This window comes from Bos grunniens, chromosome 23, assembly GCF_055505025.1.
Source record: "Bos grunniens cultivar Pamir isolate PY7600 chromosome 23, Bosgru_T2T1.0, whole genome shotgun sequence".
NCBI classification, from domain to species: Eukaryota; Metazoa; Chordata; class Mammalia; order Artiodactyla; family Bovidae; genus Bos; species Bos grunniens.
Genome location: NC_141187.1, coordinates 16,555,593 through 16,626,392, shown reverse-complemented (window position 1 = coordinate 16,626,392; position 70,800 = coordinate 16,555,593). Strand labels below are relative to the sequence as shown.

The window sequence follows — 70,800 nt, the reverse complement described above, 5'->3', positions numbered from 1 at the left end:
AAAAGGGAGGTCAGGGCTTCTCCTCTGTTAGAGGACAGGGAGAGGTCAGTAAAAGAGCATGGCAACAATTTCATACTCACATCTGAGAGAAAAGAGAGCATCTGTCACTCTCAACACCCTCTGTCTATAAAATCCTAGGGGAGGACTTCTATTGGCCTAGCTTGGGTCATGTGCCCACTTCTGGGAAAATGGTGTACAGTGATTGGCTAGACCTGGCACATGCCCTCCCTAAATCAGGAGGGGGGGAATTATGATTCGTAGTCCCATGGAATGGGGAAGCAGGCCTTTTGTGAAGCAAAGAGGTGCAGTCAGCAACGTGGTTGAGGCTACCAGGCAGACACAAACACAGATGCCCCCAGTACAAGGGACAGAGGAAGGAACAGCATAGACTTAGCATGTGTTCTTGGAGCTTCAAGATTTGGGGGGAAAAGCTTTTACTGACATTTTAAGCATGATTTTTATTTATAACACACATAGCTATGATCTGGAATAAAATTTAAAGTTCATATAGACTCCTAAGATAAAACAGAAAATATCAAAAAACGGGGGGCTCGTAGCAGGCTGTTTTCCTTACCTAACCCCCTCCTACTCATTTTTTCAAGCTTCTCTGATGTTAAGGATGGAGATAGGATGGAAATGGGGTAGGAAAGTTGAGTTTCACATGGATCTTGGAGACAGAGAGATGTGATTTAAAATCTTGCTCTGTCATTTTCTTAGTGAGTCTGTTTGCTTCCCTGTAAAATGGGTACATGCCTGCCTGCTTGGGGGAAGGGTTACGATTAGAAGTAAATGACCTAATAAGGAAACACCTAGCCCGGTGTCTGGCTTGAAGGGAAGACACTTTGTGAATGTCAGCTCTTACTTCTGTCCTTCCTGTGTCTGCAGGCTCCTGAAGCCACCTCTGGCTTCAGAGCAGAGAACGGAGTCCCACTCAAGGCCCCGAGCTAAACTCTGTGCTGCTCCTGGCAGAAGCCTTATGGCTGTCTCCTCTAGGGAGCTATAACCATAGACATGAGCACAGTGATAACTGGCTTTGCCACCTGGTAGATACTGAATAGGCAATTAATCCTTTACTAGTGTAGACAAAACATCACCCTCCAAGGGGGAATTCACTGACCCACGTTCCCAAAGCTCCTTGTACTGACTTCTCTTGTGGTTCATATAGCTGAGCACTGCAATGATGCGTTTACCTGTTCATATGACTTGCTGCCACCAGCTTGTGAATTCTAAGAGAGAGGAATTGTTTTCTCCATCCCTGTACCTCCCTTCAGCACTCAACACAGAAGTTGGCGTGGAGTAAGGGCCCAGTGACTGTTTGATGGCTTAATGAAGGAATAAATGGATGGACCTGCTGCCTTGGGTTGCTTTTTGTCCAAGGACTGAGTTACTATCACTGCTTACTGAGCCACTAAAATGTATTGGGCATATATTAGAGCTATTCCATTGTTCTGTCACATAATCCCCAAGACAACCCTGGGTCACAGAGATTGTAACTTGCCCCCATTAAATTAAATTAATTAATAATTTTTTTCCACGTCATGAGGCATGGGGGATCTTAGTTCCTCGACCAGGGATCAAACCTGTGCCCCTTGCTTTGGGAGCACAGAGTCTTCACCACTGGAATGCCAGGGAAGTCCCCCTGCCCCCATTTAAGAGATGAGAAACTGAGGCTCAGAAGGTTAAATGACTTAACCAGGGTCACCCAGTCTATTCGTGGTGGCATTGAAATGCAAACCCAGTTCAGTCAGATGTCAAAGTCAGGGAGCAGACCTCTACATGCTTCTGTCTTCATCTCAGGTTGTACTGAGGTGTCCAGAAAAGAGGGCTAAGGTAGAGAGAGCCCCCTAGAAATGAAGCTGAAATGGGAGCTCTTTTAGAAAGAGCAAGGGTTGGGGATCAGAGAGGCCACTGGCTTTGGTTGGGGGGAGGGGATGGGAGAGGGGGGCTCTTGGGGGCTGGAGGTCATGGTGAAGTTCAAGGGGACTTGGTTCTGGGGAGAGGGAGGAGGTGGCCAAGTCCTGGCAGGCCGTGTCAGAGCAGGGTCTCCCTCTCGGAAGTGGCTGGGGCTGAGAGTCAGCCCTTTCAGGTCGTTTTCTAGCTGGATTGGGGGGTGTTTAATATTAATAGTAATGACTGTGGCGGGAAGATAATAGGCCTCAGTCAGATTAGAAGGGGGTAAGCGCTTATCTCTGGCTGCTGAAGACACATGTCTTTCACCTGCTCCTTTAATATCCCCCCTCTTTCATTCCACCGCCCACCCCCTCCCACCAGCCTAGAACAAAAGGGGTATTATGGGCCGGGTGTTTTCAGGCTGCAGCCAAGGAGACCTCCCCTTCCCCCTCCGCTCCCCCTGCATACCCGCCCCCCCAGTCTGAATGAAGCTTTTTCCTCCCGTAAGAGATTAGCTCCATTTGACAAGGCAGTGAACTCTGGGAGGGGTGAGTGGGGGGTCTCCTCCGGGAGCCTCCAAAGTGCAGCCCTAACGGATGCTGCTGGAGAGAGACCCCGAGAGACAGCCCTGAAGACAGACAGACAGACACAGAGCAGGAAAAGCATTGAGGTAGAGTTAGATACCGAGACACAAGAACACAGCACACGCTTACACACTCACAGACACACACATGTTCCAGGTGTTGGAGAAAAAGAGCAGAGATATGGGTCAGGGGAGAGACATAGAGAGAAAGACAGACACACAGACATCCACAAAAAATGAGGAGACAGAGAAACACGCATGTACACACTTGTCACCAGACAGCCCGACCCAGAGAGAGACAAAGGTAGAAAGATGGGGGACTGAAGACATGAAGCCAGGGACACCAAAGACGCAAACGAGGATGAGGAGAAGACCACAAATGGAGGCAGGTGAGGTGAAGTTGGCAAGAAGCCGGGGGAGAATGGAGACCTAGAAGGCATTACACAGGGGCCTGCTGGGCCTTTGACCTTCCCTGGCGCTGGCTCTGTTGACCCTGGTCTTGGATCAGGGCCAGTGTGGAGCGGGTATTTTTATAGCTTGGGAGGAATGGGGTGGAGATGGAGCATGGGCTGGATAAAGGTAGTGAATTGGAAAAGCCGTGGACAGACAAGGCCCGAGGGAAATGTGAATTTCCTTGATAAGGTAGCTGCCAGTCCCTGATGGGTGCCATCAGGTGTGGGGGTGATGGGCTGGGGGACACAGCTCTGAGCAGGCTTCTTTGGGGGTCATGTAGGAAGAGGATCCATCCCTCCTGCTGGTGGCAAGATAGAGACAGAAGGAAAACCAGGGGCCACTTCCACCACAATTAAGACTCCTGGCCCCCCTGCATTCCACGTCGGAGAGTTCTGATGGCTGAGCAATGAGAAAGCTGGGCTGTTGGACCACAAGAGTCCTGGGTCCTCATCTGTGCTCTGCCCCTACCTGACTTTAGGCAAGGGACAAAAACATCTTAGCTTCCCTTTCCGCATTTACAGAGGACTTCCCAGGTGGTGTTAGTGGTAAAGAGCCCGCCTGCCAATGCAGGAGACTTAAGAGATGCGGATTGGATCCCTGGGTGGGGAAGATCCCCTGGCGGAGGAAATGGCAACCCACTCCAGTATTCTTGCCTGGAGAATCCCATGGACAGAGAAGCCTGGCGGGTTATAGTCCACGGGGTCACAGAGTCAGATACAAATGAAGTGGTTTAGCACGCCCCATCTATAGAATGGTAATAACAACAGTCTCCCTCAACAGTCGTTGTAAGGTTCAAATTAGGACAAGGTCTTGGCATCATTGAGACCCAGAGTAAAGACTGCTGTCTATTTGCAACTTGGTATTTGCAGCCTCTGTTCTAAACAATCTTTCCAGTATTATCTCATTTAAATCTGAGAAGAGCCCCTCCAAGATCTGACTGGAGAGCACTGTGAAATCACAATCAATCCGTTCCATGGTGGAGCCGTGATTTGGTCCTAGTCAGCTGAGAACTGTCTACTACTGCTTCCTACATCCCCATCCTTATTAAGAAGAGACACATGGTCCCCATCCCCACTGTCCAGAAGGAGCTCCACTGCCTTTTCCACAGGAGAAGCTGATTTTTATACAACCAAAGGACTTGCGGTTCTTGCTGGTGGAAGGGCAGGCGAGGCAGAGGTTCTCCAGGAGGGAAAAAAGAGTGCTTGCCAATTTCCATGGTGTAAATACTCCCACCATGGCCGGCTCCCCACTACCAGGGTGGCCTTGACTGGACAGGAGTCGGGAAGAGATGCCTGCAATCTGCTCCGAAGCCTGGGTAGGCTGGGTAAGTGGGGCCCAGGTTGCCCGTGCAGACAGAAGGTGACTTTCGTGTACCTGCTCTCACCCCGGGGAGCTTCCTGCCTCATTCAGGAGAGTAGAGGCACCTGGCACCCACACTCAGTGCCCATGCCAGGGGCTGAACCGAAGATTCTTTTTTTTTTTTTAATTTGAACCGAAGATTCTAAACCAAGGGCATATGCTATCGAATTTGTAGATGTTTAGAAGTGGGAAGGGAGCATGGCGCGGGGGGCGGTGGTGCTGTCTTGTGTAGCCCTCTGTCCTCCGTGGCTGGAACTCCTAAAGGGCAGGACCACCTCTTCCCCTCCCCTCCGACCCTTGGTCACTTCGGCATCCCTTTCCCTCCCGAGTGCCCGGAACACCCCTCTAGGTGCCACTGTGAACTGGTGTGGGGTAACAACAGTGCCAGGGGTGGGGTGGCACCAGAGACCTGTGGTCCCCCTCCTCTGGGCCCCCCAGTGCCTTCTGTGAAACCAAACACTCCCCAGTGGCCCACCAGGACACCTGACTCCCTCCTGGGGCCCACTCAGGGTGCAAGCCATTTCCTGTCTGGGTCTTGGTAACCCCCTGAAATCCCAGCCTCCCTCCCCCGATCCCTTCCAAATGCTTATTAAGCCGTTTGCAAATCCAGGGCTGAACTGAGCGGCGTGAGTTTAATAAAGCAGAAGACAGATGCCATCCATCACAGGGGCCCGGGTGGGGTGCGGTGAGCTGATGGACGCACACCCTTCTGGCTGCTTCTAGGTCAGCCAGCTACACTTCCGAACAGACCCTCTCCTTGCCTACCCTGGCTGTGGTCCCCATCAGGACCACCTCCTGGCTGCATGTGGCTACTCTTAGGGTCACATGCCTGCCATGGATCCTGTTGGGAGGACCATGGCTCACTCTGGACAGAGAGAGGGTGGGAATCAAGTGAGGCGGCAGCCCAACCCTGCATTCCATGTGAATATCTGTAACAGGCAGGGTCCAGACTAGGATACAAATTTAAGCGGGGGGCCCTACACCTCAGTAATCAAGATAAATAATATTTTGATGTAATTTTTAAAAAATCAAAAGCAATGCTAAAACATCCATAATGAATAAAATAGCATAATTTTTAATAAAGTTGGTCCATTTTACTGATTGCCCTGTTGCTTTGGCCTCCAGTATGAATCACTGTGGTCTGATAGCAGACACTTCAAACGCAGAGGGTTCAGAAGCAAATTCCTGAACTGCCCCTAGATCTACTCCTTTGAGCATCCTCCCGTCCCAGAAAAGGCAACTCTGTCCGGCCAATTGCTCAGGCCAAAAAAAATTGGAGTTATCCTTGACTGCTTTCTTTCTCTCATTTCTCGCACCCAACTTTTAGGCTGTGATTTCAAAGTACATCCAGAATCTGATGACTTCTCGGCACCTCCACTGCTGCGTTTCTGGGCCCATGTCACCCCTCTGCTCAGCATCCCCCATGGCTCCCATTGCACTGGGAGTAAAAGCCCTTACAGTAACCATGGGGCCCTACATGATCTGGCCCCTTCCCTTCTCTGACATGCCTCCTATTAATTATTCTCTCCCTCGCTCCCTGCACTCTGGACACATTAAGCACACTCCTGCCTCAGGTCCTTTGCATGTGCTATTCCTCTGCCTGAAAGACTCGTACCCGGATATCCACATGGCTCCTTCCCTCATCTGAGGTCTGTTCAAACATCACCTTACCAAGAATCTACTGCTGCATACTGCTGCCCACCATGGTCCTCCCTATCCCACGTGCCTTGCTTTTTTTTTTTTTTTCCTCTCTCTCTCTTTTTTGAGGGCAGAGTTTGTCTCTAAGTCCGCATTGTGACCACAGTGCCCGGCAGTCGGACACAGTTAATGCTGTCTGCCAGCCCCACCTTTGAACAGAAGGCTGTGCGCTGAAAGTGCTTCCTTCTGCCTATCTGCCAGTCTTTGATCCTTGTCTTGTTCCAAGTCCTACAAAAGGCACCTCCTCCAGGAAGCCTGGCTCTTGGCCAAGGGTGTGCAGACCCGAGTCAGAACTAAGGGCTCTGAACAGGGACAGAAGCATTGAGATTCAGCCCTGCTCAGGGTCCAGCTCCCTGTGCCTCCTTGAGCAAGTCACCTCTCCCCTTTGGACCTCCATTCCTCCTTTAAAAAGGGTTTAGACCAGGTTCCTTCTATCTCTGACCTTTGAAGATTTTAAAGTCTTTCCAGAGAGCCTAATGTGGTTTCTGGAGTCAGACTGTCTGGGCTCAAATCCTGGTACCACCACTTCCTGAAAAATGAAAATGTTAGTTGCTTAGTCGTGTCCGACTCTTTGTGACCCTATGGACTGTAGTCCTCCAGGCTCCCCTGTCCGTGGGGTTCTCAGGCAAAAATACTGGAGCGGGTAGCCATTCCCTTCTCCAGGGGATCTTCATAATCCTGGGATTGGATCTGGGTCTCCCACATTGCAGGGGGATTCTTTATCACTTCCTAGCTGGGCCTATTAGATGTTCCAGGCATCTTTGGTTGCATCTGTAAAATGGGGACAATCATGGGCCCCACCTCACAGGATTGCTGTGGAAATGAAATGAGAGGGTGAGAGCGTTCACGGTCAATGACTGAGAAAGCACCTAAAATACTCCAGAAAATGTTTACTAGTTTCAATACCAAGGGTAGTAGAAGCATCCTGAAGAATTCTAGAGTTTCCTAATTGGTTCTTTACCAAATTACATATATTTATAAAAAGCAGGAACAACAAACTTTTCATCCCCAGGAAACAGAAAGGCTGACAAGGGGCCGAGGGAAGTTGCTCTCACGTCTTGCCTCTGGACGGTCCTGGCTTTGCTCATGCCAACCAAGGTGTAGTCAGTGGCCTATATCTTCCTCCACCCCCTACCCTCTGCTCCCAGCCTCCTCCCTGTGGCAGCCCACACTCCCAGCCTGTCCCACCGGGCGTCCCCTGAGCTGGCTCCATAGCCCCCCGAGAACTCAGGCTGGGCTGCGGCTCGCCTTTCACACCCAGATGCAGGAGGCGGCGCGGGAGCCCTGCCTGGGGCTGGGCCAGGGGCCAGCTCGACATCTGGCATCAATTACCAACGGTGGCTGCGGAGTGGACTCCTCTGCCTGCCACTCACCTATCTGCCGGGGTGACAGAGGAGATGGGAAAAAGGTTTTCACAGCTGGAATAAATTGAGGGGAAGTGGAGGGGGAGGGCTGCAAAGAGACAAAAAACAACATTGAACTCAAGATGGAAGAAAGACAGTGTTAGGGGAGGTAATGAAGAAAATATGTGTGAGCATGGCCTGCGTGTGTGTGTGTGTGTGTGTGTGTGTGTGTGTGTGTGTGTGTGGTGTTGGCACGTCAGCCAGGGTATTCTATTTAGTGTTATTTAGTATTTTGTTTGTTTGGGGGAGGGGCCGCCTACTTCTGTTGAAGACTGGGTAGAATTTCTATTTGAGGTCTCCCAGTAATAAGAGGTGAGGTGGGTGAGAAGCGGGAACAGGAAAGAAAAGCAGGGAAGGGGGCCCGGTGAGGACAGACCAGGAGGGGCTTACTGAGGGGGCAAGAAAGGGAACAGCAGAAAAATCAGGCCCTTGGAAGAGGAGGAGAGGGTAAAGCCAAGTGGCCCAGAAGACGCCAGAGCGTGGCCTCTAGCTCAGCGCCTGGTCCCCTGGGTTGGGCCCGGGAACCTGTCGCCTCTGTGTGTGGGTGGAAGCTGGGGGGCGTTCCTCCCCTCCCCCACCTGCTGACCCCACACAGCTCACTCATCCCTCCCTCCCAGCCACCCACACCTCTGAGTTCAGGCCACAGGAATTCCCCTCTTTCTCCATCTGCTCCCCACTGACACGAAGGCACTTTCAATTGCCTGCTCATTAGTCATCAAGATCCTTCCCCTGGACACACCGGTCCGGGTTTCCGAGAGCCAGGGCCACAGGGGTCCCCACCCCGCACTAGGCCCCTATCGCAGAGAACTGTGCTCTAATAACCTCATCAGAAGGCGGTGCAGGGGGCCCCTCCAGAGGCCCTCCAAGTGTTATGTGAGGGGCTGGAGGGGGTGGCCCACTGTGAGCAGCCCACTTGAGGCGGCTAACGCCCCTTCATATTATTATCCCTGTTGAGTCCATAAAAGCCCCCTCTAGCGTTACAGCATTTGAGAGACTATTAAGTTTTAAGGCCTTGGACCTCCGGGGAGGAGGCAGGTTGACAGGGGCGTTTTGTGGGCTCTGGGTTTCCGTGGCAGCCGGGAGGCTGACAGGGGCTGAGGATGCAGGCACAGGCCTTAGGAAGCGGTGGGCAGGGGGCAGGCCCAGGGGCAGGGCAGAGGGTGAGGGGCACACAGGGCTTGCAGTGGCACTCTCCCCCTCGCCCCGGGCCTGGTCATGGCTCCCACATTCTGGAGGGGGGTGAGCGGGGAGAAGACAGGGCTTTCCCTCATGAGAAGAGGAGGGCTGAGGGGCTCGGGGCCTTGGCGAGAGACACTTGGTCTCCCACCCTCCACTGGGCCAGCTCTTAGCCCCTCGTCCTCGCCCCCCTCTGGCCTCCTTCCCAGGTATGTGGCAGCCGTGCTTCGGAATCTCCCACCTCCCTCCTCTGGAGGCTGGGGCAGGGGCCCCAACACCCCAGTGCCCCCTCCACCCACACTTGTGCGGGGCCCTCTGTGCCCTCAGGCCAGCCCTGAGGCAGTCCTGGCAGGTGGAGAGGCCCACTTGGGAGCAGCAAATCTGTGTTTGAATCCAGGCCCTGCCACTTGGGAGCCCTGGGACCTTGGTGCTGTTCTTGGGACCTCACTTTCCTTGCCTGTCGCCAGAGGGGTTGAACTGGGTCATTCCTGCACTTAGAGCACCAGCTCTCTAACGTCATGGCTTTGTGAGGAGTGAATATTAGGTTCAAGTGAAAACTCGAGCACGTTTAGAATAATAGCTGATGTACTTGAGCGCTCACAATGCCCTAGGTGCTTTGCATGTGGCCTCTCATGACAACGACCCTCTGAGTGGCAACTCTGCAGTCCCTCTTTGCCAGTGAGAACACCAAGGTCTTGGGGGATGAAGCACCCGGCTCTGGGTTGACCGGATCGAGGGCCCATGGCTCCATACTAGCCAGCCGGCCGCAGGGCCTTGACCACCTGTAAACCCATTGGGTGCTAGTGTTGTGTAGGAGGACTGGTCTCTGGATGTGGAGAAAGGACGGCCCCAGGCCTCTATCTGTTCTCAATACCCAGCCATGAACACATTCTCTGGGCCAACCCATCTGAGCCTCACTTTCCCCCTCTGCACCTTGAGGATGCTAGTGAGATGAACAGTGCCCACCTCATGGACTGCTGGGAAAGAGGAACAGGCCCTGAGCTCCGGGCCAGATCACACGGAGGGTTCCATCCTTGTTAGTTACCCTCGTCATTGTTGCCGCCATCCTCACGGGTTGCAAGAACCCCCCTCCAGCCAGCTCTGGAGGCCAACCAGCCACAGAGAGTCCACGTGGTGGTGGTGGGGCAGTCAGCCTAGTGTGGTCTGGAGGCCAACGAACCAACTCCCCACCTGCCTCTCTTCTCCTAAAGCCTGCAATTTGGAGATAATAGTAATAATAACACCGCACGTTTGGAGAGCCCTCTCTTTAGCATTTCAATTCAATTCTGCAAATATTTACTGTGTGCTGGCCATGTGAGGAGCCTTCACATCGATTACCTTCTTCTAATTGGCCAACCCCTCCCCTCGGCTCTGGCATCCACACACAACCCATGTATGTGTGTGCATGCACATGCACACACGCACAAGCACGCAGATGTGTGCACAGGCACACAGGCAAACATGCTGACACGCGAGCACAGACACCCGCGGCTCTTGTTGGCCCTCTCTCACCTCTCAGACTTCATATATGTTTTAGCCTTAATTTAGGACATTCACCTTAAACTCTAAGACGCTCAGAAGGCTGGGACCCTGACCTCCTAAATCACCCTGCAGAGGGTGTTTGGGCAGGGTCATAGGAAGGCTCGGAGCTAGCTGGGTGATTCGCACCTGGACCTGGGAGTCAGCCAGCCCCAGTTCAGATTCCTGTTCTGCTGTTTAGCAGTTTCGTGTCTCTGGACAAGTTGCTACATCTTTCTGTGCTTCAGCTTCCTTATCCGTAAGATAAGGATGACAGTAGCAGCCACCTCGTAGGCTCAGGGAGGATTAACAGGACAGCACACCTTGCTGGAGTACGACCCGAGATGGTGGTGATGGTATGATGACGGATGTGCCGAGTGCTCTCCTGCAGATAACTCCTCCCACAATGACATCACTGTAAGGGATCCCAGCTGAAATATATTTTCCCTTATCAGTTTGTGATCAGTATTTTGGGTTAAGGTATTTATCCTTTTTTTTTTTTTTAAACTGTGCCTGAAATTCACTGGCTTATTATCGTCATGGGAATGAGTTTAGCAGATCCTTTATAATTTGACCCTAGTTATGGGATAGTCTCCTTCCCCTTCTTCAGAAAACATCTATTGTTCACTTCCTATTTGCTGAGCGTCAGAGACACAAAAGTGAATCAGACACAGAACTTGCTCCCAAGAAGCTCTCTGACTGGAGGTGGACCCCACTGTGGAGACCAGTGAGAAGAGCTCTGATGGCTGTCAATGCAGGAGTTGAGAATGGGGTGGGGGGATTCCAGAAGATGGAGGGATTGAGTCTGGGAGGAAATGAGCGTTTGGTCTCCCTGGAGCAGGTGATGGTGGACAGGCTAAAGGGCAGTGGGGTTTTTCAGACAGGGCCATGCTGGTGGTGAGGGGCACAAAAGGGCCGGACACAGCACTGAGGGCTCGACTGTGGTGGGAGCAGATTGCATCTACTGCGACGTTCTCCAGAGGCCTCCCTGCTGCCCTGCATTTGTGGCTCCTCCACTGCCAGTGCCTCCACTGCTGGATGAGGCAACCAAGAAGCAGCTGGTTTCCTTTCAGGGCCCTCGCTTATTGAAAAATCAGTCTCAGACTTTCCTGGTGGTCCAGTGGTTAAGAATATGCCTGCCAATGCAGAGGACACGGATTCAATCCCTGGTCCCAGAAGACGGCACATGCTGTGGGACTATTCCCGTGCACCACAGCTATTGAAGCCCGCGCACCTGGAGCCTGTGCTCCACAAGAGAAGCCCCCTCTCACTGTAACCAGAGAACACCTGTGTGCAGCAGCAAAGATCCAGCTCAGCCAAAAATAAATACATACATAAATTAAAAAAAAAATTCTCTTTTAAACATGAGCCTCTTCATGGACAGGGAGATGTTCGGGCCCTGGGAGGTGTGCTGGGCTGATGGGGAAGAATGGATGGCTGTCGGATGACGCCCTGTATCCCAGCTCACTGGGGCACACCCCATCTCCAGGTTATAATTGTGTGTCTCTCTTTTTCCACCCTGAGGAGCAAAAGGGAGTCCCCTGTCGCTCCCACTGGTGCAGCCCTCACCAGTCGGCACCAGTGGGCTGTGGTAGCGCTCCTTGCCACGCACCAGGTAGTGACCTCCTTATGTTTTCCTGAGGCTCAGAGATGTGACACGCTTTCTGGGAACAGCAGAGCTGCTCCGTGACTGTGTTCCTCTTTGTATTTCCATTACGTACATCTCAGCCCCAGAACCCAAGAATAGCTGCAATACCCGAGGAGAAAGAACCAGATTTTATGAGAGGCAAGTCCAGAAGCCCTCCCTATCATTCTATCCTGTGCCACCCTCCCCCTCTGGGTTACTTGCCTTCATTGCTCTAGTTTCCCCCAGTCTAACCCTTCTTCTGTAAAATAATCCTCTTATTGATGTACAATATACATAGAGCAGTGCATAAGTCATAAATGTACAGCTTGAAGAAATTTTGCAAAACCAATACAACCGTGTAACCGACACTCAGAGGAGGAAGAGAACATTTACTAGTGCCTTGGAATACTGCCTGGTGCCCCTTGCCAGTTACTGCCCACTCACTGCCCCCCAAAGTCACCACTCTTCTGTATTAGCTTCTAAGACCATTGATTTGTTTTGCCTGCTTTAGAATCTTATATACATGGAATCATTCAGTACGTAGGCACTTTGCATCTTCTTCCTTTCGCTGAATGTTCTGTTGACAAGATACATTATCGGTGTTGCATTCTGCTGCTGTATATGCTTTGTTGTACTGTTGTATATCAATAGCATGTTCTTCCTCATTTTTTGTAGTGTTCCATTGCTTCAATATTATCCCCATTTATTGCTGCATTCTACTGTTGAGTTTTTCCAGATTTTTTTCCTACTGCATATAAGGTTGCCGTGAATATTTGTCGACAAATAGAATTTCTGGGTCACAGACCATGCATGCCTTTAGTTTTATTAGATAATGCCAACGGATCTCAATGACCGATGAACCAATTTATATGCCCAACAGCAATGCAACTGAATTCTGATGCTGCCACATCCTCATCAACACTTGATATTCTCTTTTTATTTTAACCACTTTGCTGAATGTATGGAGGTGTTGCATTGTGGTTTTAGTTTTGTATTTCTCTGATTCAGGAAATTGAATCCTGTTTCTTATGTTTATTGGCTATTTGGATATCAGCTTTCTGTGGAATGAATATCAAGTCTTTGGCCCATTTTTCTTTTCTTGTTTTTGTTTTTTTTTCTTATTGATCTATAGGGGACATTTATCTTCTGGATATAAGTCATTTGGTGGACATATATTTTACAAATAGGTTTGTGTCCTTTCTTTAAGAACTCTATGGGGACTTCCCTGGTGGTCCAGTGTTTGAGAATCCACCTTGCAATGCAGGGGACACGGGTTCAATCCCTGCTCAAGGAACTAGAATCCCACATGTTGTGGAGCGGCTAAGCCTGGCGCCACAACTCGGACCTGATGCAGCCAAACAAATATTTGTAAGAAAGAATGTTTTGCCTACCCTAAGGCCATGAAGATATTCTATGTTTTCTTCTAGAAGCTTTATTGTCTTGTCTTTCATATTTGTATCTCTAGCCCATCTGGAGTTGATTTTTGTGTATACTCTTAGGTAATGGGTCAAGATTCATTTTTGTTTTTTTAAGATTCATTTTTAAAACATGGGCTAGCATCATCTTGACCTCAGACCTACCTCATCCACTTCCAAATGAAAGACCTATTTTAATCAAGAAAGGCTTTTGTGTCCAAATGTGCCCTTTCACAGTCAAATTCAGAAGCAGCCCTCTGGGTCTCCATGTAGGGTCCAAGGCAGAGCTCTCAACAAGTGTGGTTCTGAATTGTGCCTGGCTCACCTCTTTCTGGGAAGTGCCCTGGCACAGGAGGAAAATCGGGGAGAGAGATGAAGCACACTCCCTCCTTTCAGCTGGGACTCTACCACCCATTGGACTCCCGTGACAAGATTTAAAGATGCCCTGTGGAGCTTTCCTGGTGGCTCAGTGGTAAAGAATCTGCCTGCCGATGCAGGAGACATGGGTTCCAACCCTGATCCGGGAAGATTCCACGTGCTGAGAAGCAACTAAGCCTGTGTACCACAACTACTGAGCCTGTGTGCTGCAACCATTGAAGCCCAGGAGCCCACGAGCCTGTGCTCTGCAACAAGAGAAGCCACTGCATTGAGAAGCCCGAGCCCTGCAACTTGAGAGTAGCCCCCGCTGGCCACAACTAGAGAAAAGCCTGCAGGCAGTAACAAAGACCCAGTGCAGCCAAAACAAACAAACAAACAAATAAATATGATTAAAAAAGAAAAAAGAAAAGATGCCCTGTGGAGTTCTGACTCTGGGATTCTCTTGCAGATTTTGGGGACTTTCTGCTTTCTCTACCCATATTTATTCACTCAACAAAGGCTTGGTTGCCTACTTAGGTCACTGGTCAGTTGACCTACAGCCAGAGACAAAACAGACAGCAAATCATGCCCTCGTGGACCTTGTATTCTGATGGAGGGAGAAAGGCAATTAGAATAGAAATAAGTAAAACACATAAAGAAGAGTATGAAGGAAGATGCCAATATAGAGAAATACATATAAAAAAGCAAGACAGAGGGGTAGGATGCTGCAAGGTTAATTTTAAGTTGGATGGTGATGGGAGGGAAGCATTATTGAGATGGAGACATCTGAGCAAACACCGGCAGAGCCGAGTTGATATCTGTGGGGAGGAGAGGGAGAGCATTCTAAATGGAAGGAACAGCAAATACAAGATCCCAGAGGCAAGAAATGGTTACACAGCCTACGTTGTACACCTGAAATTAATATAAAATTGCAACTCAACTCTACTTCAATAAAAAGAAAAGAAATGGTTACACAGGTGAAGGAAGAGCTGAGAAGACAAAGAGGCATCGGTGAAACAAATGGATGGATGCCACTAGTCAACAGAGACAAAAGGAGGAAGTGGTGTTTTTAGACCCCGCAGATGGGAGTCATTCAGCAGAAGTGGCAGCCATGGTGAGGTGTAAGCTGGGAGCTGGATCTGTGCAGATGTGGCCGGAGACACAGATTGAAGGGAAAAGGAGACGCGGTAGGCAGAGGATGAAATGGTTGGATGGCATCATCGACTCAGTGCTCAATGAATTAGAGCAAATTCCAGGAAACAGTGAAGGACAGGGAAGCCTGGCTTGTTGCAGTTCACGGGTCACAAAGAGTTAGCGACTAAACGACAGCACAGGGCGGCCTAGGGGAGCAGATGCCTGAGATCGAGAAGAGAGCAAGGGAGAGGAGAACCGGACTTGAAAATGGACCGTCCCACAATGAGACACCTCCTCACACTCACTAGATGGCTAAAATGAAAAAGATGGATTCTGCCAAATGTTGACAAGGAGGGGGAGCATTTGAAACTCTCCCACCTGGCAGATGGTGTGCAAGATGGTAAAAGCCACTTCAGAAAATTGTTTGTCAATCTCTATGGAAGTTATTTATACACTTACCCTCTGGCCCAGCAATTCTACTCTAGGGATATACCCAGAGAAGTGAGAATCTTTCTTCACAAGGACTTGCACCAGAATTTCATCCCAGCTGACAAAACTGATAGCAACCACCCAAACATCCACCAACAAGAAAGAGGCCCCCCAAAACAAACAGAAAAACCGAAAAAAAAGAAAGAACCCCAAATGTCCACCAACAAGAAAATGGATTAAATTATGGTAAATTCATCCCATGGAATAGGCATTATAATAAGAATATAAACTAACTGCTGCTACATGCAATAACATGGATGAATTCTCAAGACACTACACTGAGTGAAGAAAGCCAGACACAAAGAACATGTAACCCAGGACTCCATTTATAAAGTACACAGATGGACAAAACTAATCTAAGGTGATAAGGGATCCACAAAAAAAAAGTTGCCTGGGGGAAGGAGGGTTGGCTGGAAAGGGGCACAAAGGAAACTTTCTGGGATTATGGAAATGTTTTCCCCCTTGATCTGGGGTACTGATAACACATTTACATTTGACAAAACTCATCAACTGTACACTTAAGATCTGTGTGTTTATCACTCTATGAAAATTATACCTCAATAAAGGAAGGAAATACAAAAATAAACCAAAAAAACACTTAGATCACCATCTCCCCTCCTCTGCCCCCAGCCTAGCTTGGGCTCCTCACAGGGTGGGGACGGCCGTTTCATCTCTCAGCTGTCAGCCATCTGCAGCCTCTCCCCAGACTGCACACAGCAGCAGATGCATCCTTCTAAATCAGCTGTTGGGGAAACGGTGGGGAAGAGGTCGGGGAGGAGCAGGCTTAGAGCCCAAAGATCCCAGTTTCAATCTCAGTTCCATGTTTTGCCAGCTGTGTCATCTAGGTGAGCCACTTTGCTTCTCTAAATCTTTCTTTGTCATCTGTAAAATGGGACGACTCCTCCTTCAAAGGATCGTTGGGAAGATGAAAAAATGGGGTAGCGTCTGGAAAAGAGCTTCAGAGACTGAGGAATCTGGCAGCCATAGGGTGTCACACCAGTTCACTGCTTAGGCACTTTCGATGGCTGTTGCATAGCAGCTGAGGTTGGATCATTGTCTCAATCCTTCACTCCCAGCAAAGGGATCCTGTGGCCACATCCCTTGTCACATGACTCTACTTTCCCACTGCAGTCTGGGTGGCTTGGTCACGTGACTTGCTTTGGCCAATGACCTGGCCGTGGATGTGGCCAGGGCACAGGGATGTGAGGTTCGGCTTGGTCTCCTGAGCTCTTGCTGGTCCAAGGAGAACACAGAGCCGTCTGGAGCCCCACCCACAGTCTGTGAGTGAAACAAAGCCTTGTTGTTGTAAACCATGAGTGTTCATGTTCCTGTGATTTGCGGGCCAGCATTACTGTGGTGCTGGCTGACTAACATAGCCTCAAGGTCATCTCCAAGCGGGTCTCCCTTCACTTACCTTTCCAGTCCCATTTCCAGCAACTCAGGTCCAGCCAAATCAGTCCATCCAACATCCCATGAAACTTAGCACTCCCTCTCGCTCTCAGTTGCCTAACTCAATGTTTTCTTTTCCATCTCAATCTTTCCTCTTTCCCGAGGGCCGAAGTTTTTCTCCCTTCATTATACTAGTCTATACCAGTTTGTGCCAGCCATACCAATCCCCAAAAGACAACAGCAGTACCACTTCCTTCCAGAAGCTTTCCTTTACTGCTCATCCCCAGCCCACCTCGGCACGACTGACCTCTTTTGAGCTCCTGCAGCCCTCCGCTTCTTGGGATGCTGAGCACACTCTGACCAGCATCGCCATTGGCTAAATTTTTCCTTCATCTGTGGTTTAGGAGTCTTTTGTTAAGCTGTGCTTGGGAAATACCTGTTGAATGAATCAACAATAGCCTGTGTAACCTGCTGCAGAACACCCCGCTTCCCAGAAACTGTGATTTGCAAGTCTAGCTTCAGGCTCAATCTAGCAGTTACAGTTGAGGTGGAGAAAAAGGCAGTGAACGTCAGCCACCCAGCAAGAGAGAGAAGTACCCCTTAGGGTCAAGGGGAAGAGAAGGGCCTGGCCTAACTGTACTCTTGTCCCTTCCCTGTCCCTGTCCCGTTCTTTTTCTTGTCTCTGTCTCACTGAATGGCTGTACTGACTTCCTGTTCCTAGACGGTGAGCCATCAACACACAGATGGAACCTAGATTGTCTTACTTATCTTGGTTTTGATCTTGGTGTGGGTGCCCAGTGCTTTGAATGTGTTGCTCAATAAATGTTTAATGTCTGAAGGTATGAATGACATGCTCTTTTCAAGTCTGATTGGAAAATGATTTTATATTTGGCAGTTTGGGACCCAGTCTCCCTGAGTTTAGAAACATTTAAAAACTCTCCAGTGCCAGCTATTTTGGGTTTGGGGTGAAGACGACAGAGAGCCCATCCTTTGCAAAGTTAAGGGGCCAACTGGCAAATGTCTGCTATGTGAAGGGGTCTTCCAAGACCAGGGACCATCCATTAGAAAGTCCCTCTCCAGAAATATCCCCCATCCTCAAACACCCACCTAATGACAAAATCTCTAGGTGAAAAAGCCCCTCTTTTAAAACTCAGACCTAACCCTTTGAGACCAATCTGTTTGCTCAAGGTCAAGCTCCCAGTGTAGCAGAGTGGGAGCCCCAGTCCAGGCCTAGAGAAGGGTAATCAAAGGGCGTAGGTTTCAAGACAAACATTCCACATTCTGCACTGTTATCTAAGACCCTGGGGCAAAGAGAGGCCCAGGTGGAAGGGTAGATTATCTTGAGCCTCCCTGTGGATTCCTAGATGCAGGTGTAATCTTAGGTGGAAGAGTCTGGCTTCCAGGGCTTGGCTGTGAATGCTCTGTAGGGTGGGGAAAGGGGAGAAGGGAGTCCTGTCCAGGAGAGGTGCGTCGGGGAGCCGGGGCCCAAGAGGGAGTCTTTACATCACTGGACTTCCAGCCCATTCCGCAAGCCTCCTAGGGCACCAAGCAGAGGTTCTCTGTGGGACACCACTGGGCAGAAATAAAGGAGGAGGAGGAGGAGGCAAGAGTTGAATTAAGGCGCCATAACTCCCAGGGACTGACCTGAGTGCTCTGTGGGGCCCACCTGAGCCCCACATCTTCGGGATTTACGCAGCTGCTAGGCTTCCTTGGAGCCCTGACTCCTAATTCAAGTCATGGGATTATTTATTCCTGCCAGTGTCAGCTGAGAGGGCTGAAGTCAACTCCGGCTCACCCAGAGCCCTCAGGGAGCAAGCCGGGGGCGGGGGACAGGGCAAGAGTGCAGTGCACCCATGCAGACAGACAGACAGACACACAGGCCAGAACGGCCCAGAACCCTACCCTCCTCAGCCACGCTGCAGGCCCCAAGCTAGACCCCTGTGCCGGGTCCCCATGGGTGCTTAGGGAATTGTGGAGGTTATTTTAAGGTTGTTTCCATGTCCTTATCTCCCCACCCCCCCATCCAACAAATAGTCAGACAGAAAAACAAACAGGCCAAGACCTGGGCTGTTCTCATGGAGAAGCAGACCCATCCTCCCTTCCCCCAGCCCCAGACTCTCCCCAACTAAATTCCTCCAGGCAGGGCCCCTGCGCTTCCGTTCAGCGCATCAGCTCATCAAAGGGGAGAAGCCTGCTGTCCATGCCCAAAAGCTGTTTCCCCCAGCTGCTTTTCAATTTATTTTAATTTTATTGGAATATCCCAGTTGCTTCTCCTGCCCCATTTTCCAGGGATGCCCTGCTGGGGCCTTGGATGGGGTGGGTTGGGGGCACTTTGCTGGCCAGGGGAGCCCTGGTGCTTCCCGGCTGTTTGGGTCAGATGCCCTAAGTGGAGGGTTTTCTTTTGGCAGGGGGTAATTTGGGGCCCCTGTACAACAACCTCCCAGAAACACTCAATTCCAGGCTTCGCAAAGAAGGAAACATTATAAAAAAACGTAGGAAGAGCTAAAGCCAGACATTAGGGTCCATAAAGGGAGAGGCCTTCTGTGTGTGCCGGGGGTAGGGGAGGCTTGCAGAAACAGAAGTGTGAAATTGATTTAATCAACCAACATTGATTACCCAGTGGTTACCACAGGCTAGGCACCATTCTAAGGCTCTGCAGAAGATGAGTGATCCTGACAGCCTGGTCTGGGCTTCAAGGAGCTTAAATTCTAGTTGAGACAGAAAGCTGGGAGGTATGGCTGGAGGAGAATGAGGGGGAACCAGGAAGATGAGACTTAAGTGGAGAAAGAGGACCGAGGCACAGCCTTATAAACCTTATAAGAGGTCTTATAAGTCCTCACCCTTTCGGATTTTATTCTAATCAGAACAAGAGGGGCAGGAGAGAGGTGCCCAGAGGCCCACAGTCTTGTAGAGGGAGGAAGGGATCATCTGACATGGAGGTACCACAAGAGGTCTCCTATGAGCTGGGGTTTGTGAGGGATGTTGCCCACGTAGGGGGTGGGGGCAGGCACTCTCCCTGTTTGTCTCAATGAAGGGGCTAAAGGAAGCCTGTGGGCCTGGTCGGGTTTTCCTCCTCCCCTCCTCTCTGTTCACGAACCCCTACTCCCCTCTGCTTGCCTCATTCCCCACCTTCTTTCTGCACTCCCCATCTGGCCTTTTGGGTGCCCGGCAACCTCCACCTCCCTCCCCATCTGACTCTGATTAGGGTCAAAGGAAATGGCAACCTATTCCAGTATTTTTGCCTGGGAAATCCCATGGACAGAGGAGCCTGGTGGGCTACAGTTCATGAGGTCGCAATAGAGTCAGACACGACGTGGCGACTGGATTTGGGCTGTGGAGCCCTTAGGTCAGCCACACAGCAGCAGCAGCCCAGGGCACCATCAAGACATGACCCCAAGCCTCCTGGGCCAGCTGGAGCCCTGGTCTGAGGAGAGGAGCCCCATCCTCCATCTGGAACCCCTGCCTCTCTGCCCGGTCCCACTCCCAGCTCAGGCCACAGCTCCCCCTTCACCTCTAGGGCAGGATGGAGATTCTCAGGACAGAGGTCAGAGCTGCAAGAGAGCTCAAAAATACCCATTAGACTATCAATCATTCCATCCATCAATTAAGTAGGTAGGCAGGGACAAAACTCCAATTGAGAGGTTCACTAATTTGGAGAATTTGTGGATGTCTAATCAAAATGGAAACTCTGCCTTGCTCTGTGGGGTGAAAGTGTCCTGCATGAGTGCTAAGTTGATTCAGTCTCGTCTGACTTTTTGTGACCCTATAGATTGCAGCCTGTCAGGCTCCTCTGTCCGTGGGATTCTCCAGGCAAGAATACTGGAGTGGGTTGCCATGCCCTCCTCCAGGGGAGCTTCCCAACCAAGGGATCAAACCCACATCTCTTATGTCTCCCTCATTGGAGGCTGGTTCTTTACCACTAGCACCACCTGTGAAGCCCTAAGTGTCCTGTGATGTGTTAAGTCGCTTCAGTTGAGTCTGACTCTTTGCCATCCCATGGACTGTAGCCCACCAAGCTTCTCTGTCCATGAGATTCTCCACACATGAGTACTGGAGTGGGTTGCCATGCCCTCCTCCAGGGGACCTTCCCAACTCAGGGACTGAATCCGTGTCCAATAGTTGACCATTTGATGCCTTTTGTATTTGCCCTGGGGGTGGGGCAGGAGGCAGGGTCCCATGGCTTGACAATCTGGGGTGGGGGCTAGTGAATGAATGGGAAGTTGTGAGGTGTCTCTGTCTTCCTTCTGATCCTTCCTGTCTCTTCTTCCAACCTAGATGGTAGCGAGAGGGAGCAGTGCAATTTAGGCCAGGTTTTAAAACTTGGTGGCTTATATATACACTATTATGTGTAAAACAGATAACCGACGAGGTCCTACTATAAAGCACAGGGAGCTCTGTTCAGTGCTGCGGCAACCTAAATGTGAAGGAAATATACAAAAGAGGGGATATGTGTATAGGAAGAGTTGCTGCACAGCAGAAACTGACACAGTAACTTCAATAAAAACTAAAAAAAAAAAAAGAGAGAGAGAAAGAAAGAAAAAAAGTTGGTGGCTTGGCTTCACCCTAAGGGAAGTCCTACCCTGCCTCACGTCTGCGACTCCATCCCTTCTAGAGCAAGAGGGGACAGTGAGGGAGAGCAAGAGGGTCCCCCAGGGCCCAGGAAGCCCCAACAGTGACCGGCATCTGAAGGCAGAGCAGTGGCCGGGTGTCCCAGGGCCGCGCCCGGGGCGTTTCTTGGACCCGAAAGGAAGCAGCTCCCACCCTTCCCACCGTCCAGAACAAAGCCGGCGGCAACCGTATCGAGGCGCTCGGCAAAAGCCCCGCGGGCCCTCACTCTCCGGTCCACGCTGGCCTGGGCCGCATCGCCAGTCCCTCCTCCTCCGCCCTCCAGGCCCTTCTGTCTCCTCCCCCTGCGCGGAAGCGCCTGTTCGCGGTTTTCCGACGGTGACTAATCCGGCTGGTTGAGCAACTAGCCGGCCCCGGCGCCCTGGCGACCGCAGCTGCGTCCGCCACCGCGCGGCGCAGTGCCCCGGCCTTGAACTTCGCCGGCCCAGGGTCGACCCCGCTCGCTCACGCCATCCTACCCGGCTCTAGATCCCGCGGCCGCGCGCCCTTCGCCTAGATATCGGCCCGAGCACGCGGGGCCCGACCCTGCTCGTCTTCCAGGACGCGCGGGCGGTGCGTAGCGCTCGGATCCCCCAGACTTTCCAGGTTAGGAAGGGGGTATCTGCTCTCGCCCGAGCGCTGGTGGCGAGACTGCGGGGAGAGGGGCGCCCCGCGAGGGCCTGGGCGAAGTGAAATATTTGGCCCACTTTGCATTTTGAAAGCTCGGCGTCTTTGCAAAATTCTCCAAGGTCGGGATGTATTCGTGGAATGCGGTCGGAGGTGAAGGTGCTCAGAGGCACTCGCCCCAGAACCCGCATGTGAACACACACACACACACACACACACACACACACACCCCTCCCCAGGTCACTCCAACTCTTGGCGATCCCACGTTTCTCTGCCTCCCCTGACTCCCAGTTTTGCCCCTTTAGCAGCGCTCTCCCCAGTCCTTATCTGCACCTCCACCAGCCCCGGCTGTCAGCACCTACTGCTTTGTCTTTCTGTCTGTCTGTCACCGTCTCTCTCCCTCACTCGGGGTGTTTATGCCATTGTTTTCCTGAGTTCTCCGCGCCAGGCTCTCCTACCCTCAAAGTCCGCCATCCCCACTCGGCCTGTGTAATTTAAAGCCATAGTTAAATTATGACTTCTCCGGACCTGTTGTGGCACCTACGCCTGAGCCTAATTAAATGATCACATCCATTCTGAAGGCAGCTCTCTTCTCCCCTCCAACGTTAATTACAACATAAGAGGCTTTAATGGCCCGCCTCACCTCCAGCTCCTGGAAAGAAAGGTCAGGCGATTAATTTTCGTCATTAATCTTTTCCCAATGTGGACACTGTGCTGTCACCGGAGCCTATTAAACCCCCTTTGTCCCCCCTTCCAGCCTCCCTCGCCCCTCACGCCCTCCTCCCTGAGTGACTGCAGAGAAGGAAAATATTTAAGAATCACTTTGTCTCTCTGGCTTTTTTTTTTTCCCTTTTCCTGGAGACAGCTTCTCCTTGGGGGGCTCATGGTGAGATACAGGGAGAGGGGCACCAAGTTTGTTACCCTGCAGCTTCAGACTGCAGGCCCGTCATGTCTGGAATGTTACGAGTCCAGGAGTCAGGCTAGGGAGCAGAGAGGGGAGCAGGCTGGGGAGCAGGCTGGGTCTGTGGTGTTCCATCACTCCAGGGTGGAGTGGGGAGGCAGGGGGAGGGGGTGGGAAAGGCCAGGCCCTGCCATGCTTGTGTGAAGGGAGAGACGAGGACCCTCCTGTCCCTGGTTCATCCTCCACTTGGATCCTCACAATGTAAAACAATAATGGGAGGACTTCCCTGGTGGTCCAGTGGCTAAGACTGCACTACCAACGCAGGGGGCCAGAGTTCTATTCCTGGTCAAGGAACTAGATCCCACATGCGGCAACTAAAGATCTCCCATGCTGCAAGGAAGATTGGATCTATGATCCTATGTGCTGCAATGTAGATCCAGCTCAGGCAAATAAATATTGAAAAAAAAAAATTGACAAAAGCCAATAAAGAATGTATTGACACGGTTTTCCAGTCTGGCATAGACTGGAAGTTCATTCTGTGGGGATCTAGATTTCTTCCCCATCACCTCCCCTTGTTCCTTTACCCCTTCCTCCCTCTCCCTACAACTTCAGCCCCATTAAATGGGGAATAATCTAGATTTCTGTAGTTGCAGAGGGCTGGGCAATGGCCACCCGTCTGAGGAAGCCCATCCTTCAGAAACTGGGTGTCTGCCAGCCCCGATGATGGTCCTGGACTCCCAGTGAGGGGGTGGGGTGAGTGGGGATGGGGCAGCCTGGTGGACTAACAGATAGGGCAGGGCTGGGGGGGCCATGTTGGGGCAAGGGGACAGAGGTGGCCCTGGGGTGTGCCTTCCCGGCACCCTGAATTCCAACAGCAGGCCCAAAAGAGGAAGAAGCAGGAGGCTGAATAAGTTCTCTGCAGACGACTTTTATTCCAATCCTGGAATTTATTTGATTTAAAGTTCTAATCCAGAAGAGAGTCCCTGGGAAATGGAGGGGGTGAGGATGGGCCAGGCAGGAACCAGGGAAATGCAGGTATGAGCAGCTCCCGGGCTGGCGGTATCTGGGGGGGGCTGAGCTCTCTGGGGGGCCCAGCTCTGTCCCCAGAGGGAGCATACTAGGGGCTCAGGCCAGTGAGGGTGATGATTAGAAAGTGACAAAACTGAAGAGGTGGGGTTTGCAGAGAGGGTAGGGGACTCACTACCTAAACTCATGAGCCTAGACTGGCCATACTCCTCAGCCCTTGAGACACAGATCCATTGCCTCAACAAAAGCTGAGTTAGCCATCCCTCAACCCTCAGAAACCCAGGGCTGCAGTGATTTCTAGAACTTATGTCCCCCTAGGTAGAAAGATGCTAAGTGTGTGTGTCTGTTGCAGGGGGGTGGGGTGGGGTGATGGTATCATGGGAACCTGAGACGCCCCAGTGAGAGGAAAGGGTAGCTTGGCCCTAGCATTCCTTGACCCTAATGGTGGAGTTAGGAGAGCTCCTTTTTGGGAATCCAGTCAAAGATGTGCAAGGCCTCAGTTCTGGACTGGGGCAAACAGGAAAGGTGGGGGCGAGGTGTGTGGGGGGTGCAGAATCCAGTTTTTAAAAGGGACTTGGAAGACCCCAACAGTGACCAAAATTGTTTCATGTCCAGCAAGGCTGGTGGTGTCCAAGTCCTTGGCTTTTAGAAAGAAGAAACTTCTAGGAAACTCAAGAAGAGTTGGCCGTGACCCAGGAAACTTAGATTCCTCAGACAGAGGCCTTCTTTCCAGGAAAGTGTCCCCTCTCCCCTCCACCTCCCCAAACCTGGCTCCTCCTGTCATCTGCCACAAGGTGGGCGCAGGCACCTTCCAGTGGCCCAGGAGTACATCCCCCCATTCAGTCAGTCCCTCCCCTGACACCCCCCCAACCCACTCCAAGGACACTGGGGACATCACGTCCACAGAACCCTGCACAGCCGGAGAATAATAATTAATAACCATTAGGAACAATAAGGAATACCAGTGCCCAGTCAGCCCAATGTGCAGCCTCGGCTTTTTTCCTTCTTCCTTTTTTTTCCCCCTTTTTACTTTAATGAAAACAATGATTTGACTTTGAAGAAAGTGACTTTTTTAAAGTGAAAACTGGATTGAGTTCCTCACACCCCCCTCCCCCTTGCCATCCCTCTTCCCTTCTGAGCTCCTCCTCCCATCTTTCCCCCTCCCATTTTTCTCTCTCCCTTTTTTCTTTTTCTTTAATACTCTGCGTTCTATCATGCAAATCCCCTTTCAAATTATGAGAGTATTAGAGCCATCAACGGTAATGTCACCGCCACAAAATGAGAGTGGGGACTTAAGCACCTAACGAACAATGAAATGTGCGAGCCCTGGGACAGGACAATTAAGAACTGGGCTTAGCCAGCCAGGGAAATTTATTGCTATCAAATCCATATTTCTATTTTCCCCCTGAACAGTAACCTATTTGAATATGATTAAAGGGTTTCATTACGGCAGAGAGAAAGGCCCGTGTCCCGCAGTTCCTGGTGAGCTCACAAACACAGGCTTGGAGCCGGGGTGCCCCTGTGAGGAGATGGGTGCGGGGGGAGGAAGGAAAGACTGTGGGGGACCAGGGGTCCAGAAAGTGAACATGAGGGGGCTGGTTCCCTGCAGAGATGGGGCTAGCAGAGGACATGGGGGGCAAGAAAGGAGGTCTGAGAGTCTCTGGTTCTCTAATTCTTTGCAGAAGGTGCTGGAAGGTCCATGAGCAGATAGGGAGACTGAGGCACTGAGAGGCTGAGCTGCCTGGTGATGGCCACTCAAATTAGTGAGGGTTGTGGGGAGCCAGGATCTGATCCAAAACCAGGGCTGGTCTTCCTCTTCTTCCTACCCGCCCCCCTACCGGCATTCCCCTCCTTCCTTTCCACCTATCTTCTTCCCCCACCCGCCAAGTGATAAATGCTATAAAGATATACTAACAGCCATCCTGGCCAGGGAAGATTTACAGTCCATCCGGGCGAGGAGATGAGACCAGTCAGAGGAGGCTGAAAGCAGCTGGACAGGGGACAGCTTGCTGTTAGGATGAGCAGTGCCGATGCCGAGTCCTGAAGGGGTTCAGGGTCAGTTCAGAGAGGCCGGTGTGGGCTGGAGCAGCAGCTAAAGGCTCTGCTCTAACACAAACAGATGGCAAAGAATTCTCCCCTACAAGTCTGCACATTATCACTCTGCTCCACGGCAGAGCCTTAATAAGATCCGGCCGTCGCTCCTTCCTGCTTTCTCAGCGGCACCCAAACCGATGGTGACCGTCACAATGATACCAATCATGGTGGCATGGCTCCTGGGCATTTGCGTATCGTTTTAGTTATAGGGAGCTTTCACATCCCTCCTTGCCTTAAATCCTCAAGACAGCCCTTTAAAGTGGGGCAGGGTGGGTGAGTGAGATTCAGAGGGGTTAAGTAACTTGTCCATAGTCACCCAGGTGATAAATGATGGATCTGGAAGTTGAACCCAGGACTCTAACATCCATGCTCACATACATGTGATTTCTGGCAGGGGGGCAACCAGGAACACACTTCGGTCCAGCCAGCTGCTGCTCACCACGCCCCCCTGCCCAACTTGTGGCAGCTTCGATCTTGCTGGAATTCCTGATGGAGAGGATAGTGGCCTGCCCAGACAGATTAGCTGTGTCAGCCCAGAGAGTCGAGGGTGATGGATGTCCTGGGAGACTGCCCTCATGGGCAGTCCAGACTCACACCAGCAAATCGGGAATTACTCCAGATGGGAAAGAAGTAAATGCTGAACTTTTCTGGTGGTCCAGTGGTTAAGACCCTGAGCTTCCAATGCAGGGGATGCGGGTTCGATCCCTAGTCAGGGAACTAAGATCCCACACACCACGTGGTGCAGCCAAAAGAAAAAAGAAAGAAATAGTAAGGACTTAATAATTGGTAGACATTGTTAGTTAAGTGATGCATTGTGTGGTCCTGAACTGGGGGGTGGCATATGGCAGGGTGGGCCAAAGGTGTGAGAGAATCTCTTCTGATACCTGGCAGCACCATCCCAAGGCCTCCTTCCACCACTTCCTTATCCATTTCCTAATAGCTTCCCCCATTTGTAATCCCCTTACCGTTATACTCCCCTGGTAGCTCAGACGGTAAAGCGTCTGCCTACAATGTGGGAGACCTAGGTTCAATCCCTGGGTTGGGAAGATCTCCTGGAGAAGAAAATGGCAACCCACTCCAGTATTCTTGCCTGGAAAGTCCCATGGACAGAGGAACCTGGTGGGCTCCTGGGGTCTTGTCCATGGGGTTGCAAATGGTCGGACACGACTGAGCAACTTCACTTTCCCTTTCCCATTATACTCTTCAGAGTCTGCCACTTCTTGCACTCATTTCTCCATTACTCATCCATCCATCCAGTCAACAAACATTTACCAAGCATGTGCTGGGATATAGAGATGTTGGCCCCAGTATCCCTGTTTTCAAGGAGCTCATCAGCTATTAGAGAAATGGGGAGGCATATGGCAAAGAATAATGAGCAGAAGCCCGAGGGGGAGCTTCCAACTGGGCACGCACATACTCCAAGGAAGGGAAGGCAGATGTCATCCCCACTCAAGAGGTGAGCAAGATGAGGCTCAGAGAACTCAAGAGCCCAAGGTGGTGGCTGGTGTGAGAACCAAAACCTGGCCACCTGACAAGCTATTTGCCATTTCTGTCCCACCCTATTTCCTTCCCATTCCGCCTTTCCTAAGACCATCTAATCTCTTCAATCTTTGCCTCTGTTCATCTATCCACCCAAGGGTGTGGGTTAAAATAATAAGCCCATACACTGGCCCACTGGGATGGACACTGGTCACAGCAATGGAGCAGGGTCCTGAGGCCCCCTGCTGGGCTGGGTGCTAATGTTTAGCTGTTGAATCTTGGGGAAGTCCAATAAATTTCAGGGCAATGGCTAGGCTGGTAGGGAATTGGGCTGGGGCAGTGATGATTTACTAACTGGTATGGAAATGTTAACCACCAGGACAGGCACACCAGTATATACCACCCAACTCTCAGCGTTATGTCCATCCAGCTGTGCACCCATCAATTATCCCATTCTCATTCCACCTCATAAACCCATTCCATCTCAGTCCCACCCACTGGGTACAGACTCGAGCACTTGTATGGGAGCATCTATGAAGTAGAAGAACTTCCTTCTCTCTAGGAGCTGACACCTGAGTTGGGGAGCCAGGATGTGTGGGTATGTGTTAGTCAACTAGTCGTGTCTGACTCTTTGCAACCCCAAAGACTGTAGCCCACCAGGCTCCTCTCTGTCCATGGGATTTCCCAGGCAAGAATGCTGGAGTGGGTTGCCATGCCCTTCTCCAGGGGATCTTCCCGACTCAGGGATCGAACTTGGGTCTCCTGCACTGCAGGTGGATTCTTTACCATCTGAGCCATCTGGGAAGCCTGGGGAGGCAGGCTAGACCCACTCAGATGCTCAGCAACAGCCCAAGAGGTGTCTTGGGGCAGCCCAGGATGAGTTGCCCAGCGCCTGGTACATGCCGAAATGGCTCAGAGCAGACGAAGAACATCTGTGTAGAAGAGGCTAGGGAGGCTGTTACAGCATGAGCTGGAGCTTTCGGTAAATGCGGATAACTCCCCCAGCTTCTTCTTGGCTCAGCCTCTTGGGGACATCTCATGCTCTGTTCTCCACCCGCAATGTCCACGTCTGGATACTGGTTTGCTGTGAGTCTGCCCTCACTCTGCCTCAGAAACTGGAGAGTGGGGACCAAGATGTGACTTGCTCTCTCCAGCAGGTACGTTACCTCCTGCGGGGAAGGAGCCAGTTTGTGCTTGGATAACCAGCTAGCCCTCCCCCCGTACCTCCCTTTTCTCCCCTTCTCTTTCCTTCCCGGGGCTGTCAGTTTAACGGACAAGTGTTTAATTCCAGCCTGTCAGGTGCCTGGAAATGCCAGCATCACTGCACATCAGTTCGTGGAGCTTGCTCTTACAAGAACAGTGAGAAGTTGAACTCTGCTCTCTGTAGCTCGGCCCTCTGTGTCTTGTCTCCATCTCATCGGGCAAATGTAGTTGCACCTTGCTTACTGGCATTTTCCTCTGGGGCAGATGGGCTCAGAGAGCCTGGCAAAAGAGGCCAAAAGCTTTTCCAAGTGCCTCCAGTGGAGAATGAGTTCCCAAGCCCTAGGTGTCATCAATTACATCCCTGGCACGCGCTGGGCCTGCTTTTTAACTATTAAAATCATGTAATAGCTAAAGCACACTGCTCCTGCAGCCGCGGGGCAGAGAGGCAGCTGTCAGCTGTGCTAGCCAGCATATAAGCTGCTTCTCTCCTCTCTACCTGCGCTACTCAGGCATGAGTCAGGAACAACATAAACCCAGGAAATACATGGAGGCAGCCCCAGGAGTCTGTCCAGAAGCTTAGACATGGGTGTCAGTGCGTAATCTGGGATTCACTGTGTCATGCTACCCCCAGCAAGACTTGCCATGCAGCTCATCTATCAGTCTTCGGGAAAGTCTCCATGCTGGGGGCTAGAGACAGATCAGAGGTCAGAAAGGAGAACCCGTCTTTGATGGTTAGGGATGAAGCTTAAGGAACTGGGTCAGAACTGGGCACCTCTGGGACATGTTAACTGTGGCCAGAGGACAGAGCTGGACAGCCCAGCTCAGGTGATGAAAGCGCCTGAATGGCGTCCTGGAGGGTTGTTGGGCTAACCCTGGCACACAGCTTCTCCTCTTCTATTCCTTCCCACACATATCCACTCCCTTCCTCGCTTATCTATTTCTTTCTGCTTTCACACCTCCTACCTGTCCCCCCACCAGACCTCCACCCACCCACATACACCAACGAGGCATCACGGTTCCTAACGAAACGGAACCACTGCCAGATGAAATATATTACTATTAAATACTTAATTCTTCTAGTGAGCAGAGAGCAGGCAGTATGAATACGATTATTAAAGAAAATTACTTTGGCTGATCAGATATTTCTGCACACTAATTTCTGACCCCTCTTCCCTCACTCCCGCTTCACGTCCCTCAGAGACCAGGACAGATAAAATTCCATCACAAATAGCTGATTACCGAGGCCTGCATTAAAAATCACATTTCCCCCTGCCTCTCTCTTTCTCCTGTGCCTTCTCTAGGCTGATGTCCTTGCTGGAGAAGGGGTCTCCCTAGACAACAGCAGCCACTGGACAACACATAGGGAGACCCCAGTTCCTCCTTCTCTTCTTCTCTTCGTCTCCATTTCCTCCAATGTCAGCAGATCTACTAATCCAACCAGTTCCCTAAATGGGCAGAAGATCCTGTAAGCCCGAGAGACCCTGCTCTTAGCGTCTTAAACATCTTATCACAGCCTCAAGCTCCAGGGTTCTGTGCTTCAGGACATAGAGGGGCCATCCACCAACCAAAATGGCTGACTTTACGCTGAGTGGGGACCTCCAGCTCTCAGGAACAGGAAGCGTGTTCAGAGGCCCCACCCCAAAGGGTAGGGACTTCCTAACTTCAGAGCTTTCTGATTGGCTGAGCTTTAGGTTTCTTTGTAAACATCTGAGGAATACAGAGTGAAGGAATTCATTCATTCACCACTGAAGTCAGCATTCTTTGATATGTGTATAAAACATGTGTATGTATCTCCAATGTCTGACTCAAAATCACACTTGAACCTTCAATACCTTGGTTTTCTCATCTGCAGAATGGGGGTAATAGCAATACCTACTTCGTATGGTTGTTGTGAAGATTAACAGAAAGCACTTAGAACACCATCTGGCACTTAATACGTACCATCTAAGGGTTACACCCAACCCATTCATGAATGACTCATACCATGATTCCCTCATCAAGAGGAGTTTCTCCAGGCTTCTTTCCTAGACTCTCACTTGGCTTAACTAGGTTCTCAGTGCCTCCCAGATCCCCTTCGCAAGGATCCCTCAACCCCACACTGAGCACTGGCACCAGAGCAATTATCAGGGTTCTGGCAATCAGGGGCGGTGAGGGGAGCATGCTAAAAATATACCCATTCCCCACAATCCCATAAGCCTTCAATTTACCTGCTTTTATAAAAAGATGCTTCCTTAGGTGTCACCCGTGGAAGATATAATTACAGCTTGGGAATGTTAATTCCTCTGCTCCTGATACGTGGATCACTGCTCTGCAGGGCTCCTGCCCTCCCCAGAGCCTTGGGTGGGGGCGGGGGAGATGGGCAGGCGGCCTGGAGAGAATCAGGTAATGCCAGGCCTGGAGAGCTGCAGGGATGTGGCCATAAACCAGAGCACCTTGGCGGGACCTAGGGTGATGGATGAGGATTGCAGGGGGTGTCTTCTCATCCCAGGTTATCCTCAGGAAGCCCCTGGGGAGCTTGGGCAGGTGGGGGAGGACACCCTGGACAGAGCCCCTGCCAGCCTTGTGAGGAAGAGGGAATCCTGCTCCATCGCCCTCCACCCAACCCTCTCTTCAGCCCTTTCTCAACACAACAGCCAGAGGGATTGCCATAAAACCTGAGAACTAGTCCCTCGTCTCACTCAGAATCATCACAGTGGCCTCTAGCTCCGACCCTCCCCTTCCCCACTGTATTTTCCCCCCAGCACTCCGCAGCACCCACTCTTGTACGTATTGGCCTTCTTTGTTTTGTTGTAGTGCAGATCCTTCACTGAGATATACATTCCACGAGGACAAGGATTGCTGTTTTCTTCACTGTTTTGTTCCCAAGGCTCAGGACAGCACCAGGCACACATAGGTGCTCATTGAGAGTTTGTGGATGAAGGTGACTCTTCAGAAAGGATTTCCAAGCAGGAGGAAGCATGAGGGCAAAGCACAAAGGCACAGGAGGGACCCATGCATTTGGCAAGCATGAGTGTTTCTCCACGTTTGGTGCACAAGCACGAATGCTTACGGAAAAGAGGAAGCAATGACAGCAAAGCTGGCATGGCCTCTGTCTGTCTGGAGCTGGCAAGTAGGAGAGTGGCAACATGGGGAGATCTGGGTTTCTGGGGACTTCCCTGGTGGTCTGGCAGTTAAGAATCTGCCTTCCAGTGCAGAGAACTCGGGTTCCATCCCTGTTTGGGGAACTAAGATCCCAGATGCTGCGGGGCAACGAAGCCTTGGGGCCATAACTACTGAGCCCACACGCTCTGCAGCCCAAGTGCCACAACTAGAGACCATGTGCTGCAACAAAGACCCAGCACAACCAAAAAAAAAAAAAAGATTTGTGTTTCTGGAAGATCTTGGGTGCTGGTGGAGAGTGGATTACAGCTGAGCAAGACTGGAGGCAAGAAGACCAGGAAGGAAGCTGCTTAGATTTGCAGGAGGGAGAGGATGAGGTCCTGGCCCAAAGCAGGGTGGTGTGGATGGGGGTGAGTTTCTAAGAGATGCATAGGGGTCTGGAGTGAAAAGCAAGGTGGCAGGCTTCCTCCCGCCTCTCCAAAGCAGGTCTTCCTGGTCCCCCACCCTAGCCAGACTGTCCCCAGCTCCGCCCCTGGGAGATCCCTCCCTTGCCATCTGGCTTCGATCTAAATTCTGTTCAGCTTGCAAAGCTCAACCCGATGGCTTCCTCTGGCCCCGAGCCCTCTGTGTCACACCGATGTTCTCTGAATGAATGTCTGGTGCTCCTCATTGACCACGCGGATCATTGCCTGTCCACAATGACATGGACATATTTCAAGAAAACTTTCCTTGCGAATTTCTTGAGGGTAGGGATTGTGGCTTTTCTACTGAGAGCCTGACAGAATTACACAGTGATTTAGAGCCTGGGACTTTTGCCTCTGGCTGTCTTGGGCTTAAATCCTGAGTTTCCCACTTAGAAGCTAATTGACTTTAGGTAAAGTAACTTCCCCATTTGTAAAATGAGAATAAAAATATTATCCCCTCACAGGATTGTTCTGAGGACGAACTGAATTAAAACATGTAAGAGGGATGAGCACCTTTACACACTCCCACAACACCTATACGTCTCCTGTGTTGCACGTCACACCCCTACAAATATTTAGTGGAGTGCATCACGATGGTGACTGATGCTCTGTCCTCCCCACTGGACTGTAAGCACCTTGAGGGCGGGAGCGAGCAGAGCCCAGCACAATCTCTTGACACATCATTACTGTCAGATAAGTACATGCTGAATGAATGGATGGTTATAGTATTAAACAGGTAACATTGAATTCGACTGAAACTAAGATGCCAAACAAGAGAGATGCCTAGGGACGTCTCTTGTGGTCCAGTGGCTAAGACTCCGTGCTCCCAGTGTGGGGGGCCCCGGTTCGATCCTTGACTGGGGATCTGGATCCCACACGCCACAACTAAGATCTGATGCAGCTAAAGAAATTGATTTTTTAAGAGAGAAACCTAATCTAGCCAAATTGAGCCTGGTTCTTCCCAGGAATTCTGGTGTCCTGGGGGAGCATCCCTGAAAGGATTTCTTTCATCACACCCTTGCTGAGGGGTCCAAGCCATGACCCCTCAGCTGGGCCTGGCCTAGGGCAGGGTGGGTGAGTCTGGAGGGAAGTCCTGGGCTGTCTGGCCCCCACCCTGCCTCAGAACGGAGGATTCTGGGATCAGAGGCAGGGGCGGGGCTCAGCCTGCCGGACCCTCTGGGGAGCTGGCAGGCCCCGAGCCTCTGTGGAGCACTCGTCCCAAGGCTGTATATACACAGGGCCGGGAATGTTTATTTTTCCTTATTGACTTTCTCCAAATAAACCCCTGGCCAGCAGAAAGGGGCTCCCAGCAGCAGCTGTTTACCCAGTGTTTGTGATAAAGAGGCTTCTCCATAGCAACAGGTGGCAATGTGCAGCTCTCAGAACAGGGCCTTGCAATGGGGCTGTGTTTACTCAAAGGGGAAGAGCAAGGGGAGGAGGGAGGAAGGGAGGGTGGGAGGCAGGCAGGAAGGAAGACAGGAAGGAAGGGAAACCAGGAGACTGAGGCTGGGAAGTGAACCAAGGGGACACCCGGGAGGAAGCCCCAGGAGGAGTGTGGTTTCTGTCCTCAGCAAGGCTTCCGCTGTGAGTTCCTGGTGGGCCCGGAGAAGGGAATTCCATCCAGTGACATGCAGGGAAGCATGTGCCCGGCAGGTGTGGGGTAGCTTTGAGCACCGGACCCAGGAGACACCCAACACAGGCTTGTGTGACCTGGTCAAAGTGTGAGCCTCAGTAATTGTGTATTTAAGTTACCGTGTGTGTGTGTGTGTGTGTGTGTGTGTACATGTGTCCTTTCATACTGGGAGGGGAGGGCAGACTCGTTTCCTAAGGCTGCCATGTTACCACGGAGTTGGTGGCTTAGAACAAGGGGAACTGATTCTCTCAGAGTTCAGGAGACCAGAGGCCTGAGATCAAGGCTGAGGTGAGCTTGGTTCTGTGTGGAAGTTCAGAGGGAGCGTCTGTTGCACGCTGTGCTCCCCACTTCTCAGAATGGCCAGCCGCCCTTCATGTTCCTTGACTGCGGGGGCATCACTCCAGGCTCTGCTCCCACTGTCGCGGGGGTGTTCTCCCCCCGTGTCTCTGCATCTGAGGCTGCGTTCCCATCTTCTTATAAAGACACCAAACATTCGATTAAGGGCACCCCCCGATCCAGTGTGACCTTACCTTGACCAATCTGCAAAGACCCTATTTTCAAATAAAATAATATTCACAGGTACGAGAGGTCTGGACTTGAATACATCTTTTGGGGCACATAACTGTAGGATGGGGTGGTTGTCAGTAAAGCTTGGGTGATAAACCCACATGCGACCCTTTGAAAGCAGGCAGCTCCCTCATGCACTCCCCATCCCTCCCCTGCACAAGGTGGGGGGTGTCTGGGGAGGGGGGAAGGGAGCTTTCTCACCTGGGTGGAGCCCTCAGATGGCGAGAGCAGGAGATGTGAGGCATCAGTGTGGTGCTGGGTCCAGTCCCCATCCCAGTTGTGTGACTTTGGACAAGTTGCTTCTTCCCCCAGTGCCTCCGTTTCCTCATCTGTCCAACAGCACCCACCCCACAGGGCTGGGGGAATCAGAAGGCTGTTGGCACAATGCCTGGCACGCAGCAGGCACGACTTGAAGCTGGGCCATCTTTCTTATTTTCCCAAGAGGCCTTGACTTTTCCATGAGGAGCACATGGAAACCGGCTTGGGACCATCACCTCCCCTGGATGGTATCTCCTCCTGCAGACAGTGGCCTCTGTCCCAAAGCTGGCACAGTGACCCCAGCACCCGGGGGGATGTGATTGAATGTGGGCACACCTGATGGAGTCAGTCCCAGAGACCCGGTGTGCGGTGGGCATGGGGGAGAGGGTATCAGCAGGGATCTTCCAGGGAGACACCACGCACATCACTGGAGCACGCAGACACACACCTGCACCCCTCTGCTCCCTAAGCATCTGTGCAAAGAAGACCCAGACCAGTACCTGAGCCCATACAACCACCTGCTCCGTGGTGTGCAGGGAGTCAGTGACCAGGCTGAAAGCCTACACACACACACACACACACACACACACACCCACCCACCCCTCACAGCCTTCCTCCCACGGACAGGCTCAGCCACAGGAAGCCCATCTCCAGTCCCATAGGTTTGACAAGTCCACACAGCTCATGGAAATCCACAACTATTTGTTCACACACACATATTTCTTGAACAACTACCATGCTCCAGGCACTGTCCTAGTCACTAGAGAGGTGGCAGGAGACAAAACCTGGAGAGTCCACTCTGCTGCTGTTGCTAAGTCGCTTCAGTCGTGTCCGACTCTGTGCGACCTCAAACGGCAGCCCGCCAGGCTCCGCCATCCCTGGGATTCTCCAGGCAAGAACACCGGAGTGGGTTGCCATTTCCTTCTCCAATGCATGAAAGTGAAAGGTGAAAGTGAAGTCGCTCAGTCATGTCTGACTCTTAGCGACCCCATGGACTGCAGCCTTCCAGGCTCCTCCATCCATGGGATTTTCCAAGCAAGAGTACTGGAGTGGGATGCCATTGACTTCTCCGGAGTCCATTCTAGACAGTAAGAAAAATGAATAAGGAACTTACTTCGTGCGTAAGAAGGAATTTAGTGCCATGGACAGACCTGAAGGCGGAACAGGAGGGAGAGAGGGGCACAACCTCAAGTGGGTCCTCTGCCTTCCCAGGGTGCCCTTGCCCCCGCCCCCCCCCCCCAGTGCCAGGGCGTAAGGAGAGCCCCACGGGCCCCAGTGGAGAGGCCCAGGGACCGTCAGACGCGTCGGGGGGAGCTATGGCATCCCCTCCCTTGGGGCTGGGCTGCACTTCCTGAGCTCCGCTGCTCTCTAACTGCAGCGTGTCATCCTCCTGTTACTATTCTGATCCTCATTACAGGGACCTGTCCTCACGCTCAAGCACAACAACCACGCAGCCTGTTACACAGCTCTGCGGGGAGACAGGGCATTTTTCTGGAGCTGCCGGGGAGAACAGTCAGAGCAGCCCGGGGAGGAAGAGTTGATGCCTTCTGGAGTTTCTCGCGGGGGATGCAGTCCCTTCTGGATGTCAACTCTTTCTCTCCTCTGTCCTCCCAGCTCCTATTATCATCCTTACCGTCGAGCGTGCAGCTAATTGTTTACTGCAGGCTGCTGCCTGCCACCAGCTGAGCCAGGAGGATCTCAGAGCCCGGCCGGCCCTTCACTCCCTTTATCTTTGTAGCTGGGCACACGTGGCAGTGCTGCGCACACAGTTGGTGCCCCATAGATGCAAGACAGGAGAGGAACCAAAACAAATGTGGGATTTGATTGGAAGAGAAGTGTAGCTTGCTGCCTTAGGCCCCCGGTGAGGTAACAGGACACAGGAAGGATGAGAGGCAAGGGCCTTCCCCCTTCCAGCCTCCAAGGAGCTGCACTCCACCAGAATCATAGTCCTTGAACTTCCGTGTCAGTGATTCCTTCGTGCTGAATGTGACCCCCTCCTTCCCGAGTTCTCGTTTACAACACAAGCATCCTCCCTGGGAAAATTAGTGTATTTCATGACCAGACTGTGATGTTGAATGACCTTGGGCAGGTCCTTGAACTTCTCTGGGCTTCAGTGTGCTGTTCTGTAAAATGGGGTTATTTCTCATGCTTTTTGCAAGGTTGTCGTACTGATTAAACGAGTAACTCTCGAAAGCACTCATCAACGTGCCTGAGACACAGTGACTGCTCAGTGACTGGGTGAGCATATGAATCTGGGGTATCGCTCCGCCAGGACGCATCGCTGGGGTTGGGGGGAGGAAGAAGAATTTTGCTGGATGGATCATTTTCCCCAGGGCTGGCCAGTCTTGGTATTGCCCCAGAGACTGGGGCAAGAGAGGGGACCCGAGGGACTCAGAATCTCAGGCAGCTGGGTGGGCTTGGGCCCCTGGGAGCAGAGCCCTGGGGAGGCAAGGGACAGGGTCAGTGTTGGGGTCCTGGTCTGGGGAGAGGGGCGCCTGGGAGAGAGAGGTGGGAAGGTGAGGGACAGGGGACCAGCAGGTTGACTCCCAGCCCCAAGTGATGAGCACAGGGGAGACAGCTAGAGAACAGAGCCCTCAGAAAGTTTCCAGCACATTCCTGCTAAAATTAGCCTCGTCTTGCATACGCAACTCTATATTTAAACCCGTGGCCTGTCAGAGCCGCTGCGCCGCTGGCACACGCCAGCGGGCTTGGGGCCCAGCACAGAAGCAGGGGTGCGGGCAGCAGCCCTGGGCACGGCCGAGGCATCCAGGGGCAAGACCACCAAGCGCCCCCACCTGCTGGTGCAGGGTTGCAGGGGGCGCAGGAGCGTGCGGCACGCGTGTGTTCCTCCCAAGCAGTGTGCCAGGCCTCCAGCCTCTTGTCCTGGCCTCAGGGGACAGACTGCAGCAGGACAGACAGACAGAAATAGTCCCAGACGCCGGCACATGCAGAAGGGATGGAGGCAGGCCGGTGGGCAGAATTCTATGGGAGGAAAAAAGGAGAAAGGAGCCCGTGAGGGAAGGATGGCGGTGGGGGCAGAATGACTGAGGGAGGGGCATCAGCTTGACATCCAGGCGGCATGTCCAAGGGACCGAGGAGCAGGCTCACAATGGGAGCTCGGCCCCCTCTGACCACTGAGCCCCCGACTCTGAGGATGAGGAGAACCCACCTGTCCCCTCCTTTCCCCACAGCCGCCCAGCCTTCTCCAGGGAGAGCGCTGGCTGATAAGAATCCGTTTTTACCTGAGGCCTGGAACATTAACTTTGACACTGAAAAGGGGATATTTTATTACCCAGGAATATTTCTGCATCTCTTCAGAGATCTTCTCGCTCAACCCCCACCCTCAGCAGCAAGCCTTTTTAGACAATTAAAGCTGACTCTCCAGTTAGACCTTCTGATGGGGCCACTCCGGGCCCCACAAGGCTAAGTGTCATATGGGTGTCTCCCTTATCCTGTGAGGCTGACCTCTCAGCCTTGCCCTACAGTTGTGTGTGGATGTGTGTGTGTGTGTGTGTGTGTGTGTGTGTGCATGTGTGTGCACAGGCCTGGGGCAGGAGTAGGTGACCCTGATGCTCTCTCACCAGACGTTCCTGCAGGCCCTGTCTCCCCAGATTGTAGACCTCCAAGGGGCCCGCCTCTGGGAGCAATCAGTCCCCTCTTAGGCTACAGATGGGACAACTGAGTCTGTGAGAATGCCCAGGGTCACGTAGGGAGCTCACAGATGATCTTTCCACGCATCCTTTGTCTTCTGTTGCGCTAAGTCCCTGTCATTCTTAGTGCATGGCTGGCCCAGACGTCACTTCCTCTCTGAGATCCAGCTCTGGCTTTCCAGGTAGGGTGACCGATGGGCCAGTTTTCCTGTGACTGTCCTGGTTTCAGCACAGAATGTTCCACAACCAAGCCAGGAAGGTTGGTCATGCTATTTCCAGGTCAAGATGATTCTGCCTCTTTCTGTGCTCCCAGAATATTCAAGGATAACAGTTAATATTTATTGACCCACTCCCCCATTGTCCTAAGCACTCAATAGGGATTCCCTGGTTTTACCCTCATAATAACACTAAAGTAAATACAATTATCCCCATTTGGCGGATGAAAAGAGGAAGGCAGAGAGAGGTGAAAAGGCAAGCCCAGCTGAGAGGGGCAGAACCAGGATTGAACCATTCGGACTCTAGCTCCAGAGGCAGGGCTCTTAGCCACTGGGCTATCAGGCCCTCTCTTGAGGGTTCCTCTTGTGGTTGGTGGTCCAGCGGTTAAGGATCTGCCTTGCAATGCTGGGGATGTGAGTTTGATCCCTGGTTGGGGAACTAAGATCCTAGATGCTTCAGAGCAAATAAGCCCACACGCCACAACGAAAGATCCCCCACTGAAGATCCTGTGTGCTGCAACGAAGACCCAACAGCTAAGCCTAACACAGCCAAATGAATAAAGAACTTATTCTTTTTTTTTTTTTTTAAAGAGACTGTCTCCTTGCTCAACCAAACTCTCGGCAGAACAAAACTGAAGTCTCCTTAACCCTGCGTGGTGCTGGGCACATGATAGGCAACCAATCGACACTGTGCTGACTGAGTCCATGCCTGGCCTGCCCTCCCTCCGTTAGCGCGAATTCCTTCCCTTTGACCCACACCCTGGGCCTCTGGCCTTCCCAGCCATCTTCCCTGCTCCTATTTGGTGTCTTTCTGGTTCCCCAGCCCTCTATCCCAGAGTGCTGAGAGAAACTACTCTCTCATGAGCCAGCGAAGGCCGGAAGAAACCCGTGCGCGCCTTCTGAGCGGTTCCAGACTCGGTCTTTGGCCCGAGGCCACCGCAGACCCACCTCTGCATGTGGCCCCAGGACGGGAGCGCTCAGACTCCGGAAGCTGGACCCTGCTGGTGGCCTCTGGCTTCTGGGGCCTCCGCGCCAGCCACCCCGCTCCTGAGCAGCTGTAATCCCCCACCGAGGGGTACGGGTGGTACAACTCTTGCGGTTTACTGTTTCCAGAAACCCTTAGTGAAATTACAGCTTTAATTAAATACAGCTGGCTGTACGTTATACTCCATATAATTATCGTGTTATTATTATTATCACTTAGACAAAAGTTCAAACAAAGTTTATTGTAAATACTGTTTGACAGAAACAACTGGAGGAACTGAGGGCTATTGGCTCGCCTGAGTGACAGGGGGCGTGGCTGTGGCCGCCCGTCCGCAAAGGGGCGGGGAGCCCTTTGGGACAGCAACCAGGAAGGGAGAGCCCTGGGCTGGGCTCAGGCTAAGGAGCCGTGGGACCTTGGGCAAGTCCCCGCCCCATCTCTAGGCCTCGGTTCCCGTCTCTGGAATAGGGGAGATTCATTTATCTTACGGCTGTTGCTTGAGACGTGCCATGTGTTAGGCACTGTTCTAAGCCCTGGAGCTCAGTGGTCAACCAAGCAAACAAAATTCCTACCCTCAGGGAGCTTACATTCTAGTGGAAAGAAGAGAGACAGAACATCAATGCATAAATAAACGTGCAGTCTAATAGGAGGTAGTGGGACTTCCCTTGTGGTTCCAGTGGTTAAGAATCCTCCTTCCAATTCAGGGGACATGGGTTCGATCCCTGCTGGGGGAACTAGGATCCCACATGCCTCAGGGCAACTAAGCTCGCATTCCACAACTAGAGAACAGTGCACACGCCACAACAGCCTGTGTGCCACAACTATACCCAACACAGCCAAATAAGCAAGTAATAATTAAATAAAATGTATATTTTAAAAAATAGCAGGTAGCAATGAGTGAAGAGGTAAAAATTGCTCAGTCGTGTCTGACTCTTTGCGATCCCATGGACTATCCAGTCCATGGAATTCTCCAAGCCAGAATACTGGAGTGGGTAGCCTTTTCCTTCTCCAGGAGATCTTCCCAACACCAGGGATTGAACCCAGGTCTCCCGCATTGCAGACAGATTCTTTACCAGCTGAGCCACAAGGGAAGCCCAAGCAATGAGTAACCTGAGGAAAAAGAAAGCAGGGAAGGACAGAGAAGGGAATATTAGAAGGACTAGGGAGGGGTTACTATTTCAAGAAAGACTCCCCCAAAAGAGGTGATCTTTGGCCAGGGACCCCAATAAAGTGGAGGATTGAGTTGTTGAGAAAATAGGGGGAAGAGGGACGGGCACTAGCAAAGCCCTGGGGCAGAAGCCTATTTGGTGTGTTCAAGGGATTAGGAGGAGGCCAGAGTCCTTGGAACAGAAGAAAGGATGAAAGAGATGATGAGAGACAAGGTCGGAGGGAGAGCAGGGCACATGTTATGTTTGGTGGGCCGTAGAGCCGTCTCTTTGGGGGGCTTTGGATTTTATTCAAGTGTGATGCAGTGACTTCCCTGATGGTCCAGGGGTTAAAAACCTGCTTTGCAATGCAGGGGGCAAGAGTTCCATCCCTGGTTGGGGAACTAAGACCCCACATGCAGCAGAGTAACTAAGCCCGTGAGCCACAACTACTGAGGCCACATGCTCTGGAACCCATGGGACACGACTAGAGAGTGAAAAATGCTGAGTCCTAGCCATTGGACCACCAGGAAATTCCTGAGATGCCAGCTTTAGAGACCTGGGTTCCATCCCTGGTTCGGAAGATCCCCTGGAGAAGGGAATGGCTACCTACCCGAGTATTCTTGTCTGGAGAATTTCACAGACAGAGGAGCCTGGCGGACTACAGTCCATGAGGTCGCAAAGAGTCAGACACAACTGAGCGACTGACACATTTCACTGAATATGGCCCTTGCAATAGGTACCTAAAAAGACCCACAGCATATTTAAACTGGAAGAATCTTCAATATCAAGCCTAAGTTGTGTGGTACAGACATGGGAACTGAGGCTCAGAGAGACGCGGTTACCCTGCAACCTATCCAGAGAGATTCGTAGCCCAGATTTTGCCCCATGACAGTACTTGGGGTACTCACTGACGGCTGTGCAGGGTAGAAACTACACATTATGGGGTAGGCCTGGATGGTGGCCCAGAATCTCTCTGCTCTAACCTCAGCTGTGTGGTGTGCATGGCCCTGTGTGTGCCCAGGTGTCAGAGGGCTGAGCTGGAGGGGGTGGGCGTGAGACTGGGCTCTAGGAATCCCAGAAACTTAGCCTGTGACTTCCAGCACTCCCAGCCCCAGCCACAAGGGGCAGTGTGGTGCCCAGTGATTCTCCCTCTAGGGCCAGGAGCTCCTGCAGACAAAGCAGGGAATAAAAGGGGGGGGGGCCTGGCATTTCAAAATCCTTGTGCCTCTAAGGATGGGGACAGGTTGTTACTGGTGGCCAGGCCACCACCGTGAGCCTGCTGTTTATCCTCCTTCCCGGGAGACACTCGGCCCGTCACCTGGCTCGGAGCGCGGAGCAGGTTGCTAACTTCTGCTGACACACTGGCAGGGGCAACCGTTCCCAGGCTGATACCTCATGGCAGCCACACTTGCACAAATCTTTAATTGTTTAGTTTAAAGAATTGTGTTTTGACCGCGAGGGGATTTTGGCTGGAGCTCAAGAAGTGATAATGATATTTCGCTGCCAAGACGTCTCCTTGGCGCTCTGTGTGTTAATGTGCACTTCCAAGACGCTCCAATTAACTGCATCAGCTCTCCTTCGGGGAGAGAAAGGAGAGGGAGAGGAGGCAGGCAGGGGAGAAGGGAAGGAGAAGGCTAGTGATCCGGAGAAGGCAGACAGGCCCCCCCTTCATCTTTTTATTAGCAAACAAATGGGGGGTGGGCGACAAAGTTCTTGAAGCTCCAAGTGAAGTGGTGTCTCACGCTTTGGAGGGGAGATCCTGGATAAGACCAGGAGGTCCCCGAAGTCAGATGCCCCATTCCAAGCAGAGGCTCTCCTGACCTGCAGTTCCCAGGGGTGGGCTGGCTTCACGGTCCCCCACCAGTCTCCCAGCTTCACCCATTTCCTCCTTGCTGGCCCCTGCCTACAGGCCGTCTGCCTCCCCATGACTCAAGAGGGAGAAGATAGAGCTGATACAGACCCCTGACTCTGATCCTACCCCTGACCCTAGCCTCTGACCATTCTGGCCTCCTCCCTCCTGCTCGCCCCCACCCTCCCCACCCTTCTAGCATCTCTGCTGTTCCTTGAACTGAACAAGCTGCGCAGGCGTACACACACACACACACACACACACACACACAGCAGAAACTGCATTTGCTGTTCCTCTGCTTACAGAGCTCTTCATCAAGGTATCTGCTTGGCGGCCTTCCCCACCTCCTGGAGGTTTTGACACATGTGTCACCTTCTCAGTGAGGCCATATCACACATTGCAAGACGTGCCCCATCACTCCGTCTCCCCCTTTCCAGCTTTGTCTCTGCAGCCTTTACCACCATCTAAAATATCATTTATCCAGTTTCTAATTTTATTGTCTGTCCACCACTGGCATGGAACCTTGGAGGGGGGCAGAGCTTTGTGTTCTGCTATCTATTTCCAGTAAGTAAAACAGTACTTGGCACACAGGAGACAATTAATATTTGCTGGTTGGGGACCTCCCTGGTGGTCCAGTGGCTCAGACTCTGGGCTCCCAACGCAGGAGGCCCAGGGTTCCATCCCTGGTCAGGGAAACTAGATCCCATATGCTGCAACTAAGAGTTTGCAGGTTCCGACACAGCCAAATAAAATTTTAAAAGACTGCGTGTTAAAGACAGCATGAATGAACTCTGCACTGACCACCGCTCCTTGTCCCACCACAGTTCCCTACTCTGAACCCGAGCTCCAACTCCGTGTCCACCCCTCCAGTTCGGCCTGCCACTACATGAACCCCTCCCCCTAAGTATTTCTTGACCCTCATTTCTCACTCCTTCTCTCTGACCCCCAATTCAACTGCAGCTCTAGCCCTGCCCTTCACCTCTGCTCCTAGCCCTGCCCTCACCAATCAAATCTTGACCCTTCCGCCATCCAGTCAGCGCCTTCTTAATTAAATGGTCCTCAGCCCTTCCCAGAAGTCTCCAGCTCCCCTGTGCTTTGAGGACCCACTCCACCCTCGGCCCTGAAGTAGGACCTCCCACTGGAAATCCCAAAGCGGGGGTGGGGGGGGCCGCACACCTCTCGAGGTGAACACGTTCCCCCTCCCAACCCTGCCCCCAAAGAGAGGACAGGGAGTCAGGATGTTCTGGCCCAGATTACTTCCTAAGGGCCAAGTTCCGAGGCAGGCAGGCTCACTTGTTAAAGAGCCTTGGAGAAGGACTCTGGGCAGACGGCAACCTCTTCAGCCCTGCCTCTGGTCAGGAGTGGCTGTGGGAGGCCCTTCTGGGGTTACTTCACTCTCCCGAGGGGTGAGGGGAGGGGGAGGGGAAGGAGGAGGGAGCAGAGAAAGGGGAGGAGGGGGGGAGGAGGAAGGGGAGGAGAGGGGAGGAGGAAGGGGAGAAGGGAGGGGGAAGGAGCGGGGCTCCTCGGTCTTCCCACGACGAGGGTGCCCGACTTAAGCACAAAAATGACTTTTCCACATGCTGAGGTGTGAGTTCACAACAGCCACCCCCCTCCCTTCTCACACACAGACTCACACTCTGTCCACGCGCAGAAGCATCTAGAAGCGCAAACACAGGCCAAAGCGGCAGTGTATGTGAAAGCAAAGGCTTGCTCTAAAGCAACATTCGCCCACTGTACCCCCCGCCCCACCACCCCCAAAGTGCAGGGATGGGGGCGGCTGGCCGGGCGCCCCTGAGAAGGAGGGGGTGAGGGCAGAGGTCCCAGCGGCGCGGGTCGGCATTCTCCATCCCCTCCCCTCCGTCTTCCTCCCACCGCCTTCTCCCCTCTCCCGGTACCCATTAGGCCTCCGAGGGAGGGTCAGCTCTGCCGGCTCAGGTTACCAGAAGCTGAAGACAGGAAGATTTAGCGAGGGAGCCGGGACCAGCACAGTGTGCTGTTTGTCCGCCTTTGAAACCGGAGGCCGAGCGGCGGGGGCGGGGAGCGGGCGGGAGGCCGCGGACACTCGGGTGAATTATCGCTCCGTTCGGGTTCTGACTTCCAAGGCTCTGGCCGCCCTCCCCCGGCCCCAGCTCCTGTTTCTCCAGGTGCCGGGGTGTTTTCCTACGTGTTAATTTGCCCCAGTTCACGCGCCCATTCTTGGCCCCGGCCCCCCAAGGGGAGACCAGCCCGCCCTAGGGTGTGGGTCAGGGGGGCCCTGGGTAGGGGGGCGGCGGAGAGAGCCGGGAGGTGCGGCCCGAGTCTCGCCTTGGGCTGAGAGGAACAAGAGACTGGGCGGGTGGTGCCTGTTTGGGGAGGGTTCGTGTCAGCTCAGAGAAGCTCCACTGCCCTTTCCACCCCCGACACCCCCGTCCCCAAAGCCCCAGGGAGGTCCCGATGGGCCTGCGCACTCACAGCGACCCCTGCCGGCCCCTCAACACTCCCCAGCCACCTCCTCCAGGAAGTTCGCCAGGGCTTCCCCTCCCTGGGAAAGAGACCGGTAGACAATGCTGTGAGATGCTTTTGGCTTACCAGATGTCCTGTCGCTCCGTCTTCCCTAAGACATCATAAGGTCAGTCTAGCTCCTATGTTCATGATTTTTAAAGATGACATTTTAGAGACAGGGAAACAGGCTCTGAGAGGTTAAGCGACTTGCCCAAGGCCACACAGCTACTTAGAAGCAAGGTCAGGATTTGAACTGAGTTTTTGAGTGTCTATAGTCTTCCCCCTCATGTATATGGGAAGAAGGTGTCCGAACAGGAAGGAGAGGGGGTTGGGATGGGATGGTAAACCCACCCACCCCTGGGCTAGGGGAGTGGCCTAGCAGCAGGGAAAGCTCTCAAGAATTCCAGAGACCACCTGATCTCACTCTTTTGATCCCTGGCACTCCTCTCCCAGGCTGGGATGGGACCGGGGTCTGAAGTTGAGGCAAGAGTCTGCCGACACTCAGGGTGGGGTGTGTGGGGTTGGCCTACACGTCCTCCTGTCCCTAACCCTCCAGGCCTGGGGCCCTGGGGGTGGGAGGGAATTCCTATCAGCCCGGTGAGTAGGAGGCTGCCGGTTAGAAAGGGGCTATTTCTGCTGCAAAAAGCTAGCAGTACAAAGGGTCTCCTGGTGACAGGACTTCTCCCCACTTCCCTTCCCAGGCTGGGCTGAAATGGGTGGGGGAGGCTGTTCTGACAGTGGTCCACCTTGGGTCCTGCTCTCCCCACCCCACCAGAGCCCCTCCTTCTCCACCAGCCCTGGCTTCTCACCCCTACTTGGCTGCACTGTCCTGCCCCCCTCCTTCCTGGCTGCACTGTTCTCTCCCAAAGATGAGCAGAGCCACTTCCCTCCCACCTGCCCCCCTCTTCTCGACTCAGCTCCTGCGAATGCTTTGCCTATCAGGTGGGCTGTGGGGACTACAGGCAGGTAGGTCAAGGAGTGAGGAGCGGTCCCCTTCCTGCCCCGCCCTGCCTGCCGAGTGGGAATGGCAAACCTGCAGCCTCCTAAGTGGAGCTGTGTGGCAGGCGAGGCAAGGAGACACAGGCGTTCAGAACTGGGGTGCTTAGATGTCCCCATCACCCCCCACCCAGGCCGTCTTTCCCTTTTACCATCCCCTCCTTTCACATGCCCACCTGAAGCCCGAGCTCTGTTCTGCCTAAGACCAAACCCCACATCCCCCGACACTATCACCCTGACTTCACCCTCCCTGGATTTCTAACTTTGGGGGTCCTGATTTCTTATCTCCTGCTTCTGGTGGAACCCCCAGGGCTGAAGGGCAAGACGGGGCATCAAGGGAGGGGTAAGCATGCTACAAGGAAGGAGGCCTTAAAATCTTCTCACAGGGACGTTGCCTGGTGGTCCAGTGGCTGACTCCATGCTCTATGCAGGGGGTCTGAGTTCGATCCTTGGTCAGGGAACTAGATCCCACATGCCACAACTAAGACCCCGTGCAGCCAAATAAAAAATAAATATTAAAAAACAAAAACCTTCTCACAGCCCCACCCACTAATTTGGGACAGTTAAAGTAAATCAGATTGTCCTGTATTTCCCACTCTTATCCTTGTAGCTCAGTCAGTAAGGAATCCGCCTGCAGTGCAGGAGACCTGGGTTTGATCCCTGCATTGGGAAGATCCCCTGGAGAAGGAAACGGCAACCTATTCCAGTATCCTTGCCTGGAAAATCTCATGGACAGAAGAGCCTGGTGGGCTTCAGTCCGTGGGGTCTCAAAGAGTCAGGCATGACTGAGCAACTAACACTTACTTACTTACTTCCCACTTACTAGTGTGGTCTTGGGCAAATGATTTAGCCTCTTTCTGGCCATGTCTTTTCATTTCTTTTTTTAAATCTATCTTCTGGATTTGGTTGGGAGGACTAGCTATACCTGGCACATAGTAGGTGTTTTAGAAATGAAGCTTTATTCCAGGCATGTTGTTAAAGGTATGCTTGTGGAGAGCAGAAGCAGGAGAAAAGGCCAAGGTGGCCAGAGGCAGGCAGACTAAAGCAGGCTCAAAGAATTCCTGGTGCTGAGACCTTTTGAAAAGTCTGGAAGGGTTCAGGGATGGACCAAGATGGTAACTAAATGGTCTTCAGCATCTTTACCGAGTTCCTAAAGGCCTTGGCCTTTTAGGAATTATGGAGAATTCCTTTGTTGATCAAATGTAGAATTTTTTAACATGTTTTATGTGCAAGGCCAACACTAGACTAGTTGTGCTGAGGAGATGGTCATGTTTCTTGCCCTCATGTTTCTTTCATTTTAGTGGAGTGACACAGACCAAAAAGAAAAAAAAGAAAAAAATCAATGGATGCATAGATCAGATCAGATCAGATCAGATCAGTCGCTCAGTCGTGTCCAACTCTTCGCAACCCCATGAATCGCAGCACGCCAGGCCTCCCTGTCCATCACCAACTCCCGGAGTTCACTCAGACTCACGTCCATCGAATCAGTGATGCCATCCAGCCATCTCATCCTCTGTTGTCCCCTTCTCCTCTTGCCCTCAATCCCTCCCAGCATCAGGGTCTTTTCCAATGAGTCAACTCTTCGCAGGAGGTGGCCAAAGTACTGGAGTTTCAGCTTTAGCATCATTCCTTCCAAAGAAATCCCAGGGCTGATAAGACAACTGCAAAAGAATTGCAAGAAAATTAAACAGAGGCTAAAATGGCTGGTCATCCAAAAGCACAGTATGGAAAGCGAACCTGCAGGATGAGAAGGAGCTGAGGAAAGTACAATGGCAGAGGGACAGATGGTGCAGAGGAAGCCGGGGTGGAGGCGGGAGGGAAGAGAGCAGCCAATAAGATGCAGGGGAGAGGCCACTGGAAGGCCCCGCTGTGTGTGTAGGTTGCTGTTGGCCATCCTAGGGTGTTGAGAGTTCCTTGTTGTATGCAGTTGGAGGTCACAGGAAAGAGGAGAGAGACGCCATTGGATGAATGCTCCAAGGTCATCTTTGCTGCTCTGAGAAGGGATGGGTGAGGATAAGGGTGGGAGCAGGAGGCTGGTGAGGCTGAGCTGAGCTCAGGCTGGAAGGGAGAGGGACTGACCTTGGTGGTGGCAGTGGAAGAGTGACTGAGCATGAATTTGACCCTGAAGGACTGGCTGATGGGTTGGAGAGAAGGATGACCGATGGAACTCCCCTGATGCCCCAGTAGCTAAGACTCCATGGTCTTGATGCAGGGTGCCCCGGGTTGGATCCCTGGTCAGGGAATTAGATCCGGCATGCCTCAACTAAAGATCCTGCATGTCGTAAGGAAGACGGAAGATCCCGTGTGCTGCAACTAAGACCCAGCACAGCCAAATAACATAATGTTTATATATATAATACATATATTTTTTTGAAGGAGGATGGCTGAGCTTTGGGCAGACTGGCGGATGTGAACACCATTTCCTGAAAACTTGAGGCAGGCACACCAGAACTCTTGCGGTTCTATTACATCTTAGATGACTTTGCACTTGGGAGGTGAACAGTGGGGGAAATGGATCAAGAGGGAAAGTTCTCTTAACCTTTTTCTCTTAATCTATGTTTTCTCATCCGTAAATCCAGGGTAAGAATAAAGTTCACTTCCCAGGACTGTATGACGAGAAATAATTTGTATCTGTGAACACGCCTGGTGCGCTGCCTGCCACACTTCAGCACGTGGGCATGGCGGGTGGGGGCAGCTCCTCCCTCTCTGAGGCTGAGCACCCCCACAGCGAGGATGCTCCAGTGGTGACCACTTCGAGGGGACACCCCACCCACAGGCTGGCCGTGAACAGAGACCCAAGACACCTACAGAGCAGAAGCAGATAGCAGGCTATGTGAGAGCAATCGGGAACGGCTTCTAGATGGGGCGACTGGGAGTGAGTTTTGTCCTAGTATTTGAAGCTTTTACTCCAAACATTTCAAACATATACAAAAGTAGACGGAATAGTATGAGAGCCGCCCTGTATCCCATCACCTGCTTCAACAAGAAGCAATTCATGGTCAATTTTGTCCCATCTCTCCCTATATGGTTTTAAGGCAAATCATAGGCATATTACTTCAGCCATAAATATTTATGTATCAAAAAAAAGATACAGACTTAAAAAATAACTTTAATACCAATATCAAGTAAAACATTAAAATGACATCTTTTATACCTAGCACCCACCTCTAGGTTATGGAACCCACCCCACTCCATCCTACCCTCTCTGGGGTGGGTGAAGGGATAGGGGCCTGGGAGGAAAGAGGCGCCCCTTCTTAGTCCTTCAAGGTCCAAAAAGAAGAGAGCTCAAAAGTGCCAACCACACCTCCAAATCCCATTATGACACCATATCTGTGGGGCATACACCCCACAGATATGGTGTCTTTACCAAGCCTGGCCTGGGCAGAGTCTCTGGAAGCCCACCATACCCCCATTTCTCCCTGTGCCCCTCAGATGGCCCTCAGCTCATTGGGGAGGCTCTTTCCTTCCCTGAGGGATGAGGCAGTCACCCCACATCTCAATTCTTGTGATGAGCTCTGGGAAGGAGGGTGATAGGACCTGGAGGCAAGGGCAGGAAGAGGCATCCTTCAAACACCCCTGGGCCCTGAACCCGTATCCAGGCCTCCAGAGCTGGGAGGAAGAAGGACCCCCACCCGAACATAACACACTGCACATAACCCACCAGAGCAGGGAGCAAGACTGAAGGCAGGAAATCCAGGGGCTGGGATGAGCTCCCAGTGGGAGGGGAGCCCTCCGGGGACCCCACTAGGCCCTGGGGATTCAAGGCACTGGTTTTCTCTCTTTCTCTTTTTAAAAAACATTTATTTATTTGGCTGCATCAGATCTTAGTTGTGGCATGCAGGATCTTTAGTTGCAGCATGTGGGATCTAGTTCCCTGACCAGGGACTGAGCCCAGGGCCCCCTGCATTGGGAGTTCAGAGTCTCAGCCACTGGACCACCAGGGAGGTCCCTGGCTTTCTCTTATCCTTCCTCCTGCTAGAGTCTTCTGCTGCTAACCTCTTCCCCTGACTAGAATCCACTGGACACTGTTTCCCATTTACTCTTTCAGGGATGCTCCGTCTTCTCAAGGACCCCCTCCCCTACACCATGGACTTCTCAAGGACCGCCACCATAATGTATCTCTTCTCGCCCTTAAAAGCTGTCCTCCCACCTGAGGGTCCTTTTCCTTTCTCCCATGGACATCGGCTGCCTGGATGGTGTTTCAATTCAGAGATCGAAGAGAAACCTACATACTAACTCAGAATTCAATTTAATTGGAGATCCAACCAGTCCATTCTGAAGGAGATCAGCCCTGGGATTTCTTTGGAAGGAATGATGCTAAAGCTGAAACTCCAGTACTTTGGCCACCTCATGCGAAGAGTTGACTCATTGGAAAAGACCCTGATGCTGGGAGGGATTGGGGGCAGGAGGAGAAGGGGACGACAGAGGATGAGATGGCTGGATGGCATCACTGACTCGATGGATGTGAGTCTGAGTGAACTCCAGGAGTTGGTGATGGACAGGGAGGCCTGGTGTGCTGCGATTCATGGGGTCGCGAAGAGTCGGACACGACTGAGCGACTGATCTGATCTGATCTGAGGACCTACATTTGTACAGTAATGTAGGTGGAATCCTGGGGTTAGATTGATTTCTGAGCAAACAAGCCAAGGAGGACTCAGGACTTTCTCTGGCACCACCCTTGGGCTGGGGGCCTCTAGCCCCTGCTGACACATTTTAAGTGACGGGAGGCTCAGTGCCTCACAAGGCTGCCCATTCTGCGGCAGAATACTCCTGCATCACCAGAAATACTTTCCTTCTTGGGAACCACAACCAAGACTCTTGTTTTTGGGGTTTGTGTGTGTGTGTTTGGATGTGCATGTAGGTGCATGCATGCTAAGTCGCTTCAGTTTTGTCCTACTTTTTGTGACCCAGTGGACTCTAGGCTTCTCTGTCCATGGGGCTCTCCAGGCAAGAATACTGGAGTGGGTTGCCGTGTCCTCTTCTAGGGGTTGCATGTAGGAGGCACTTCTAAAACACTAACCAGTTTTCTTGGAAAAAAGTTCCGTTGTCGTTATGCAAAGAGCTTCATAACCTGATTGCCTTTACTTGCCTGAATTGCTGGTCTAAGTGCAACATCACATAGAGTTTGAAGTGAAGTGAAGTGAAAGTCACTCAGTTGTGTCTGGCTCTGCGACCCCATGAGCTATACAGTCCATGGAATTCTCCAGGCCAGAATAGTGGAGTGGGTAGCCTTTCCCTTCTCCAGGGAATCTTCCCAACCCAGGGACTGAACCCAGGTCTTCTGCATTGTGGCAGATTCTTTACCAACTGAGCCACAAGGGAAGCCCAAATGGAGTTTATCTATCCAATCCCAAAGAAAGGCAATGCCAAAGAATGCTCAAACTACTGCACAACTGCACTCGTCTCACAAGCTAGTAAAGAAATGCTCAAAATTCTCCAAGCCAGGCTTCAGCAATACGTGAACCATGAACTTCCAGATGTTCAAGCTGGTTTTAGAAAAGGCAGAGGAACCAGAGATCAAATTGCCAGCATCTGCTGGGTCATCGAAAAAGCAAGAGAGTTCCAGAAAAACATCTATTTCTGCTTTATTGACTATGCCAAAGCCTTTGACTGTGTGGAACACAATAAACTGTGGAAAATTCTGAAAGAGATGGGAATACCAGACCACCTGATCTGCCTCTTGAGAAACCTATATGCAGGTCAGGAAGCAGCAGTTAGAACTGGACATGGAACAACAGCCTGGTTCCAAATAGGAAAAGGAGTACGTCAAGGCTGTATATTGTCACCCTGCTTATTTAACTTATATGCAGAGTACATCATGAGAAATGCTGGGCTGGAAGAAGCACAAGCTGGAATCAAGATTGCCGGGAGAAATATCAATAACCTCAGATATGCAGATGACACCACCCTTATGGCAGAAAGTGAAGAGGAACTAAAAAGCCTCTTGATGAGAGTGAAAGAGGAGAGTGAAAAAGTTGGCTTAAAGCTCAACATTCAGAAAACGAAGATCATGGCATCTGGTCCCATCACTTCATGGGAAATAGATGGGGAAACAGTGGAAACAGTGTCAGACTTTATTTTTTTGGGCTCCAAAATCACTGCAGATGGTGACTGCAGCCATGAAATTAAAAGACGCTTACTCTTTGGAAGAAAAGTTATGACCAACCTAGATAGCATATTCAAAAACAGAGATATTACTTTGCCAACAAAGGTCTGTCTAGTCAAGGCTATGGTTTTTCCGGTGGTCATGTATGGATGTGAGAGTTGGACTGTGAAGAAAGCTGAGTGCCGAAGAATTGATGCTTTTGAACTGTGGTGTTGGAGAAGACTCTTGAGAATCCCTTGGACTGCAAGGAGATCCAATCAGTCCATTCTGAAGGAGATCAGCCCTGGGATTTCTTTGGAAGGAATGATGCTAAAGCTGAAACTCCAGTACTTTGGCCACCTCATGCGAAGAGTTGACTCATTGGAAAAGACCCTGATGCTGGGAGGGATTGGGGGCAGGAGGAGAAGGGGACGACAGAGGATGAGATGGCTGGATGGCATTACCGACTTGATGGATGTGAGTCTGAGTGAACTCTGGGAGTTGGTGATGGACAGGGAGGCCTGGCGTGCTGAGATTCATGGGGTCTCAAAGAGTCGGACATGACTGAGCGACTGAACTGAACTGATGCAGATATTCCTTGGCCTCTGGGACTGAGGAGCCTAGAGTTTGAAGAGGGGAGGCAATGGGAAAGATGGAGAATAGGAGGGAAGAGGAATACTCGGGGTAAAGAGGTAGCCTGCACAAAGGCTTGTAGGGGGAAATGGAGGGAGGCAGGAGGAGGCTGGGCTGGTATGAAAGCCTTGGGGTTGGTGAAGGAAACCCAGATTCACAAACATCCCCAGAAAAAGGGCTTTCCTTACAGACAACCTTGGGTAAGTGACTTAACCTATCAGAGCCTCAGTATCTTCATCTGGAAAGTGGCCACAATGTTAACATCCTTCTCCTAGACTTGTTGTGGGAATTAAATGAGACAAATTGTGCAGTAGCGCCTGGCACATACTAAGTGTCAATACCAAAGAGCAATAACATACTATATATAATACAATATTATATTACAAATAATATACTATTATTTACTCTTTTCTGAGCCCCAATTCTCCTTCCAGCTGCAGAATCTGGGCTCCCTTTCAGTATCTGTTTAAGAAATTCGTTCTTCCCATGTGTGTGGTTCTCCTTGCAGCAGACAGCAGCCATCCCTGGGTAGGGCAGGGCAGAGGCTCCCCTGTCCATTACTCAGGGTTTCCAAGACCCTGGCAGGGACTCCCTTGCTCTCCTCCTCATCTCTGGGCAGGTCCCAGCTGCTGAGGGACAGGAAGTGTGTGTGTTTGAAGAGGGGGGAGTCCTCCCTTAGTTGTTGTACTCAGAGTCAGCATCCCAGAGCCAGGCCCTGGGGCTCTGGGTGCTGGCTGCCCTAGACAGCCTACTACTACTACTATTATTACTAGAACCTAAAGGGACTTCCCTGGTGGCTCAGAAGGTAAAGGGTCTGTCTACAATGCGAGAGACCTGGGTTCGATCCCTGGGTTGGGAAGATTCCCTGGAGAAGGAAATGGCAACCCACTCTAGCACTCTTGCCTCGAAAATCTCTTGGATGGAGGAGCTTGGTGCAGGCTACTGTCCACGGGGTCCCAAAGAGTTGGGCACGACTGAGCGACTTCACTTTCTTTCTTTCTTTCTAAAGGGGTCCTGATGGCCGGGAAGTCGGGCAAACTATGTTCTGGCCTGGGCTCTTGCACAGACTTGCTGTGTGACTGTTGGGCAAGTCTCTTCCCCTCTCTGAGCCTCAGTTTGCTTTGTGATTCAACAAAGGAGAAAGGAATTATGATTCCGTGATCTGATGTAAGTTATTCAGATGAGACCTGGGAAGTTAAGGAAACCAGGGAGTTTAACCAATAGAGTCCAGTCACTGGGACTCAAAGAGAAGCGATCGGGGAGGATTATCTTAATAGCTCTCCCCAATTACCCAGGTCACCGCAGGAATGGAGACCGAGTTTGACTAACTCCCTGACTCGGGAACACAACCGTCTGCTTTTCTTCCCTGGTTCCAACCCAGCCTCTTCCAGGGGCTTTAACCCTGTTTACAGAAATGGGAATTTGCATGATGAAAATAACTCTAGCCGGACTGCGATTTTACTGAGCTTGGCACAGGGCTCGGAAAAAGCGGCTGCATAGCCAATTACTGGAATTTTTAAACACAAATAATATTTTATGGGATCAGTGGGCTGGCGCGGGGCCGCCGCACCCGGCGCGGCTCCTCCGCCCACAAACAAGCTCCGATTGTACGGCGGGCGAGCGCGCCAGCCCGGGGCTGGGAGGTGGGGTGGGGGTCCGCGGGCGGGCCGGGGTCCCGGCGCGGGCAGGTGCAGCGCCGGGCTCGACGGCGCGGGCTCCGGCGGGCAGGGAGCGTTGGCGAGGCCCCGAAGGGGGTGGGGAGCGTCGGGCGCCCAGCTCACCTGCAGCGCCGCGCCTGGAAGCGTTTAGCGCGAGAGGGCGCGCCCAGCTCGAGGCTCCCCCGCCCGGCGGCCGCCCGCTGGGCCTGGCCCGCGCCCCGCGCCCTTGGCATAGTCGTGGCCGCCGCGCCGCCTCCGGAAGGCCGGTTTCCCGGAACGGCCAGAGGGCGGCAGGGAATCCGCGCAGAGGCCCTGGAGCCACCCCTCGCCTTCCCGATCCCGCCCGAGGCGAGCTGGCGCTCTGGGGAAGCCGACGCCCGAGCCCTGGGCTGCGCGCGAGGCCAGCCCCGGTCTAGGGCACAGTCCCAGGGACAGAGACTTCCCCCAGGTCCTTACAGGGGTCCCCATTCCTGCGTGCCCTGAGCCCGGGGGCTGGCCCTCCCGGCAGCCGCGCACTTCCTGCCGGGGGCTCGTCGCCCCGCCGTCCGCCCGCCTTCCCCGGCCGAGCGCCCGGCCCCGGCACGCACAGGGTTAAGCAGGAGCAGGTGTGTCGCCAGATGCCGCTCACCACCCCTCTCCCCCGCAGCCCCGTCGGCCTCCTCCTCCGCCCACCCGCTCAGAACCAAACAGTCCCAAATAAAAGTGCTATTGTTGCCTTTCCCCACCCCCGTCGCTGCCCCGCCACCTGGAGCGGAGCCCGGTCCCCTCTTCACCTGCCCCGGGGCCGGCTGGGGGGAGGGGAAGTGGGGCCTCCGAGCGGTGACTTCCGCTCCCCCTGGGCCTCCAGCTTCCCCGCCCCCAGCGCTCCCAGCACCGACCCCTGGGTTAAGGCCGGGGCGGGGGACGTGGTTTTGCGGGGGAGGTAAGGGGGGGTTCCTTTCTGACCCGAGAGCTGGGTTCTGACCTCCCCGCGCCCCTCTCTCCAGCCCCCCATCCTCACTGGCTAGACCGCGGCGGGGTGTGCGAGGCTGAACAGTAGGCCCTGTCGAGGCGCCCAGGACGGTGCCAGCCTCGCTCGGCAACTGGCAGCTGGTATTTTTAAAACATTATTTGTCCCTCAGCAAGTCAAGGAAGGCGGGGTAAGAGTAAGGACTCCCTTTTACAGACCGAGGAGCGGAGGCGCGCGGAGGTGAAGTGTCTAGCCCAGACAGGAGGCTGGTCAGAACTCAGAGGTCTGTGGGCTCCCCTGGCACCGCTGGGCCTCGGGCGCTCATTGGATGGACAAGGAATGGGGGACCCCAGAGACTGGCAGCCTGGCACCGCCTCGGATTCAGTGTAGGCCGTTAGACTAGTTACTCCTCCCCAGGTTTCCTCTGGTCTTAAACCGATGGGGGTGGGGGTGGGGGTGGGGGTGGACCAGCGTGATTCCTTATTTCCCTTAACTCCTAGAAGCTGGCTGACCCCCGGAGGTCTGAGGGCCCCGGGGTGGGACCCCGGAGGTCTGAGGACCCCACGTAGGAGCGAGGCAGCCGCGGCCTGTCGGAGGGAAGAAAATGTTTCCCCTTTCGCTCCCCATCTCCTCCAGCCTCCCCCGCCCTGCCTCCATCCCTCCTGCTGGCCCCAGGGAGGCTGAACCACGAGGTTAAATAAATATCTGACGGTGACTCAAGGAAACGAGTCAAGACCGTTGCCGGGAGAAGAAACCCAGACCTCAGTGAAGATCCGCCCCCGAGTCCGAGCGGCCCCCGCTCCGCCCCTGATGTGTGTGTGTGCGGAGCCCTGGCCCCCTCTGGTCTCGCCTAAGAGCCCCAGGATAGCCACCCCCTCTCCCGGACCTGCTCTTGCTTGATAGTTGGCACTACTGAGGGGTGGGGGCGTGCGCGCAGGGTTACCGTATTTCCTTTCCCTGCGCCCTAGGTTTTGAGCGCAGGTATTTAACTTCTCCAACCCACGGGAAGAGTCCTTTCTGTACTGTGGCAAGTCGGGAGGCTTGAGATTTTGTTTTTGTTCTCTTAGCTCTCCCGTAATCTCTCTCCTGACCTGCCGGCTTGTCAATCCTGTTTCCTATCTCCACCTGAACGTTTAGTGGGCATCTCAAACTCAACGTGTTCAACTTTGAAATTCTGATCTTTCCCCCAGACCTGCTCCTTTTTGTCTTTTCCATCTCCGAACAGGGCAACTTCATCCTTCCAGTTGCTCGGGAAGAAAATCTTAGAATTATTCTCAACCCCTCTCTTTTTCTGTCATGCATCAGAATGCTTTAGCGAATCTTGTTTACATTACCTTCAAAATATGTCCAGAATCTGCTTGCTACCCTTCACCACTTTCCCCACCCCGGCCCCGGTCCAACCCACCAGCTTCTCCTGCCGGGGAATATCGCAGCCCCTCTTGTCCCCCTGCATCCCTTGTCCCCTCAGTCTGTTCTCAGCAGAGCAGCCAGGGTTATCTTTTTAAAATCAAAGTCAGAGCCTGTCCCTCTTCTGCTCAAAAATCGAGTGGGTGCACATCTCACTCAGAGAAAAGGGTCCTTCAAAGACCCTAGAGGATCTGATCAGTGCTCTGCCCTTCCTTCCCACTCCTCTCCCCCTCACTCTATCTATTCCAGTCACTGTTGTACAGGCAGGACAGCATGTTTCTGCCTCAGGACCTTTGCACTTACTATTGCCTTTGCCTGGAACAATCTTTTCCCAGATCCCTACAGTGCTTTCTCACTCATTTTGCTAAGGTTCTTTTCTACCCTCCACCAACCAATACCCCCAGGCTCTCCATCTCCCTTCCCTTGCTTTGCATATCTCAGTGGCTTTTATCACCATCTAATATAGGCTACATGCTTTACCTGCTAATTTGTTTGTCTGTCTCTTCCATTGTAGATGCTATGAAGTCAGAGACTTTTTTTTAAGTCTTGGCTCAGGACTTCCCTGGTGGTCCAGTGTTTAAGAATCTGCCTTCCAATGCAAGGTATGTGGGTTCAATTCCTGGTTGGTGGGTTCGATTCCTGGTCATGGAGCTAAGATCCTACATGCTATGGCCCATGTACCACAAGATCCCATATGCCGAACTAGGATTCCATGCAGCTGAATACACACATACATGAACATATAAATATTTTTAAAGTCCACTTAGTTAAAAAAAAAATGTCTCAGACGGAGACCAGAGTTTCACACATAGTGAGCACTTGGTGAATATTTGTTGAATGAATGAGTAAATGAAGGAACGACCCAGTCACCTTCCCTTTCTGGACCTTACTTTTCTCACCTGTACAAGTGAGTTGGATCCAATGAAAGTCCCCTCAGCTTTGAGAGTCCCCTGGGGGATTCCAGCCAAGCCATGGGGAATGCCTTCTGTATAAAATAGCCCCAAGGGGAGGGGTTTAGAGGGGTTGAAGGTGGGCTGAGGAGGGTTCTGAAGTATCTTCAGAAATCTGGAATTGTCAGCTTTCCTGATACTTGAGGGGTCGGGAGAGAAAAGCGGGGAGGAGTGCGCTCACCAGTCATTCATTTGTTCAGGCCAAATGCACTTCAGATGCCTTTACCAGAGGGTCCCCAGGGCAGAGGCACTACTGTAGAGGGAGAAGGGGGCAGTACCCAAAATGAGTCTTCGATGGCTGAGCTGAGCTTTTATAGACACTGGGAGTCAGAGATGAATTAGACTCAGTCCCCTTTCTGGGGGAGCTCAGACTAGTATCTAATAACTTTTAAACAATGATTGGTGTGTTGTAATCAGGAAGCTTATTTGGGGGGCCGACAGGAGAATGATTGCAACTCTATCCATGGTGGGAGCAGATGTCAAAGGAGGCTTCCTGGAGGAGGTGACACACCCGAGCAAGACTTGAAAGATAAACAGAGGTGAGTAGGGCTTTTGGTGACGGCATGACCGTAGTGCCAGCACTTCTGGATCATGGAAGTGATGTGGTAAGAGATGAACGCTGTGATTTGGGAAGGTAAGAGCAAGGGGTAGAAAGCGGAACCAAGGTGTTACCAGAGGACGCTTATGCACGGAGGTTGCAGCCTCACCCAGAGCACCTACTCATTCATTCAGGAAGCATCCCTGAAGGTCTCCCATGTGTCCAGCCTGGGGCAAGACCCCGGAGGAGACCTGGGCAGCGGACAGGACACTTGGGCCATCAACAGATCTGGTCCAGGTTGGCTGTGTGACCCTGGGTGAGCCTGGAGCCTGTCTGAGCTTTAGTTCTCCCAACTGTAGAGGCAACAGATAATTTCACCCACACTGTATGACTCATGGAGTACATTGAGGATCAAATGAGATATGCACTTACAAGTGTATGACAGAGAGACAAGAATTAACACAAAGCAAGGTCTCAGTCCTTCAGGAGCTTGGAATATGGTCTTTGTAGCTTACAGCCCCCTCCCTTGTTCTCCCAACTTTCTTTTTCCATCTGGGTCTTGCAGCCCCTTGGGACTGGCTGACTCCCACCATAGCCTTGCACTTACTGGCCTAGGCTTCCTTCCTGACCCCAGACATCCTAAGAAGGCTCCCCCTTGTGGCATTTCCTGGAATAACAAAACAGGTCTCTGATAAGATATAGGGCCAGACTGACCACAAAGAGGGAGCCGGAAGGACCTGAAGACCTGGGAAAGGATCAGGGCAAACCTGCAAAGGAAGTACATCCTGAAACAGAATGTTAGTCTAGAAGGGACCTGGGACCTCCTCCCAGACCCCATTTTACAGATGAGGAAACTGAGGTTCAGGGAAAAGGAAGTTAGGGGCAGGACCATGACTTAGGTGTCCATACACTCCTATGCTGGGTTCATTCTGTCACACCAGGTACCATATGCAATCCAACTCAATGAACAGTGTATATTGCAAATTCCCTCTATATCTGGCAGCATCCCTCCTAGGGACCTCAGACTAAGCAGTAGTCTCTCCCAGAGCAAAGATTAACAAATGCCAAAGGCTCTGTAGCCAGAGAGGCTGGTATAACTTGAGTTAGTGTATCCTGGATCCAGAAATCAGAGATATACCACTCACCTGGATTTTTTTCTTTTTACTGGGGTATGGTTACAGGGATGAGGCTGGGGGCACAACTAAATCCACATCTAAACGACCAGCTCAGCCAGAGCGGTGTGTGCATGGTGGTGTGTGTGCTGCAGTTGCACGTATGGACTGCTTTCTCCAAAAATTTTCTAACCTACATCTTTTAATTTAGCTCTTGCTATTATTAGCCCACTTTAGAGATAACAGTGAGTCACCAAAGGACCAAGGGATTTGCCAAGGTCAAGAAGAACATTGAGGAAAGACCATCATGGTGCATACAGAAGGCACGGACAGACAGAACACTTGCCCGTGAGACTATCTCTTTTTTATTGAGCTGCTTTTGGGAGGAAGTCCTTGCAACGCGCAGCCCTTTCCTACCACAGAGGAGATTTCTGCTGGCTTCCTTGGATCCTGGCAGCCTGGAGGGGCCTCTAGCTTTATGCTTAAAGTAAAGGGTGAGTTGGGTGATGGACACAAAGAATACAGCAGAGGAAGAGGGGTTGCCTGCCTGCATTGAGCTGGGGGGCTTTCAAATAGCTTCATTTGGCTCACTGGCTGGTTGAGGGGAGGCCTGGATTTCTGATCACTGCAGGGATTGGAAAGCAAAGCTGGGCTTGAGGGCCACTGTGAAAATGGACCAAGAGCCAGGAAAGACGTGGTTGCTGTGTCCCATTGCTTCATCAGCAGGATGCTAAGTGGATAGAGAAAAGCCTGGGATCGGGCGTGGAGCACACTGGGTCCCGGGTTCAAGTGCTGTATGACCCTGTACATTGCAGAGCAGTGGTCGGGAATGCGGGCTCTGGAGCCAGGCTGCCTGGGTTCACATCCCAGCTTCCCCACTCAGTAGATCTGTGGGACTTCCCTGGTGGTTCAGCGGTAAAGAATCTGCCCACCGACGCAGGGGACTCGGATTCTATCCCTGGTATGGGAGGATTCCACAGGCCGCAGAGCAACCACGCCTTGGAGCCTGAATGCCTTAACAAGAGAAGCTGCAGCAATGAGAAGCCTTCACACTGCAACTAGAGAGTAGCTGCAACTCGCCACAACTAGGGAAAAGCCGGTGTGCAGCAATGAAGACTCAGCACAAACATAAATGAATAAGATAAAATAAATAGATCTGTGGCCTCAGATTCACCTCTCTAAGCCTGTTTTCTTATCAGTAAAATGGGGAAACGGTAGTTCCCACCCAGAGATTTTTGGAAGCCTTATACGAATGAATCATGTGATGTACTTAGGAAAATGCCCAGCGATATAGTAAGTGCTCAATAAATGCAATCTATTATTAGAAAAGACCCATCTGAGTGACGAGATCATCACCTGTGCAGTGAAAGGGGCTCTGTCAGTAGACTGATTTCTGGTTTGGTGACCACACCTCTCTGGGGGACGTTTTTTTATTTTTTCCCCAGGAGGGGCAAAACTATAGAAAATAAAGCTTGGCACAACATTTTGTGGTATAGCTTACAGAAGATTTGAATGTTTCCCCGAGAGCATGAGTTTTACAGGGTGGAGTCCCAGGACCAGAGCATCCTAAGATTCCTGGACCGGTTAGTCTGTAGCTCTGGAGATATCTTCTCAGTCTGGAGGGTGTCAAGTCCAGGGACCACCCTGCTGAATGACTGGCGCTCCTGACCCTAAGCCTGGCAGCTTAAGCCTTGGTGCCCAGAGAGGGTGCTGAGGTGAGTCCTGGGGAGCTGAGTTCCCTGCATTGTCCTGCATCCCAGCCTGTCCCTGGGGGATAGGTTTTGGGGGAGGAGGAAAGAGAGGCCTTTGTGGAAGAAGGCAGGCAGAGAAAGCTCCTTGCCCATCATGTTTACTGAACTGCACTGAATTATGACTAAATGCCAAGATCTGGCTTCAGGCTATTGACTAAATCATTTAGGGGTTGACAGAGGAGGGAGGGAGGGGACATGGGGGAGCTTGGGGGAGAATGTTCTTGTAATTCTTCAGTCTGAGGTACATTAAGGAGCCATAAGCCATGTCGAGAGCTTGAATTACATTGGAGAGATTATCCTGTTACAGTTCATAATCCTGGATAATATACCGTCTCGGAGCACACCTGCCCATAATAAATCTCACCCCATCACGGCCTGACCCTGGGGACCCAGGGAGGCTGGGGCAGCTGGCAAGGGCTAGCGGTGTGGACACAGCCTCGGCAGGGGCACCTGTGAGGCCTTCTGACTCATCTTCGTGCCCCCACACCTGCCTCAGCTCAGAGGGAGCAGATGGAGCCTGGAGCTTCAAACTTCTCCATCTCCATTCAAGGCGACTGGCATCCTAGTGCCCCTCCAGCCATAACCCCCATCCCACGACCCCACCTCCTGCTCTGGGGGGATAGATTCTTGGCGTCCCTGTCCCCAGGTTCTCCTCTCCCTGAAAGCTTTCCCCTTAATCTCTCCAAACCCAGCTGGCATTTCATGGTCCCTGGAGACTTTGTAGAAAACACACTGACATTCCCTTCCCTCCAGTTCACAGCACTGACAGCCCTGGTGAATGGATGTGTCACCTGCCGCCTGCGTGTTTCTAAGCCTCCACCTCCCCAGCTAGAGCACAAGTACCACGAAATCAGGAGTTGTGACTACAGCCACAGCACTTAGCCCAGAGATGCTTGTCCACAGTCATGCAACTAGTTAGTGGCAGAATCAGGGTTCAAACCCCACTTGCCTGGCTGCAGAGTCTGAGCTTTTGGCCGCCAGGGAACACTGTCTCTGACCTGAAAACGCTGTCCTGTGTCCCTGTGGACCTGCTGCTGTATCCTTCCTAGATTCTATTTGCCTTATATTGAGGATCCTCATGAGTGAGGATGACCCTCATGGTGGCTCTTAGGGTGTGACAGCACCCGAGCCTCCTAGCTTCACCCCTAGCCTTTTCAAGTGGCCCGCTCCTTTGCATGACCTCACTAACATCCCCAATTTCGTGGGGCCCCGTCCCAGGCCTAACGCTCTCTTTCCTGCAGGTCATTTCTTGGCCCCTAGCTCCCAGCAGGCCCAGAAGTGTCTGGGAACCTGGTACAGGTCCCCGCTCTCTCTGTGCATGACACCCTAAACCCCATCAGCCTCAGATTCTACTTTACCTCCCTTCCCCAGACCCACATTCCATGTGTACCTCTCCCTGAGGGAATGGAAAGGGTACCTTTTTAGATTTCCTGGGGTGAGCTAAGTTATGAGGGCTTCAGCAAAAGCCAGTCACTCCAGGTCTCCTAAAAAGAAGCCACAGAGACTTCTCTGGTGATCCAGTGGCTAAGACTCTGTGCTCCCAAAGCAGGGTGCCAGGGTTCGATCCCTGGTGGAGGAACGAGATCCCACATGCTGCAACTGAGAGATCCTGAATGCTGCAACTAAAGATCCCACGGGCTGCAGCAGGGATGGAAGCTCCCGCGTGCCGCGACTAAGCCCCAGCAGCGCGATCAATGAATAAGATGTGCTCCCCGAGCGTCAAGCACTGGGTTATGGTCCTTACCCACATCATCTCATTTACCTCAGGCCGGCCCTATGAAACAGGTGATTTCTACAGACGAGAAAATGGAGGCTTAGAGCAGTGAAACACAGTGTCACAGGGCAACACCTAGTAAAGGGCAGAGCTGGGATTCAAACCCACGCCTGCTGGTCCCAGAGTTCCTGCGCCTCATCCCTGATACCACCCTGCCTCCTGATGGCGAGTGCCAGACTCCCCGGCTTGTCTCCCCGGCTTGCCTTCCCAGCCCCTGCTCTGCGCAAGCCACCCTTCTCCATCCCTTCTCGCCCCTGCAGGCATCTCTAGCATCTCAGGCTCTACCTTTTCTCTTGCCAACTTCCAGAACTCCTCTGGATTCCAAGTCACTCAGGTGCATCAAGGATTCCTCTCCTCTCTTGAGTAGCCTTCCACCTTTCATCCAGAGATGGAACATGACAGTTTGACCATCCACTCATCCATTTATTCCTATCATTCTCATGGAATCCTGGAATGTTAGGGCTAGAAGGGGCTTTGATGATTATCTGGTCCACTGGCTTTTAAAGCAGAATGCAGGGGACTTCTCTGGTGGTCCAGTGGTTAAGATCCACTTTCCAATGCAGAGGACAAGGGTTCGATCCCTGGTCAGAGGACCTTTAAGATCCCACATGTCTCAGGGCAGCTAAGCCCCTGCACCACAATTAGAGAAGCTGCAACCACTGAACCCATGCACTCTAGAGCCGGTGCTCAGTCCTGTCTGACTCTTTACGACCCTATGGACTATATGTAGCCCACCAGACTCCTCTGTCCCTGGGATTTTCCCAGCAAGAATACTGGAGGGGGTTGCCATTTCCTACTTCAGGGGATCTTCCCGACCCAGGGATAGAACCTGTATCTCTTACGTCTCCTGCATTGGCAGGTGGGTTCTTTACCACTAGCACCACCTGGGAAACATCAAAATAAAGACCCAGTAAGTGAAAAACAAAACAAGCCAAAAGAACCCAGGATGCATTTTTGAAAGTTCTAGAGAAATCAGACAAATGAGGGTTTGCGGGGTGTTGGGATGTTGGGAGTAGTATCCAGGGTCCTACCTTCTGGCTCCACCCTTCCTCCTGCTCCGTACTCTCAGAGTACAGTTAGCCCCGGACTGTGTCCAGACACCCAGCCCATGAGAACCTGTTGCTTTCAGCCATTAACTAAGGGATGGCCAGGCTTCTTGCTCTCTGTGGGCCCGCAGGACCTCTCCTCTCCTCATGAGCTCTGCAGGCAGACAACCAGACTTCTTACACAGCAGCTCAGAACTCCCTGAAGCACGCAAGTGGAAGATTCCAGGCCTTCTTAAGACGAAGGCCCAAAAGGAGAATGACTTCACTTCTGCCATACTCTCTTGGCTAAATTCAGGGGGAGAAGAAATAAGCTCCACGTCTTAGCGGAGGAATGACAAAGGATCTGCAGTCATCTTTAACCCACCACCATCTGTGTGACCTTGAGCGAGAAAATTACTTAACCTTCCTCATTTTCCATCTGTGTTCTCATCTGTGAAGAATAAATACATGGAATCCATGGAAATCCATGGAAAGTACTTAGAACAGTGTCAGGCACATAGTAAGTATTCACTACATGTTAGCTGGTGCTAGTTTCATTTCTAACCCATATGCCTAGCACTGTGTTAGGCAACTGGTAGGCGGGAGGGAGGGCTATAAGAGTAATGGCAAAAACAGTTTATACTCCTGATAATAAATAATCTAGTTCATGAGATAAAATTAACACACGCTGAGATCAAAGTACTAATTCAAGGCATTGTGTAATTAAAGAGCCCATGAGAGGCACAGATAACATATTTGAGGAAGCTGGAGGACAAAGAGACTGGACGTGGGGGCTGGGTGGCCAGTGAGGGCTTGCGGGGAGGGAGGGGTGTGCATGGAGCGGAGGGCAGTCCAGTGCTTCAGCACAGACTCAGCCAAGCTCGCTGCCTTCAGATCTTAGCTCTGCCACTTTCTTGATGTGCCTCTGTGATCTTGCAAGATGAGCAGCCTCTCTATATGTCAGTTTCCTTTCTGTTACGTGTGTGTATCTCCCAGGGCTCCACTGAGGAGTAGCTGACTTACTTCCTAGGAAGAGCAGCAGTGTCTGACATGGAAGAGCTGCTCAGCAAGCTGAGTTGACCTCATCAGCCCTCCTAGAAGGAGACTTTGGCTAGGTGGAGAGGAGGGACAGGGGTCTCCAGGTGGATGAACACAGGGACTGCTGGTGTAAAGTGGGACTGTGCCTGTGTCTCTGCTCAGGGATGGGGAGAGTGTACGGGAGTGAGGGTGGAGGCGTGGGCAGCAGGCGCCAAGGCAGAGAGGAGTGCGAAGGGTAGACGGTGGGAGTCTTCAAGCCCAGCTAGAGTAGTTTGGGCTTGATCCTCACAGCTTTCTAACAAGAGAGGGATGCCATCTGGGCTGTGTGTGAAAGAGCCCCCCGCAGTGGCGTGCAGGTGGATTAAAGACAAGAGAGATGGCTTAGGAGACCACGGCCACAATTCAGGCATGAAATGGGCAGGTCCCAGACTTAGGTGGTGGCGGAGGGAAAGGGAGGGACTGGCCACCTGGAGAGGGAAGTCACTGCAGCTCTAGGGGAGCCTCCTGCCCATCCACCCACCATGCCTGGCTTCTGGCTTCTACTCTGGCCTCCTCCCTTCCGGGTCAGGCTTTTTGAAAGCTGCATCCAGGAAGCGGGAAGCACAGGGTCAGCCCCACCCCCAGAGAAATGACTGGACCCCATCTGGTCCCCAGTGTGGACCTCCGCCAAGAGAAACAGTTCTGGGAGGGGGAACCCAGCCCTGCCTCTGTGTGTGTGTGTGTGTGTGTGTGTGTGTGTGTGTATGACACAGAGATTGTGTATGTGTTGAGAGAGAGAGAGTGTATTTGTTGTCTGTGTATTTGTCGTGTGTGCCTGTGTGTGTGAGAGAGACTGTGAGTGTGTGACAAAGAGGGAAGAGGACGGACCATATGTCTATTTTCTCTGGAAAACAGATGTCTCCTCAAGTGGGTGAGAGAGTCAGCAAAGGAAGAAGAGAAGTGGGGTTAGGGGATCAGCTCCACATTAGCAAATAAATTGTCCCACACACGGGGCCCTGTGTGTGTCAGTTTTTCTGATTTTTCAGATATTTTCCTTTCTCTCTCTCAAAATCTTTCCTTTTCCGGTGTTTTCTTTTTTTCCCTTTCTCTCTCCCCCAGGCTCACGCATCTGTGCCAGCCCCAGGCAGTGTTCCCTCCGTCTGGCAGCTCGGATGGCAAGGAGCGGGGGGGTGCCCCCTCCTTTGCTCAGGCTTCTCCTGGGGGTAGGGTGGGGTCAGAGCCTGGCCAGCAGTGGGCTAGGGTAACAGACCAAGTCACTCTATCTCGCCTCTGCCCAGCTTGCCTTGTGTCCATATTCTTCCCTCCATCTGTCCCCCAACAAACACGTGATGGGCACCAATGATGCATCGGGCACTGGTCCAGGCCCATGGTCCAGCGGATTCTGGAGTCCCCCTTGCCCCAGCATCCCTGCTTTGGGAGCGTGGGATGGGAAGGGAACATCTTTTGCTTACTCTCAGGCTTGATGCATCAGAACAGAAACCCCCATCAGCGCACCTCTCCGGTTTTGCCCTGGTGTTTCCCAGTGTGTTCTCTGCTCTCCTATCTCCCTCCTGGGGAGAAACATAGAGACATGGGAGCCAGAGAGGCCTGGGTTCACATCCCAGCCCTACCTCTTCCAAGCTGTGGCATCTGCAGCAAGAAGAGGCTTCACCTCACTGGCCTCTGTATTTCCTCATCCAGACTGTAACGTTTCCTGTGGGGTTGTAGGGAGAATGAAATTAGAAAAATGAGACTTAGACGCGGCTGGCATTGTTGGGTTCCTGCGTCGTCTTGGAGGTGACTCGGCGTGATTGAATTTGCGGCATCTTCGCATTCACTCACAGGTAAATTTAAAAAAAAAAAAAGAAAGAAAAATGAGCTGAAGTGTCTAACAAAGCCATTTTCTCTCTCTCTTTTTTTGGCCTTGTTTCTTTTCTCTTGCCCTTTCATTTATTTAAGATAAATTTCCTGAGCCTTCAGTATGCGGGAACTGAGCGAGGGGGTCCTAATGTCCCCTCTCTAGGAAACAAGATTCCCGCCAGAGCTGGCAGCCCATGCCCTTGGCCTCTGCTTCCTCCCACCTCATCTTCGCCAGTGAGGCACACGAGGGCTTCCGAGAGCATGATACCCGTGCTCTAGGGCAGGGATGGGAGGAGGAAGTGGGGTAGCGGTCCTGCTCCCATCACTTCTCTTTTCCTCCATCTTCCCTTCTCCCGCCTCGTGACACTCTTTCTCTCTCTCCCTCCCTCTCTCTTCTCCTCTCCCTCCATTCCTCTCTCCCCTTCTCTCTCCCCTTCGGCTCCCCCTGCGGCTTGCCAGCTGCCAGCAGATGACATCTCCTTTCATGTTTGGGGCTGAGCGCGGCTTTGAATGTTCGTTTGATTCCGTTAAGATAATAGCTGGTTCACTGTCAGATGCAGACTGATCAGTTAAAACCTTAATCACTGCCTGTCTCCTCACACGGCACTTATTTTTTAAGAGATTAATCCCCTCAGCCCAGCTTCGGCTCACATTCGCCTTGGAGGGAAAAAAAAAGGCAAGGTTTATGCTATCCTTGTTATTATTATTGTTATTATTGTCAGCCTTGTTATGTTGCGTGTTAACTCCCTCCTCTCTTCTTTCAGCTGCTCCTTTCTTTCCTTTCCCCGCTTTGGGGTCCCTATTAGCTCACTTGTGTTCTCTCTCTCTCTCACACACACAGGCACACTCGCTGTGCCTCTCCAGACAAAGTGTGAGCACGGTAGCCCGTGCATGCCCTCCTTGACATCACGCGCACATGTGGAAGTTGTGTACACCACGCAGGGATAGGACACGGTCCAGGCACATGCAGATCAGGGCAGCTGAAAGATGCAGCTATGTGCCATGGGCCATGGGCAGAGCCCGATCTTTGGAGTCAGACAGATATGCCCCATGCCTCCCTTAGGTATTCACTTGCTGTAAATGTGAACTTGGGGAGGAGCCTCAGTTTCCTCATCTGTACAATGGGCATGAGAACACTCCCTTCAGGGAGGCTGCGAGCACTGACTGCAAGGAAACACGTAGGGTACCCACAGCAGGGCCAGGCACAGGGCAGGAACACTGCTATTCTCCTTCATTGTTCCTGCCTCCCAGATTCTATGGAAAGACCCTCCCAGAGGTTGCCCAGTCCCTCCCAGAAGAGGACGCCTCCTCTCTAGGCCCTTTTGCAGATGCTCCTCACATGATCACCTGTCTCAGCTGACAGGTCTCACCCAGGATCTGGGAAGGAAACTTTCCTTGACGCTGACCCATAAAAGGAATATTTACAGTCGAACCTAGAATTTTATGGAGGAAAGTAATTCAGAGATGGTCTAAGTCACCCAACCCCTCTAAGCAGGTTGAGGCTTGAGGAAGCAGGAAGAGGTTGAGGCTCCAAGAGGGGGGTGGCTTGCCTTAGGCTAGGATTCAGCCCTGGCCTTGCACTACACCAAGATTTACTTGGCACGTACCATGGGTCCCCACCCTAGGCCACTGGAGAGAACAACCAGGCTGAACCACACATGGGGTGGCACACAGGCTGGCTTCGACCCCTTCCTACTCTGACAGGTACTGCAGACACAGGAAGGCTTTCTGGAGGAGGTGGCATGGGTAGGATTTTGGATGGCAGGACTTGGAGGCAGGGAGAGGAGAATGAACACCTGAGGGCTCCTGGGGTCCCCAGGAGCCTGGTTCCAGCTTGGCTTCTGCGCTTAGTGAAATGATCTGACAGATCAGGAGCTGTCTGCATGCTCCTCCTCCTTGGAGGTTACAAAACAAAGCTCTAGTGGTGTTTGCAGTTGAAGAGACTGGTGTCAGGAGCAAGGAAGAACTTTCTGCCCTAGAGGCATGGAAACAAGGGCCCAGAGAAAGGCTGGCGTGCCCATCACTGGCATCATGCAGTCCTTCCTTCACAGCCACATATGAGGAGTTGGCGCTCCAGAATGCCTGGGTTTGAATTGCTTGCTAGCTGGGTATCTTGGACAAATCCAGGACTCAGTTTCCTTTTCTAAAACGGGAATAATGACAGCACTTAGCCCTTAGCGCCTGACACATTGTCAGTGCAATATAAGTGTTCGTCATGACTATTCACTAAAGATGCTTGGGAGCGCTGAGGAGGCGGGGTGGAACTGGACATGGTCCTGCTGTCCTGATGAGCTTGGCCTAGTGGGGAGGCTGACAAGTCAACCCACAGTTGTGGTCCCACATGGAGGACACTTGGCCCAAACTCAGGGATGAGGGGCTGCCTTCTGGCAGAAGTATTGGGTTGGCCAAAAAGTGCGTTCAGGTCCATATGATGCTATGGAAAAACCATAATGAACTTCTTGGCCAACCCAATAGATGGTCCCACGGAGGTGGGACCCTGTTTTTCCCACTGCTCAATCTCCAGCCCTGAGAACTGGGGCCCGGCACAGAGCCAGTCTTTGCTGGATGAACAAGTGAAGAGCCAGCTGAGCTCTGTCCTGAAGGAGGAGCAGGACAACTGTCCTCCCCTCCCTGGGTCTCAGTCTTCTCACACATGAAGAAAGGGCTTGGACCGGAGTCCAGAGGCCTTGCTGGCTGTTCTGATAGAGGTGGGATGCGGAGAAGGAAAATGAGGGTGGAGGTGGAAGAGGGGGTTGGGAAACATAAGGAGGATGGGGTAGGGGTTTCACTCCAAGTGGTGGAGGCGGGGATGGGGGATGGGAAAGTAGAGGTGAAGGTGAGTTCTGCTCCTGCTAGAGAGGGGAGCTGAAAAGGATTAGGGGGCCTGGAACATCCTCCCCCCACCTTGCCAATACCAGCAGGAGGCAGCCCAGGGTTAATGGCATGACACCCCTGTGGCAGTCCGCCCGATGGGCTTCTGACGCCTTTTCTAATTTGGTGAGCACTGAAGATTAGGAGGCAGGGAGAAGAGAGTTTTCCTCTCGCAGGTTATTATCCTGCCAACTCCCCGGGCGCCCAAGGGAGGGAGTCAGCGTGTTCCAGGAGAAAAGGAAGCAGGGCCTGGCATTCTGGATCAAGTGCCCCTGGGGAGCGGTGAGGGAGCCAAGGCTTGTGCAAATAAAATTGATGCTATTAATGGATCTGGTGCTGGTTGAAATGGGAGCAGCAGCCGTCACAGCAGCGGCAGAGCCAGTGGGAGGAGGGAAGGGGCTTCTTGGAAGTAGAACTCACAGATGCTGAGCATCTTTGGCTTGAAGAGACCCAGGATTTGCCTTTTCTGGAAAAAAAAAAAAAGGGCATCCTGCCTGTGCGGGTCACATGATCCACCCCCCCACCCCCACCCCATCCACCCCTACTCAGTCTAGGCCAAGGGTCTAGAGGTCTGGGTTGAGGCCAATCTCAGTTCCTCAGGGAAAGACCAATGCCTCCAGGCTGCATGTCATGCGGACATGGATCTAGAGAATTCCATCTCACACCTGGCTCTGCTCTCAGCTCACACTGGGCGGGGGGGTGGGCGGGGTCGGGGGGGGGGGAAAGGGAGGCTGTGTGTGTGTGTGCGCATGCTCAGTTGTGTCTGACTCTTTGCAACCCCATGGACTGTAACCCGCCAGGCTCCTCTGTCCATGGGAATTCCCCACGCAAAAATATTGGAGCAGGTTGCCATGCCCTCCTCCAGAGGATCTTCCCAACCCAGAGGTCCAACTCATATCTCCTGTGTTGCCAGCATTGGCAGGTGGATTCTTCAGCACTGAGCCACCTGGGAAGCCCAAGCTAGAGGTGGGCCCAAGCCAGGCTATTCTGGACTCAGAAGGGGGCCCAGGATGGCTCTGTTGGCCAGAAAGAACATCCATGGAGGCCTGTGCCTGATGCCTGAAGTTCCCCATTAGCCCATTCCAGTTGGGCTAAGGCTGGGTGGTGTCCTGGAAAGGGCCAAGCATGGAGGCCAGGAATGCTGAGCTCCAGTTCTCCCCTGACCCACCGAGAAGACGGGTGCCCTCAGCCTGGGTACCACCTCTCCTTGGGCTTCAATTTCCCCAGATCTGAGCATTCTGTTCTTTTGGGTCCTGTAGAGGCGGTGGCCAGTGCTGAACTGTGCCTGCCTCCCAGGTCACACATGGTCTCCTCTGGGAGCTCTCCCTACTCAGTAAGCACTGAGACTGCGGGGCTTAGGGGGCCAGACGGAGGGGAAGGGGCAGGGGTGAGGAGGGGCTTC

At 52.4% G+C, this 70,800-nt stretch overlaps 2 long non-coding RNA genes across 14 annotated transcripts; one reads left to right on the top strand and one right to left on the bottom strand.

Annotated features, from left to right (window-relative positions):
• Window positions 1-46,708: 46,708 nt before the first annotated feature.
• On the bottom strand, window positions 46,709-55,442 carry LOC147346776 (uncharacterized). Its single transcript, XR_015152734.1, has 2 exons — window positions 55,312-55,442; window positions 46,709-47,429 (listed from the first exon to the last, which is right to left on the bottom strand). It is a non-coding gene; the product is annotated as an uncharacterized LOC147346776 (long non-coding RNA).
• LOC147346775 (uncharacterized) lies at window positions 54,933-60,269 on the top strand. Of its 13 annotated transcripts, none has more exons than XR_015152729.1 (5): window positions 54,933-55,066; window positions 57,015-57,102; window positions 57,892-57,989; window positions 59,328-59,594; window positions 59,984-60,269. It is a non-coding gene; the product is annotated as an uncharacterized LOC147346775 (long non-coding RNA). The 13 variants fall into 13 exon arrangements; XR_015152723.1 differs by having other exon boundaries at window positions 59,732-60,269; XR_015152727.1 differs by having other exon boundaries at window positions 57,868-57,989; window positions 59,732-60,269.
• The last annotated feature ends 10,531 nt before the right edge of the window (window positions 60,270-70,800 follow it).